The sequence below is a fragment of the Lytechinus pictus genome, chromosome 3, assembly GCF_037042905.1.
Source record: "Lytechinus pictus isolate F3 Inbred chromosome 3, Lp3.0, whole genome shotgun sequence".
Classification (NCBI taxonomy): Eukaryota; Metazoa; Echinodermata; class Echinoidea; order Temnopleuroida; family Toxopneustidae; genus Lytechinus; species Lytechinus pictus.
This window is the reverse complement of record NC_087247.1, coordinates 18598741-18659688: the sequence shown is the minus strand read 5'-3', so window position 1 is coordinate 18659688 and position 60948 is coordinate 18598741. Positions and strand designations below refer to the sequence as shown.

Genomic DNA, 60948 nt, shown 5'->3' with positions numbered 1-60948 from the left:
GTTTGTATCAGACAATTTTTTGTTTGGTTTTCGGGGGGGGGGGGGGGGTAGGGGGTACTTTTCCCAACCTATTGCCTAAATCTGCAACATTTTTTAAGCTTAACATTGTGATGAAGGGGATTTCCAGGGTCCCTTTTTTAGTTTCTAGGATTCTTTGAGCATTGCCTCGCTAAAAGTAAATTCCTGGATTTTATACCTGTTAGTAGTGTGGATGTGTGATACAATTTTGTTTTTGGTTTATAAGTATAGATGAAAAGTGAAATTTGACAGTTCTGATCAATGTTGCATGGATCTACTAAAACTGTGGTGTTTTTTCTAATTTACAAATAGTTCAGTTTCAGTTTAGAAGCTGGAGTTTATTTTTTGTTGACAGCTTATAAAAGAAATTAGCAAAGAAAATGATTCAACAAATTATGAAGAGAATTGAAATCCGACAGATATGAACAAGCATTGCTTGCACTGACCAGAATAGAAATCACTAAAACTACATGGCTGCATGAGATTTGGGGGAGGGGTACATGTAGCCTAGGGGAGGAGACCCTTATTAATTTTGCCTTTTTTGAGGGGAGGGGGAGGTTGGAGAAGGAAAAGGTTTAAAAAGTCAATATAAAACTGATGAATATATTATGGGTGTATAGTCAGAAAAATCCATGTGTACAGTCAATGCAATATTAAATTACTATAGGAAAACATGTAGCTGCTATGACCCCACCCCCCCCCCCCCCCCCCGGTAAGTAAAACATACATTTCTTATCTTTTGATAATTAAAAATGTGAAGTATTATGAAACTCTTATGATTTTAAAAAGCCTTACATATAAGTACCAAGAAAATTATGCCTTTGAAAATCATATAGCACTGGATAATGTTAATGTGTATTGTCAGTTACCGACAAGTAATGATAAAAATGTTCAAATCAAAGAAAGGAATTAAGAAAAAGAAAAAGTTTTTTCATTGAAATGTTCCTAAAAACTCGGGTATACTTCCACATCAAGCTCACTTTCATGTGAAGCCCTGCACAGAAGATACAATACAATGATTCCACACATATGACTTCCATGTGTTATCTCTATGGCAAATTAAGTGTAATGTCAGTTACCGTAATGTCAGTTACCAGCATGGTTGTGGAAAAATTATCATAGTCCCCAAAAGACAAAAACGAATTGTTTAATATTTTGACACATCTTAACCTAGTAACGGAGGTATATTTACATATTCAAATTATTTCTCTATCTACTCAGGGACATGAGATATTTCAATTTTAATGAACACCCTGAAATTGCATGTCCTTTTGCGTAATGTCAGTTACCGACACATTTTTGCTTGCTGATGCGTAAAAAAATGTGGTTACATAGGAAAACTTAGTATCAGAGTATACAGCAAGGTTCACTTTATTAACTCTATTAAAAGCAAGCTCCCATCATTTGTTGTTTTAGAGATACACACAATGGAAGGTGTGAAAACATTGTGCCGTGTAATGTCAGTTACCGTGAAAATGCCCATATACATGTAGTCATGTCATAAGAATTGCGCATTGAAAGAATTTAGACACAGTTATAAAATTACCGAGGAGCTGAATTAAGGTTGTGAAATTTGTCAGCGCCACCATCGGGCTTCCTTTTATTTCCGGAGAAGAGACATGCGAAGTCACTTTCCAGGCCAAGGTAAGCGAATTTGCTCGTTTTTGTATGATTTTGATTTATAAATTTCGACCAAAAATTACGATTGTATGGCTACTCACCGGAAAGAGCCCCGATGAGTAGCTAGGAGTTTCGGCAAATATTACTTCTGTAATGAAGTGATGTTTGCCGACTACATAAATCCAGGGTCAAACACTGTTCGGTGTGCGAGGTTAGTATAGCATACTACCCTCGGAGGGTCCCTCGCACTAGTGTGAGTGGGCAAAAACCATACATTTAGTGCCCTTTGCCAAAAGTGATCATTTACTTTTGTACATTTCCCAGTGAATGTGTTGAATTGAGTGCAATAATAATGCACAAAATCTGCATTGTCCCTGGTATCCCATTGTTTAACATTTTATTAAAAATAAAACACATACACTGTAGTAATATTGTACATGTAGCTGTAGAACCTGTTTTCTTATTTTTAGCAAAACTGCTAACAACTGCCAAATACTAATATTATTTCAATTTTTAAAAGAAATCATTCAAATCAACTTGCAACTTTTTTGCTCAAAGAATAAATGAATCTTGACAGTCCTTGGCTTGAAAATAAAAAAATGTTTCTCTTTGGAGAATGTGAGTCTCTGAGTTGTGGAATTCTTCCAAAGAAACTGATCCTCATTTCATGTTAAAGGACATGTCCACCCCAACAAATAGTTGATTTAAATAAAAAGAGAAAAATCTAACAAGCATACCGGTAACATTGAAAATATCATCAAATCGGATGTAAAATAAGAAAGTTAAGGAAAGGGTAAGAATATTTTTGGTGTTTGCGCTTTGCTTAAAAAAAAATTGCCAACCCTGACTCGTAGTGACAGTGGTTGCCCCCGACGCTTGACTAAAGCATCTATGCCTATATGGGGAAGAGGGTGAGCTACCTAGCCCTCCTCGGTTACTGCTTGATTTCCCCTTTTGATGTTTAATTTCCCCTTATAAGTTTGTTTGTCGTCATGTTTCTAATGTAGATTGAGCGTACCAACACAACAGCCAATCCATTACCATTTTCACTGAAAATGGTAACACGGACATGATTCATTGGCTGGCGCTTTCGTATGTTTAAGCTTCATTACAAACATGACGACAAATGATAGAAAAAAGATCTTGTCCATGTGTGTTTGTCATTAAAATTCAGTATTTTCCAACACAGATTTCGGAAAGGTGGTTTCGCCCATCAAAAGGGGAATTAAGCAGTATATCTAGATCTAATTGATTAGTGCACTAGGTGCACCCTTTCCTTCATTGACACTGTAGCTAAGCATTTGTCGAACCTCCACCATTACAAGCCTATGGTAGACATCAGTCTGTGTACATGTAGGACAAAAAATAATCAAATTTTTTTTTTAAACTCCTCTGAAACAGCGGATATATCAGTCTACACTGCATGCATGCTGCATATGCGCAAATGCACAGCTGTACTGTGTAGACATCTTGCATTTTTAGAGATATCTAGCCTAGGTGGTAGGCCTACTGCTTGCAATTGCAAGTCTATCTCAGGCTCAGCTGCTCAGACCAGGGCCCCATCTTACAAAGAGTTGTGATTAATCCGATCAATCACAGCTATGGACAGCCAGCAACATCAACATCTATTATGTTTGTTCAAAATATTTTCCAGCTATGAATGATGTATATTCATGGCCATGCAGTCATTGTTTTCTTGAAAATTCACTGCGCTTACAAAGCACATTGTGCAAATTTCCTGTAGAAAAAATTACGACACTGATGTGATGGATTTTCATAGAGTTATGATCATTGGATCAATTGCAACTATGACTTTGTAAGACAGGGCCCATATCGATCAGAGTCAGACTCGGTCAGAGCCTTGGCTCAGGCCTCAGTGATTCTCGTCATTCTGGGGCCGATTGCACGAAAGGGTCTTTCCAAGGACCGTCTTTCGTGTCGCCCATCTTTTATGATGTGCTGTATGCGGGACATTTCTGAAATGTATGATGAAGAAATAAAATTTGTTAGCTAGCATTCAAATCAATTTGTATACAATTTCATTAATATATCGCATCATCTTATAAACAAAGATTTTGTTTACTTTAATGGATGAATGAAATATGTTTGTAGGTAATTTATTTAAAATGCATTTCACATGGCGCATCATAATAAATCGGCGACACGAAAGACGGATCTTGCAAAGACCCTTTCGTGCAATCGGCCCCTGTAATATTCCCCAGGCCAGGCCCAGTCCTAACGTTTAGCAAGTGCCACTCACACATATTGCGAGGTTAGTATTAGTATACTAACCTCACACCATGAACCGCGTTTGGCAGTGGATTTCTAACTAACGTCCATGCGCAGTGAGTCGCCATGTGCAAATTTTTTACTGTTGCGCCACTCACCTGTCACTGCCTGACTACAATGGTTCTAGAAATCTTTTGCAATGTTGAAAAGTGTCTTGTGGCATCTGATATTAATCCTCAGTAATTCCCTGAAATGCTGCAACGTTTGGTTAAAAGATCCAGCAAAAGACAAAGGAGCTTAGCGCAGTCAAAGTCAGCTTGCAAATTTGGATCCGTACGGTGTGAATTTAAGCTGCCATTTTTCTCGGGCGACGATTTGAGACGCCCACACTAAGCAATCGATGTTTCCAAAACTGCCCGCTCAAGTTACCAATATTTGGTATCAAAATATAGATTATAAAAAAATGCTCACGATCATTTCATTTTGAAGGTGGGGGTGACAATTGTTATCAAAATAAGAGGGGTTGGCGACTCAACGTATATCTCAACCCACGGAGAGGTTTCAACAACGCAGCTGAGTCAATGCACTTTTGTGTACGATCGGTGCGTGTGTGTGCGCATGCGCGATATGTCTGTATAGTATTAATGTATTGGATTTTTCGAATCGGCGACTCAAACTATACCCATCATTGTGTCGCCGTTCCGGAAGTGTGTAATACATGATGTTCTTACTAAAAACTGTAGCAATTTCAGGAGAAAAGTTTATAATATATTTGAGAGGATTTGTGGATACTTTCATCTCATACAAAGATTTGGGTAAGAATTTTTTTTTTTTGTGCAAAATTGAAGGTTGAAGACTGCCGATGGCGACTCACTGCGCATGGACGTTAGTGGGTCGCGTGTGCTGGGATCTCACTTCTGGTGTCCACAACACACAACTTCTATGGCTTGATTTTTCTGTGCGCGGCGGCAGGGTAATGAACCCTGGCCTTGGGTGAGCAAGTGCAAGCAGCCAGGCAACTGGCAAGCCCAAATTTAAATCTGGAAAATTGAAAGTAGTCTACCGTACCATCACTTTTATCAGTATCACTGTACTACTACTACTACTAGTAGTAGTACTAGTACTACTAGGCCAACATCATAATTCATATGTACAGTGTCAGTGAATTTGCAAATTAGAAATTATGTGGTTAACATGATCTTGCAATCCAAAATAGGAAATGGACGTTCACGTTCTGCTCAACCAAGTCCACGGCACCCTTTCGAGTTTCGTCCAGACACAGTCGACAGGACACATTCACCATGTTCACACAAACAATACAATCGAACTCCCTCACACACCTGACAATGTGTGTAATGCGTGTATAAAAATGAATAACGGTCTAAAAAATACTCGGAACCCACGAAAAAGTTGCCTTTTATTACAAGAAACGGTCATGAAATAAAGTTTTGACATCAACATACGTGAATCGCAAATTCTAATATACAATGTGGTTAAGCCTCTTGGAACAAAAATGTTATATACTTACCAATTTTCATAAAATAATACCAGGAAGAGTCAGATAACACCCCCTTGAATATCTCATCCCGTGTTGTATGTATGCGAGCCACACCTCGCAATTGCGTCTATAGGGGGAGGACAAATGAAGCAATAGTCGTACCCCCAAATGACGGTTCTGAAATAGCGGCTGCTACGGTCATTTTCAATAGTAAATAAAAAGAGCCCAGAGATGCGGCCAGAGGATTCATCTGACAAAAAATATCTCATAGATCTAATTCGATTCGAGTGTTCATGATTATTCCTAATTCATCAATAATGAAAGAGATTCCGTTTTCATGTAAAATCAATTTAAGTGTGGAAATAAAATTTCTCTTAAACTTATGGCGTAACAGTGCAGGCAGGCGGCTGCGTCACTAGAAAACCCGGTATAATTTTCGGGGCGACCGCGCCATTGTCATATATAATTTCAAATCATATATCTTGACCCAAACTTTTCAAAAAGAAACCTGAATACACACCTTTTCCCAATATTTCTTACCCACGATCATCAAGTTTACGCACCGGCACCGCTAAATGCGAACTTCAAATTCAGTACACCGGCCTACATGCATGCTAGCTGATTATGATTGACATAGGCATAGCCGAACTTTCTAATATACAAGACTCGGGTTTCAATCTATTTTAAGACAATCAGTCATTGCCCTTATCATAACAATAACAGCTAGACACAGACTTTGTAGAGGGTCTTTAGGAACAAAATGACCGGCAAAATGATGGGCGTGGCGTAAACAGGGAGAATTGCGCAATCCGCCCATCATGATGATGCCGATGACGTACACGTAGCTCCCTTCCCCAAAAGCACGGAAGACGGGGTTACAGAAAAACGAGTGTTGGAACCCCTCGGCAGGTCGACTTGTTTGGGACAAGAAGATAAAATCATGTGGCAATGGGCGGAAATCCCAGGGGGACAGGGGGGACGCGTCCCCCCTACCAAAAAATAGTAAAGGGGGACATAATATCAAATGCCCCCCTACTATTTTGGGTCTTTTATGATGGAGAAAAATAAATCATTCCCAATCGAAATAATACTTATTTTGGCTAAATGACCTTACATTTTTTGGGGAAACCTTTTTTTTTTTTTTGCTTGTCAAATTATTTTTTGTAAAAATGACCTTATATTTTGGGTGATAACCTTTTTTTTTTGTTTTGCTTTTTGTTTGTTTGCTTGTCAAGGTTTCCAGCCCCCAGCCCCCCTACCTTTGGGGACATATTTCCGCCCATGCATGTTGCGTAGTAAGAAAAATCGCGCCCCTTATACATAGTAGGCCTAAACACACGACATATATTAAGACCTTAAGACGGAATATTCTCAGTTTTTTTTAAATGATGGCCTCTAACAGAATGCGAGCACGAAGAGCGAGCTGAAAATTGATATTCAGACACGGAAAAGGAACATTTAAAGGGGAAGTTCACCCTGACAAAAAGTTGTAAAAATAGCAGAAAAAATAATACAAAATATTGCCGAAGGTTTGAGAAAAATCAATCAAAGAATTAAAAAGTTATTAGAATGTTAATTATTTGATTTGTGACGTCATATGCGAGCTGCAGCAATTCCTATAAGCTAATAAAAAATCAATGAAATGTCACTCTCTCAGAAAATTAAAAATGCTTTTACTGTACCTTTTGTAAATCAATAGAAATCATTTCACACCCTATCATGAAAACAAAAATAAATCACCAGCTCCAGGAACCATTAAAAACAAATTAAATTCATGCATTTTATATTACATATGGGGCAGCTGGTTTATAATGTCACATATCCATAATTTAAAATTCTAATGACTTTCTTAATCTTTAACGGATTTCCTCAAACCTTCACCAATATTCTTTTCTGCTATTTTTACAAAAAACTTTTCTTCATGAGGGTGAACTTCCCTTTTAAAAAATTCCTTTATAGGAATGCATGGATTTCGACCACAATATATATATATATATATATATGTGTGTAGGTCCTTATATGCGTATATATGTACTAATTAATGTAGTTTTCCATTCATGTGCAAGTGCTCTAAAATCAAAGTTCAGTACATGAATAGGCTCCTATTCAAATTCGAAAAATTTATCGCTCGGTCGCTAAACGCTCCCGCGCAAAATAACATCTAAATGCAGAGTACATGAATGCTCTACAAAAGCGCCGCTCTTAGGCGGCGGAAGCGGGGGGGGGGGGGGGTGGTTGGTCCTATCATCCCTAAAAAAAAATTTGATAACCTTTTTTTTTTTGCTTGTACGAAAATTTTGGTTGATAACCTTTTTTTTCGGTGGACCCCCCTAAAATTGTTGTGGTCCCCCCTAAAATTTTGGTTGATAACCTTTTTTTTCTTTTGGCTTGTCAATTTTTTTAACCTGTGTCCATCCCAAAATTTCAGGTGGACCCCCCTAAATTGTTTGGCTTCCGCCACCAATGAAAGCGCTCCGTATTTTTGTCATTCTTTAGGAAATCTTTTTTTTTATAGAAAATGGCTCTGTCGCTATAGGGCCTATAATCCTCGATTGAGGCCTAACTTGTTTAAAACATATAGTTTAGAGTCAGGAAGGTCTATGTTTTGGATGGCGAGAGGATCGAGGTGAAAAGCGTATCAAAGTGCAAACCCGCAGCTATATAGAGATAACAAGTTATGACATTTGCGTTTTGAAAAAGGAATATTTTTATCTTTAAAGACTGTTTGTTGGAACTTTTCAAGAGAATAAGTATATCACTAATCAAAAGCTGACATGAACATATTTCCTAACTGACGTGGTTACCCTCACTGGGCAAATAAAATGCTTTATTTTTCTTCTTTTCCTTATCATCATTATCATCATCATCATCAACATCATCATCATCATCACCATTATCATCATCATCATCATCAACATCATCATCATCACCATCATCATCATTTATATAAACCCCTCAAAAAAGTTTGGAAATCTGAGTTTGGCCATTAATTTCTCCCAACTCCCAATTTTACACAATGCATATTTGACATCATTTAAAAGATCATTTAATTCTCTTTGAAATGATACCATGATTGTTATGATCATGCCATCACGAAAAGAGCAAGATTCAAAAGTGTTGGATGATGTCTGAATTGAAAAGCTGCAAACGAGCAAAAAAAAGTATGGAAATCTGAGTTTGGCCATTAATTTCTCCCAACTCCAAATTTTACACAATGCATATTTGACATCACTTAAAAGATCATTCAATTATCTTTAAAATGATACCATGCTTGTTATGATCATGCCATCACGAAAAGAAAAGGATTCAAAAGTGATGGATGAGGTCTGAATTTAAAAGCTGCAAAACGAGCAGAAATAGTCATGGAGGGTCAATACAGAACATGATTCTTTTGTCTGTGTCAATAGAGATGAAAATCCATTCAAATCAAGCCCCTGCTTCATTTTGTATGTTTTGCTGTGGTTTATGTAGTGATGGTTTGTTTGTTATGTGTTTGCTTGTGCAGAGGTGTGTTTGATTCCATGTTAATGTTGATGTTAAGGTGCATGAAAACAATTAAAAGAAACCACTGAGAAACTCACTCATCACCACGGAAAAAAGAACAGTGACTTTCAATATTGTGTCATATTGCAACTTTTGAATTTCGACCTTGCCCCACATTTCAAGGCACTGCACCTCCACGTAAACCATAATCATATCATGTAGGTATCATTTTAAAGAGAATTAAATGATCTATTCATTGATATTAATATCACATTGATATTTACTATAACCGAGGAGGGATTATTGATCAAAGTCAGATTTCCAAACTTTTTTTGAGGAGTTTATATATATCCCTGGGTAAATGTGTTGGAAAGTGCATTTCCATGGTAATAGCATAGGACGGGTATTAATCATAATGCTTCTTCTCTTCATTTTTTTTTCGTTTTCCTTTTCTTCATTTGCACCTCCGTGAAAGTAGCGCCCGCGGCATGTGCCCCCTTGCCCCCCCCCCCCCCCCCCGGCCACCTTAGATACGCTACTGGACAAGATGAACATGTCAAGTCGACTTGCTTGCGACAAGAATGAGATGACGAGTCAAATCTTTAAAAATTGAAATATTTGAAACTTCATAACATGAGAAATACATAAGAAAAATTGAGGGCGTGACCTCATCGTCTACATACTAGGACATATCATTGTTGTGACCCATCAGGAATTTCCCCCGATCCCTTCTCATTCTTTTCACCTTTTGACCCACATCGTTCCTTTTTCACTCTAACAATGCACTTTACCTCTGTCATTCAACCCCTACATCCTCCGTCTTCTCTCCTTTGTCCCTCCTCCCTCTCTATCAGTCTTCTAATGCACTTCTTTCTATTTCACTCATATCTACTTCCACACTATTACTTACTTTCTCCATCGCTTTCTCTCCCCATCTCTTTACTTTCTTAAATTTTGTTTATCACTACATGGATTACATTGAGATTTACTATCTCTAATTTAGTTTTTTAGTGAGCCGCTTATTATATGTAGTGAAAGCAGACCATGCTTGGATAATTATAGACCAAAAAGTTTTGGTCTATAATTATAGTTTGAAATCTACATCCCTTAAAGGTCGAGTCCACACCCAAAAAAGTTGATTTGAAGGAATAGAGAAAAATCATATCATTTTTTGTGCGTTTGGATTTCATCTTTAATGAGGATAATCTCCCCCCCCCCCCCTTCTTAATGATAAAACGCCCAATCACTTTAATCAACAGTAATTATTTGATGAATTGATCTCATCTGAAACGTTTCAAGTGGACAGAGGGGTTAAAGGCTGTGTTTTTTTTTTCTCCTCTCACTTGTGAGTGCCACTGTTTTGTGTGCATGTGTGAAAGTTGAAAGGCATGGGGGGAGCTAACCTGAGCAAATACTTGGAAACGGATAAAAACAACAACGATCAGACCCAAATACAGTTTTATACAACACAGAATGTTGCCAGTTTATTTCATCTCCATGACATAGTGGTACTGACATCATCACTACGCAGTGTGTCATTCCCTCTGACAAGTGGTTTGGATTAATTTCACAGAAGTTGTTATAAAGCTTTAGGGGGTGATATGATCAGGAGTGTGAGTGGTCACAAATAAAAAGATCTGAAAAAAGCTGAAGAGTGGTGAAACGTCTGAAATAGAAAGAGCTCTCATACTTTTTTTCACAGAGAAAAGCCAAAAATAAGCTGAAATTAAGCTGGAAAAACAAAATATCTGAAATCAGCTAAAAATCTGAACTCTCACACCCCTGTATGATATTAGATTTTTTTATACAAAGAAATTCACAAGGGTGCTATATGCATTCCTTCATGGGTAATTTTGAACCACCAAAGGCATAATGTGGTAAGATTTATTACTTAGGTCAAATGTTCATTTTTGAATTTATTTTTACCTTTGAAACTGGAGGCCAACTTCAATTCAGATATCATGTTTTGTAAAACACACAAAGAGGAATAAACTTCATAAATACATTCTATTAAAACATTATTCATATCTGAAAAACACCTGATGTCAGAATTGACCATACATCCATTTCAAAGAAAATGCATAATATCATCTTTCAATTCTGTTCTTTCGGTGAATCTCGTTAATTTTCTCCAGTTGAGAATAAGAATGATAGGATGCCTCATTAATTGTCCTTTTACATCAAACACAGACAGCAAACGCTGCCCTATAAAACTCTTGCACAAATAAATTCTCTCCTAACATTCATTATTTAAATAAATCTCCTTCAAGAACTCAGTTAAAGTCTGATCCAGTACATGCTAGCACGTATTCTGTTGTAGTCTGGGAGCTGCTCAACTGGGCCTGTATAGTGGGGAGGGTGGAGAGGGAGGCAAAATACATCAATATGAATACTGATTTTGAATAAGATATGCACCATGCATGTTCTTCACATGGACTGACATGAGTACACTACAGAACAAGACAAGACAAGGTTGTATTATCAATAATCTAAAAGTGCTATATGGCATTTCAGTAGTATGTAATCCAAAGTCTAATCTATTAAATGACAAAGACAAGATTTTACAGTTACTTCATGGCTCCACGTAAGGTTTGATTCTGACTATTTGTTTAATCAAGGGTATTAAAGCCTGTCATAAGTGCAATAATATGAATTATATTTTGGAGGATAATCTAACATCCAGTCTTACGGAATCGTGGTGACCATTAATTTTTTTTTGTCAGAAGATTCTCTGTGAAATTTGAATTATATGTTTGGTGATATTTCGCATCATCTCTATAAAATTTTCTCTTCACAAAAGGCCTTTTGAAAAACCATCTTACAAATTAAGTAATTGTACATGAGAAGGCTACAAAGCAAATATAATTAAATTCCCAGCTAATTCACAATAAAGAAATTGCTTACAACAAAAAATGAGTTTCATATAAAATAGCTAAATATAATAGACAAATGATTCACACAATGTCGGTATTTAGAACATACAAACTCATATAATAGAGTAATACACTGCATTAGTGACTTAGAGATGGTTTTAAGATCATCATACTTTATTCAAATTCTTGATAAATGAACTATTACTTATTGGGTAAAAATGCAACTTACCAACTCCGGCAACAGCAGGACATTTGTCATAGATGTATCGTGTACATACATCACGGATAGTCTTGGCACTGATGCTATCAATCCTTGCTTCAAGCTCAGGCAGAGGAATACGACGTCCGTAGCACAACATCTGACGGCCAATGTCTTCACAGATTGGGGTCGACCCTGGATTAAACAAGATTACATATATCATTCCAGTTTGAACTTTGAATCCTATGAATTTGGGACAGCAGAAGGACAAATTTCCCTGGGTCACTCACTACTGATGAAAGGTGAGGTATTCTGTAGAAAAGCCAGGAGATTCACCTAGTTCTTGTTTCAAAGACCAGATGAATTCTGTCATTACAGAAGATTGCAAACTTAAGTTGAAAAATGCTTCATGGAAATTTCACATGAGAATATAGACTTCTGACAATGGCTTTATTTTCTGGTAATTCAGTTACAATTGTTGAATAGAGGTGAATCTGCTAAAGGCAATTCTCTTAGGACCACAGAAATCTGTGTGTAATTCTACTTAGAAAAGTCAAATAACACACATTTCATCAGCGATCATCTGAACCGTTGTATCGCAATACGACAGTGCCAAACCCATTTCAGAGAAAAATCAACTTCAAAGTTCACTTTAATTTGCACTTTTTCTCCCAAGCCAAAAAAGATTTTTATTGCTATGAAAATACATGGTAGGAAATACCAAGACATGTGTTTTGTACTGATAATTTTCTTTTTACACATAACCAAGAATTAGAGAAGATATCACAAAAGAGCTACATGCTTGTACTTTCAGTTGCGGTTTAGATATTCCCTGTACAAAAACGCCAAAGGGAAAAAAACAACACTGACTACGATTTCAATGAGCATGATCAAGCAAAAGGTTGTATCCCTCTTTCACATGCAAAGTCAATGCAATGCAGATATGATGGCTTGGCTGACCGTGCATTTGCATATTAGGTGCGCACAGCTGTTGTTTGCTTTGCTACAGTACACGCTTTCAATGGGATTTGCCCATTTTAGCAAAAATTTGTATGGCATTGCCTTGAAAATCTCCTCATATCTCAAAAACTAAAATAAATTGCTGCCTTGAAATTTACTTATGTATAGAGTAGGACTTCTGCAAAATCTCAAAATCTTTCTTTCTTTTTAAACCAAAACTGACTGATACGACGGTTCGAATGAATGCCGACAAATTTGCACAAACTGGTCTGAATAATTGCTTCGACTATTAGATGTAAATTGCTATAAATGATAACTCACCATCCAATTGAAGTAGCATGTTGGTCCTGAGGAGATTCTTGGCACGTGCTACCTCACTCTCGGTCACACTGGTGCACAGGTACATCCACTGGTTCTGGACGTGGTATACCATGTCTTCAACGCTAAGAGGATCACTCACCATGTACACTCCCCTGTAACAGATCATGATAGTAACATTTCTAATACCTTACCATTCTCATGAAGGGGTTCTTCTTAAGTCTAACTCCTACCAACAAAATAGTGTACTAAAGATCTTACAAGATCCTTTATATCTCAACAATAATATTTTTTACCTAGAAAGGCGTAAATCATTTGTAATACTTAAGGGAAAATGTAAAAAAAAAAAAAAAACCTTGTAAAGGAGCCTTACCATTAAATTGTAATCAATCCCTTACAGCTCTTCAAATTTTGTGATTTGTAGTACCCTCTTAAATATCAATTTATAGTATAAACTATAAATTGTCTTACAAGAGCAATTTGTCACCCGATATGGAGAAGGCTGTTCAGAATCATTTCTTACCATAGCCCTGTATCTGTGTAGCAGGTATTGAAGGCCTGGAAGGAATGGCATAAGTTATCTTCGAATGCAACTCTAGCCAGTCGACTTGATGTGTTCTGCGGAAGAATATACAACAAAACTCATGTGAATTCAATTCGAGTTATTTGACTGAAAATATTTATAACAGCACTTGTTTTGTCTCTTGTAATTTTCATTTAAGACTTTCCAGGCAATTGGTTGTCATAATTTTTCCTTGAACACACTTACATATGAAGAACTCTGAAATGTTTTCATGAATGACTCATCTTAAAGGGGCCTTTTTAAATCATACCTTGATACAGTCAAAAACCTGTCTATTAAAGCAACCCAAGGGAAAAAAGAAATAGTGGCCAATGGAGAGACAAGACCTTTATAGACAGGTTCTATAACATATATTACTTTCGAACTGGAGGCAAGTTTGGTGGCCACTACAATAGGGGTCTCATTATTGACAGGTGGCCACTTAGATGGGTTGACTGTATAATACTTCTAAAAATGACTATCATAATCAGCCAGTGATCTTTCAGCCTTACAAACACACAATATTACAAAACTTATACATAGAAATGAGATGGGGATCTTCAAGAAGCATTAAATCATGCTAACATAGGGGCCCTCAAAATTCCAAAATATAAAATTCAGATATGATCAACATTACATGGGCAACTGTTTCTGACAGATAGGTAGATTAAATGTGCAGTCAGTCGTGTTCTATTGTATTATGGCATTTTTGTACAGACAAAAGCTTGCATACACCAATCATCAAGTTGTCTACTGATAGCAACCCTGTCATATATAATTCTAGCAGTGAAAATAGTGAATGGCTGGATACAAATAGTTGGAAGATAAAATTTATGTTTAGTATGATTAATCATTTAGTTGATGACCATCTGAATAGACCTGACAGTCATATTGTGATACGATGGTTGAAAGTATTCATATGACTGCCAGTGTGATAATACATGTAAATGAAGCATAATTAACTACAATGGATTGTTTACTTACTGCTCCTCCTCCAAATGAACGATCCCAGCTTCCAATCAACTAAAAAAATAAATAAAAAGAAAGCACATGTCAACCCTAAAAATTAGAAAGAACAAATTGAGATTTTACTAAAAATAATCGCAGAAAAGAGTTCAACTTGATATTTAATACTAACACATGACTCAATATTGACAACAGCATTAAAAAAGAATCAAAAACCAAATTCGTACGAATATATCTAGTTATTAGTTCAAATTAAACATCCTGCTGTTCTACTAAACAAAATCTCTTTAAATATTTCAAAATGTACAATCAAAGCAGATGACAATCTAGATATTCTCACAAAAAATATTAACAAAAGTTTGCCGTCTGGTCAGCACCTGTTTAATAAATCATTAAAACAAAGCTAAGATGTCTTACAGTGTTGGCAACCATGAGAGGGATGTTATCAGGATGGGCCCAGCCAACTCCTTCAACACACAAAGCAATGTGAGCCAGTGGCATCTTGTCATCACGCACTGTGATCTGTGGGAAAAAGTAATACAATGACTTACTCTTAATGAGCATTGGATTGTTTCTTCACATGTTCAAAATTAATTTTAGTATAAGGTTGATCCATTTCACAATTCTTTAGTTATTACTGGATCCAGTGATTTTCAGGTAAATAATGACATGTCCTTTGGCTTTGAACTTAATACATTTAGCATCCTCAGTAATAATCAGATTGCCAGCCCTCTTACATGCACAAATAAGCTTAAGTTTTTCCATTTAAAAAACTGTTGATGTTGTTTACAATAAAACAATCCCAAATGCCCTAGGTTGTTGTTGGGCAAAGGCTTGACAAAAATTGAATCTAACAAATAATACAAAATATGACACATGTTAAAAATGAACATGCTGCAGCAATTACATGACAAGTTCACAAAGCGTGAGCCAGGCTTATCGTTTGTTCAATCTTTTTTTAATAAAAACACTCAAAGGAAAACATGTAAAGATTAAATTCAATTTGCAGTTTGAATTTTTTGCCAATCCTTTTGTTTGAACAGACATAGTAAAGGAATAGCATAAATCCAAGAATACAGGTTTGCCAACATAATACAGGGCATAAAATCAGATGAAAAAGATAGACATAAGACAAATCAAAGCATACTATTCTAATAAAGGTAATACTATCATTACAGATTTGTTAGGTTTTACTGGACGCATTTCAGGACTTACTTGTCAAGTTGAATAAGTCTAATAACATACATGTAACCTTATTATTATCAAATGAATAGTGTAGTCAAAATGCATGCATGAGTAAGTGTTTTTATATTTCCATTTAAGCATTACTTCACAAAGGCATTTATCGAATAATAACCATCATTCTGTGGCTACAAAATTTAGTTTTGATATCATCTTTATTATATTACATTGATAAGATTTAGTTAAAATACCATACATTCATAGCAATAATGAACTTACACCACTGCCAGTGAATCTGCATGGGGTTAGAGCTGGAATCTCATTCTCATATTCAGTTCCCAGGTTGCCAAAGTGCTTTTGGGCAAGTTGGACCAATTCATCATGGTTGACACCACCAGCTCCAGATAGCACAATGCGAGGTCCCTTGTAGTGAGTAGATATATAATTCTGAAGATCATCCCGATTGATAGACCTTATAAAGAATCACATGAAAAATTCAAATGAATTAGGAAATCAACATCAGAATATCATTTAAGGAGAAAACCCCCAGCTCATTCCACACCTGGCGGTAAGTGGTCATAATTTCTAAGACACAAATCAGCTTCTTATCTTTGACATCATGGCAAATAACCCTGGCTCGGCTCAGGTGCGAAAATGACTTAAAAAACAAGTCCACCCAAACAAAAAGTTGATGTCAATGAAAAGAGAAAAATCCAACAAACATAAAAATGACAATTTCATCAAAATCGGATGTAAAATAAGAAAGTTATGACATATAAAAAATTTGCTTAATTTCACAAAACAGTTATATGCACATTCTCGTCGGTATGTAAATGAGACAGATGATGTCATCCACTCACTATTTTTTTGTGTATTTTATTGTATGAAATATTCCAATTTTCTCCTCATTATCAAGTGAAACAATTCCTCCCTGATGAACATGCGGAATTAGCATTGTTTAAGACTATATGTTTCAGTCCAAGTTAGTCCTTAATGCAGAGCTGCCAACATTGGGATGATAGAATCCAGAAGATTTCGCGGAGGTATGATTTTGTGAGGGAGCGCGCGGCGAAATGTCCCACGGACGGGAGTTTTGGGTAGCAAAACTCATTAAGAAACAACATTTGATAGTATCCGACAGCTGTCTAAACCATCAAAACTTTTGGCTCATAGATTAAATGCACATTAGAGAGATTTCATGAAATGATGAATTGTCTGTCATTGACTAAAAAAATAAGTTCAAGCCTGATTTCAGGCAATACAGTAGAACATAAAATGATTCACAAAAGAATGCATTCAACAAGAAAATACCTTTATTGTCCAGAGGGGGAAAGGGCCGCAGTAGTGGAAGATGAGCTTGCCTGGCCCTGTAAAGACTTATATGTGGCCTGTTTAAAGTCTGAGGAACGAGGGATTCCTGTGAAAATTGCCTTTTTGTAGCAAGCACGCACAGCCAGCCAGCGCCAGGCTAGCTCACTCACGAAAGAGAAAATGTTCGAATCCGATCAACCCAAGTAAAAGTAGGCAAAAAAAATCTCCACTTTGCTTCTGTTCTTCAGGATTGTCAATAAAATTATTCCTAAAAGTCAGGGTGTAATTATAATAGTAACCCATCGTTGATCCACAGTTCCAGCTCGAATAAAGCGCACACAAGCTTCCGAAAAATACATCGGACTTCCCTTCTCGCATAGCCTCCTGCCGCGGCGCAGTCTGCCGGAGACCAGGCAGTGCCGCGCCGGGGGGCATAGGCATGGAGTGCCGCTAAAGTGTTTCCATCACGCACATGCAGAACCAGAAAAAAAAATTGCTTGTTAGACTAATTCACCAGTCGTTCGGTAAAATTATCTTCATTTACATTGGAAATCAATGTACGATTATACAAAAACTGGTAAAAGTAACTGGGTAAAATGAAAATGTGATAAGGAGTTTCCACGTGGGTGTAAAGGGAGTTGAACATGCTAGACTCGTAAAACAGTCTTTTGTATGAATTTTACAATTTAACAGCTAAAAATCACAATTATCCGGGAGATTTTGGCATGGGGTCGGGAGAACGGGAGATTGGATCGAAATCCAGTATTCTCCCGCAGGATCCGGGAGACTTGGAAGCTCTGTTATAGTCAAGTCTGTAAAAAATGAAATATTGTATTATTCAAACAATAAAAACAAAAGAAATAGAGAGTGATGGACATCATCGACTGACTCATTTGCATGTCACTGAGTTATGCATATCACTGTTTTGTGAAAAAAAAAAACTTAAAATGTCATAACTTTTTTATTTTACATCCGATTTCGATGACATTTTCAGTGATATGCTAGTTTGATTTTTCTCTATTTATTCAAATCAACATTTTTTTGGGGTGGACTTGACCTTCAAACTCCCTGATCTCCAAGTCCAAGCTTGGCTTTGCTCCCAATATTTGACAAACCAAACCTGCACGTTTACACGGTAAAAATTCAAATCATGTACACATGAACAGGAAAATATAGAAACGCACAATTAACATACTTTTCTTTAACGGTTCTTTACCACTACATCAACTGTAACATAACATTTTATTGTTATCCAATCCATTGGTTACCTTCCATGCTGTAGCATGGGTCATGGAATACTTCTTTAAATCCCCATTCCAAAAAAAAATATCAACGGAAACTACCTGATATTTGACTAATAATTAGAAACCAAGTACCAAGTATTCTATTGATGCTGTTACAAGAAAATTGATGGTGACATACCTGATGTTTTCAGTGGGTCCTAGGATAGTTCTACCAAGAGGAGTTCCTTGGTAAGCTGTTGCATGCAGATGATCAAAGATCACTTCTTGGAGATTGGTTTCTACTTCCTAAATTATATATAAATATATTAACAGAACATTGATTTGAAAAAGTCATGATGCATTCTTCAGCACAACATGGCTGTCCAATTGAATTTGATATATTTAAACAGTTGTATAGTTACCATGAAAATCAACACTTGATATACAGAGACAGATGTATGGAAAACCCTAAAACATAATACCTCATGCAACCATCCATGGTGGACGAAGGTATAATGAAAAGGTTATCAACAAAGTACATTGTGCCTTTAAAGACAATGTACAGTCATGCATGCTTCTATTCAATAATATTTTTATTTCATGTTAACATACCTGCATTTCTCTGAGGATGACACCCCTCTCTCGCTCTATTTCAGCCTCTCCGAGTGTGCTGTTCTGAATGATATCAGCAAGGATTTCAACAGCTGTTGTAAAAAAAAAATGCTGAATGAGCTCCACATGATCATGAATATCACTCATTTAAACCAAGAACCTATAGTTGCAGCAAATAATGATTCATGAGAAAGTCAATATATCAAGCTTACAGTGTAACTGTCACTACAGCCACTACATGTCACTACAGTGTATTATCATCACTTGGAAAAAACCAAACACCTGACTGGAATTTTGTCAATATCTCGGCAATTACACTCTTTCTTCCAGAATCATTAAGAACATATTTTGGGAGGTCATTTTATTGTTTTAAACTCATTGTTTAAATTCACTGTTATATCAATACAACTGGCATTCTATATCTATGTTTAATCCATACCTACATAGAACTTCAAATTATTCTATGTTGAAAAACATCTTGTTAATGATTAAACAGCAACAACTACAAATGTGATGATATCAGGGTTGGCGATTTTTTTTTATTCAAATCTGATTTTTTTAATTTAATTTTTTTTTTTAAATTTCAAAACAAAGCGCAAATACCAAAAATATAATCCTTTACAGTCATATACTTTAAAATTGTACATTTCACTACTAAAATCATTCTCAACTTTCTATTTCATTATAAAATCAGGTCACAGTTAAGTTATAGAAAATATTAACGTCATGAAGATGCTGACATTTTCTGCTTCCTCTGATGTAGAGAGCTCCTACTGACTGGTTCAATCCAAGTCGATGAACTGTCTTGGTACAGCTAATGCTGCATAGTTGGTGTTCCCATTCAAAGCTCTTAACATGAAATGAGGTTCAGTTTCTTTCGAAGAATTCCATGACTCTGAGACTCACATTCTCCGAAGAGAAACATTTTTTCATTTTCAGTCAAGGACTGAAATTCATATTATTTATTGTTGGTTTATAAATACCTCCTTTGTTCTTTGAGCCATATAGTTGGAACTCTTTGACATTTTCAAAGAATTGACTTGCAAAGTTCTGACCGATTGGGACAAAAATTTGCAAGTTGATTTGAATGATTTCTTTGAAAATAAACCTGAATAGAAGTATTTGGCAGTTCTTAGCAGTTTTGCTAAAAATTAGAAAACAGGTTCTACAGCTACAAAACATATAAAATAATAAAATGTAAAACTATGAGTTACCAGGGACAATGCAGATTGTACTGTATGTATTATTGTACTCAATTCAACACAATCACTGAAAATGTAAGAAAAATAAATGCTCACTTTTCGCATAGGGCACAAATGTATGGTTGTAACTTGTTGCCATGATTTAGTGTCCTTTACCAAGAGCATGCATACATTTTTTATTCCCAGTACATGGATTACTGAACCTTTCTCAGTGTAACAGATGAATGAATCACAATCGTATACATGTACAGAAAGTCTGAACAGGCCTTGTATCAAACCCATGATGGAATTCGGCCATATAAATTCAGAGTTTCTTTTTTTAAATTCTTTTTATATTTGTTTACATATTTTTTTTCTGACGTGCCATTGCTATGGATAGATATGAACAAATGAAATTGTTAATGTTGGAGAGCAAAACAGTAGTAGTTCAAGTGAATGGTCAGAATAGAATAGAATATTTTCTTAAAAACTGATCTAAACTCAATTTTTGATTTTGACATAAAGAAACAAGAACTTTGTTTACTATCAACAAAGAAAATTTTTACAGGGAAAATGTTGAAAGTCCACTTATAAAAATGGAGTATAGAGGTTAAGTGTTAACCACTCATAGGCTACATGTACATCCTTGGTTTTGCATGATTAACCTGATTTTATTGACTCGATTTCAATTGCTCTGAAAATATATTAAGGATTTATTCATGTTTTGATGATCATGATATAGAGTTGATAAAATCTTTTTCTTTTGAGTGAAAAGAAATGAAACTGCCTCAACAACAACAAAACATGTCAATCATTTGTACATGTTTCAATGTAAGTGATTTAAAATCAAATCAATGATTTTTTTAAATCAAAGTGATTTAAATTGCTATTTAAATAATGACTTAAATCAACGTGATTTAAATCAGCGTGATTTAAATCAGCCAACCCTGGATGATATCAAGATATTCTGCAATATATTATATCATTATTTCTTCAAATTTATGGGATCCCCAATTAACATTTGCCAAGTATTTTAATAGGTCTTTGTAACATAAATAATTTGAAACAATCATATATATATATATGTATATTTAAATCACACTTGCTACTAAATACTAATCACAAACTTAATCCTTCCTGACTAATATCACTTAAAACCAAGATGATGACTAACACTAAAAGACGAAGTGCAATCATTACCTTTGGGGACATCCGACTCGAAGCATTTGGCATAATATACTGTCTGTTCCCTTGATGTGTATGCATTTAGATGAGCACCCATGTTTTCTATCTCCAACTCCAATTCCATTTGTGTCCTGTTTGATGTACCCTGAAAACACATTCACAAGATCAACAGCCAAACTATTAGAGTTTGAAATTAAAGGTATTTTTTTAGCTGAAACACTTCTAAGAAGTTCCCAACAGCAGGTCCCCATCACCGAGTGGAGGGATGATGTCACCTATGAGGTTCCACCAGTAATATTTCATGCGACATGAATTTCGGGTACCCGCCCGAAAATTACCACAGGTACCCGAAAACAAAAATACCAGAAAAACCCAGGCCTAGTATGTAGAAGGCTTATCAAACCCGCTTTACATGTTTGCCACTGAGCATGTCTAGACATGGGCCACACACTTGCACCCAATTTATACAATCTATACCTTGAATGCCATGTGCTCAAGATAGTGTGCAACTCCATTGTTCTTCTCATTCTCATATCTGCTTCCAGCGTCAATCCATAAACCCACCTAGGAAGAGAAAAAATAAAAGGTAGTCTGAATTAAACTTTTCTCCAGATATTGACAGACATTTACCAATTACCAAATCATCTACTCTGCACCCAACATATGACAAGATGGAGAGTTAAAATTTGAATTTCCCACCTGTTTTAGTGTTTTGAACAATATTGTTCTTTATAAAGAAGTTTCTGTTAAGCCCTTGTTCCCCTATGCTGATCTTGCTATGATTTGGAAAATCTACAGATCAGCAGGATCAGGGGAAAAGACTATACCAGAATAAATACTACCTAGTGGAATGGAGGCTTAATTACTTTATGTATTGCTATAAGCACGTTTAGAAAGACCTTTTTGTGCTAATCCTATGACTGCTTGTCATTTACACATGTTCCTTATGATTCAAAATGAGAATTTTCTGACCTGGAAGATTGGCATGAAAATGTAAACATGTTGAAAATCAAATGCAGATCTGGGTGGATTACACCTTTTAACTACAAACTCTCATTTTTAAAATCTTTTATTCTTTCAAAAATGACACTATAGAAATCATATGCATTATAGAACTTCATAAAAATACAATGAGACAGCCGGAACATAACTTGTAAAATATTGATTTCTTATTAATGCATTCCAATTATTCTTCTCATATCCCTCCAAATAAATTAACAAACAGCTTCATTCGCCTCAAGGCAAGGTACCAGTCAATTAAAAGAAATGCATTCTTATCAACCGCGTAGCCAGGATTTCATTTTGGAGGGGGCGGTAAGTGCACGCGAAGCGTGCCAACACTTACAGAGCGCGCGAAGCGCGCTCCCTAGGGGGTGGGTGCAGGGAGGGGGAGTTTCCCCCTCCCGCGCGAAGCGCGAAGCTTTCGGTGTTTCATAAATTAAAATGAAAAGGAGCCGTCTATCTTGTCTCTAGTACCTGTTTCCAACCCTGCCTGTATCAGCTCCAATTCAGTTCACTCTATTGTGATTTTGAATCTTGTTTTCAAAAGTAATTGTGAACGCACAAAAAGGGATAAAATAAAGGAAATTATAATAATAATTACCCCGCTCGAAGCGCGGAAGCTCATGCATTTTATAATTTTTTGGCAAAGAAAAGGGTCCCGAAATAATGGTATTCTCTAAGTCATATTGAATGCTTCCCTCGGAAAGATCAGATTTGATTACAATTTAGCCACAGTGCATATCTTTAACTCGCAAAACAGAGGAGAAGATATGCCGGGAGGAAGATATTCTTCCCCGCGCAGAGCAATGAAACTCTGAAATCTTAAAGGTCGGACGTTTCATTACATGCAGATATCTCTATACCCAGCGGTTCTAATTCAATTGATTTTCTAAGATTATTTAACTTCATTACAAGGAAAATACCGCTCAAAAAGTTGAAACTTCTGTGATTTATTAAAATTATATAAAAAGGATGATGTATAATGTCTTTGACTAATCTTGAAGCGCTTCATTATTAACGATAAAGAAACTTAAGTGTCATTCAAAATTTCAAACTGAGGGCGCAAAATAGGACAGGGCAGGGAAATGACATGAAATTTACTAGAATTTGATTAAAAAAATATTGTACTTTTTTATTTGATACGACACGAATTTTATACCTTCTTTTTTTTTTATTAGAAACCCGTTTGCCCCAAAATTATGGTTGTTAAATAATGAGTTGAAAAGCGGGAGAAGTTGCCCTAGTGGAGGTGACGGCAGAAATTGATATAAAGATTTGACCCGCCTGGAGTCAACCCGACCAGAAGTTTCGCGATCAATTTGAAAAAAAAGACTTCATACACTTCGGCCTAACCTTACTCTAATTCCATGCCCTCATGTATACATTTGAACTTGAAGTGGCAAGAAACACGTATAGCTGAGGTGGAAAAACAGGGTTAGAGAAAGGGTGGGGGAAACAGAGGAGAACTGCAATATTGTCATTTATCCGCGCGCAGCGCGGAAGCAAAATTCATATATATAAATTTAGAGCAAGAGTGAAGGAGTTTCTCTTTTTGAAAAAAAAAAATAAAGAATAAAAGGAAAAACCCACAAAGCTACCTTTCTTCCCTTCGCTTTTCCTTTTCTCCTCTCTTTTTTTCCCTTCTTTTTTTTCTTTTTGGGGACGTTTTGGGGGGGGCGACCGCCCCCACCGCCCCCCCCTGGCTACGCGCCTGATTCTTATCTGTAATAGCCTGTTTTCTCTCGGCAATGCGTTGTGACACAGAGCTATCAGGAGGTGCTAGAATGACATTCGCTAGACCATTTAGAGATCTCTCCAATACATAAAAGCATGTTACATCATACGAATGCCATGCCTCTTGATTAGTTGTTGTTTCCATGAATCAGGCATGCATACTATATTTTCATGGACATAGATCTCATCTGATCAAAGCCCGTCACAGATTAATTGTGAGTCACCTGTTTGCTATGGTAACTTCTCTTTTTTGCACCACCAAACAAGACTTTACACATACACGTACCTCTGAGTTGAGTTTTTGAAATAGGCTTAAGTTATATTACTACTCAGTACTCACTGTGGCTGTAGGGATTCCAGAGTCTTCACTGGCTACACGGAACCCATTGTTGAGTGTTGTCACTCTCGTTTCTGGTACATTGACGAGGGTCTGTGAAGCAGTCTGTGTTGATCTCAGCCGTCTTGCTGCATGACGTCCCTGAAAATCAAATTACAAATTGAAGTTAATGATGTATTAATATTTCAAATTTTGAATGGGCCGATTAATCAGCGGGACAATCAAATCAAGCATTGATATCAATGCCTGGCTAGCAATCAGCTAAATACAAACAAAACAATTTTCAATTGCTTTCCATGACCAAAGCCAACATGGCAACATACATGTAACCATTGGCAAATTATTCTTGCGTTTCCTAAAAAATTGTTTTGGTCTACTGTTAACAAAATCATGTTTACCGTGAAAGAAATGAATGGATCGGCATTCAAAAAAAAGAAAGAATATGTGACGCAGAGATGGGAAGCTCCCCATTTTTTAAATTTGTGTGGAACATAAACAAGCAATTGCAATTCCTGCACAAGCGCATCGGTACCTGTTTAGCCATTTTATGCATTGACCACCAATATATTCAACAAATTTTTCAGGTAAATTAGTTGGAATCATAATTCTACTTTACGGACTGGGAAAAGGAATATCTATAGCAGGGGTTCTCAAACGTCTCAATCCAGCCCGCAAGACTCTGCTGGGTTTTTTTAATCACTTAGTCACAATATGAAACATAGCTAAATATTATTACATTGTGCATCCATGTAGACCTAACCGTAGTAAAAGTAATGGCAGTCAAATAAATTTGACTTTTAAACAAAGTTTAGTGGAGTCTTTTCTGTCTGTTTGATCTACTTTCTTATTAGATGACCAGCGCTGTTCTCACCATGTTTGGATCTACATAGAGGTGCGAAAGTGCAATGAACATTTTAAAGAACTATCTCATACCGAAGCACCTTGTCTTTTGTCCAGTGAACATTTGCACCAGTGCCTTCATCTGGTAATTACACCTTTTGTGCCAAGGTTGAAGCAACTTGTTGCTGACAGTGTCACTTTTCCCATATTGAAAGTGACTAGGAGACTGACATCCTTGTTAGAGTCTACAACAGACATGCTCTGAATAGAACATCGGCGGTAAATATCATAATATACAATTCATGATATTTACCAGCCGATGCAAGTATTTTACAATTCATGAAATTTATCGGTCGATGCAAGTATTTTTTAAATCTAGATTGGCACTGCTCATGATTTTGCCGCCCTCTATAGACACGTCGAGTCGCTAGGATGCAATCACAAAGGAGACAAGATGGCGTCAATAACATGTAAGTAAAACGCTCTTCTACTTTTAATCATTTCATTTCATTTTATTCTAAAACAAAAGAAAAACTAACAATTTTTTGCCAAATGTTGCCAACCAACATTATCGCCCATTGTCATTGACAATGTGTTAACATCACATTCTAAATATAACTAGCAGTTTGGCGCATTATCATTGTTGCTCAATTCGTCGGTGTGTGTGAGCCAATAGTATCCTGCCCCAGGCTTCATGGCCTGGGGAGTAAGCCTAGTCTTTAGGACGCAATGATGATGACTTTTAAAATAATGAAATATACTTCTTCATCATTGACGTCTTGACACTCTTCCCTTAGTCGCAGAAGAGAAGGACCAAAACAAAGATGGATTTCAGAGGGAAATCCATCTTTTGAAACAAAAATCAGTTAGGTAAGAAACCTTAATTTTTTCACATTTTTATATTATAATTTTTAAAACCTTCCTTCGCATTTGGCGTAGGAAGGTGTAAAAATCAATGAAATTCATAAAATTCAAGTGATTTTTGTTTCAAAAGATGGATTTCCCTCGGAAATCCATCTTTGTTTTGGTCCTTCTCTTCTGCGACTAAGGGAAGAGTGTCAAGACGTCAATGATGAAGAAGTATATTTCATTATATAAGTCATCATCATTGCGTCCTCAAGACTAGAGTAAGCCTACGTATAGTAGAAAGAATTTTATGGCAAGTTCCCCCAAGTCTGCGCCCACGCGTATCTGCACGATTCTAGTAAAAGAAGATACACAATGAACACGGACATTACACATGCAATATATAGACAGATATTCATTAAAAAATCTGACTCAAAACGGTGGAAAAATAATTAATTTGGGGCATTTCATGTGACGGCCTCAAAATGCAGCCTTTCTCATCAAAATCCCTGAATTGTGTGCAAAGTGAATGGGCGCGCAGACATGGCCCATTTTTTTTTTCAATCTGATACTATTACTACTTACTAGGCCTAAAAATATTAGTACTAATTAAGTGATAATGACTGCCCAAGGTTTTTTCCAAGAAAATCCCAATAGGCCAGGCTAGGCCCTACCGTATAACCGCCAGAACTCGAACACCTTTTCAATAAAGGTCGCATAAAATGTATTTACGGTGTTTCTGGCTTACATTCTTGGGCTTGCGATGTAGCCGAAATTCTAAGCTTTCCATAGGTGCCGTCCGATTTGGATTTTCTGGGGAAAGTTTCGGGTGGCGCGGCGATCGCCGAAGGCTTCGAGCCTGCCAGAATTCGTACACCTCATGCCAGAATTCGAACACCAGATGGCGCAATACAATTTGCCTGTTGATGATCGCGCGATCATATCCCCCTCGCTCTGTGATAATTAAATGATTGGTTTGTTGTTAATTCATTGTTTATTGACTTAATTCACCTCTTTATCTATTTCCATGTAGTTATTTTTTAATTTCTTCAACTATTTATACATTAAATCATAAATTTCATTGTTTGAATGAGTTTCTGCTACATTTAATTTATATTTCAATTTTAGAATAATTTCAGTCATATCACTTACTTTTATTTTGAGTTTTGTGCATATAGATTTTCTAATTTGTTTATTTAGAAAAATGAGAATGGATACATCTATTTGCAATAGCTTTTTTATGTATTCCTCTCAATTACTATTCTTCTATGACTTATAAAATTATTAATATTGTTATTGATTTATTATATTTTTATATCTATTGTCATTTTCATTATTGTCATTCTTAAAATAATATTTACTATTATCAATGTTATCAATATCATCACCATCATTGGCATCTTCTTTCATATGGGCCTATATCATTTGTGTTATTATTACTTATTATCACATTGGTATAATTTCTCTCTGCCAGTATATGAACTTATTTCATGGAGTAATTCATGTAGGGAATATATTTTGGAGGATATAACCACAATGCATGTCTGTTGTCTCGCTACTTTTATTGAGGCAAGTAGGAGTATTTCAGTTTTTTTTTTTATATTCATATTGAGATTTAACATTATTGATTTCCATATATCACTTACCGGTACTTGATTTCTGTGTTTTATTGCAGGTTTCTTGGTTCATCTAAAGAAGTGCGAAATAGAAGTTTACCACTTACCTTAGCACACTCTGCATGGGCGCTCAATTCCGATTGCATAATAAAATATAACTTACTGATGATATATATATCGATCACTCTTGCCTTATTATCGATTCCTTTATCTCCAAAAACATAACAGAAACTATACAGTAAATACAATAATAACTAAATAAAAAATACATGTAATAGTAAATAAAAAAATGAATAAATAAATACACAAAATTGAAAAAGATCATAAGTAATTTTTATTTGTTTTATCAACTTAAATAAATAAATAAATAAAAATGAATAAATGAATTATAAATATAAAAAAATCATAAAATATATTCATAAAGCACTTTTAATGGTTTCATCAACTTCAATAAATTACTTATGAGCATTAATGCATTAATTATAATATAATAACACAAAGACATTTATCATGTCCCAAAATGAGATTTAAAAATTGTTTTTAGTGATCATAGACTGTCAATCATTTTTTTTTAAGAAAGAAAGATGAGACAACCAAATAAAAGTAATTGTTATATCATGCAGGGAATAATTTTGCTTACATATTCGAATAGCATTTTGGTCATAATTTAGCTCTCAACTAAGTAATGTACAGTCCTATATGTAAAAATATGCTTTACGAAAGAATTTATGCGTAGCAGTCTTTAAAAAGTGTGGAGCAAATTGCGATGCGATACCAGGAAAATTATTGCCTGTCATGCATCATTTCAGTAGACATTTTTTTTCCTTGATCACTGCAGCCCTTATTTTTATTCTTGATCCATTCTGTATCTTATACTTATTAATTAAGCAGAATAAATATTTCTACAATGATGAAATGCTGTAATCATAAATGAAACATATTTATTTTGAGACCAATCATTTATGGATTAGCAAAATCAAAATCATAATTGTATCGCTTATATACTATGCAATAAAAAGCACAATGAGTATGAATGATGTAGTCTTTTTCAATTCAAAATCTTTTGCGTTCATCTTTCAATCAGTCTCAGTTGTGAAACAGTGAAAGCATTATTAATCATATGATCACTGTGAAACTGTTCATTAAAAACAAATAAACTTTCCATATTAACAGTAAAAGCATCTTTTTCTACATTTCAAAGTATATGTATAACCGCAGAGAACATTGATGGCTAGGTATAGCCTATCCACAGAAGACATCTTTATGGACTTGGTAGGCCTACAGATCTTCTTGTAAATATGACAATAAATCCACCTCTATAGTATAGGAGAGAAAGAGAGAATATCATGTTATAAAAGTGCAGGAAAGTATACAACGGGGGGGGGGGGGGGGGGTTCAATGAGTCGTGGCTGTGAAAATAACAATTACCCCCTGATAGAATAAAGGGATAAAATTAGGAAAAAAAGGGAAATAAGAAAAGGAGCTTAAGAGAACATGTATTAGTTGAGTTATTAGTCCTGTAATTTTTAGAAATAGTTAATATTAAAATCTTCATTCCATCAAAATAGGGCATTGTCCATGGCATACAAATTAAAAGTGGTTGCAAGGGGGGGGGTGGCATTATGGGGCATTCCCCAGTTGTCCCCTGATAATTTAAAATAAATAAACCTGGAAAAACGTGTTTAGTAAATTGTAATGTGCTTTTGCCAAACTTGGCCCCAAATATATCTTTGAAACCAACCCCCCCCCCCCCCACTTGCCTCCTAGTCAAAATCTTGGTGCTGCCGTTGCATATTGGATATACTGTTCATACATAGCCTGCATGCCCACAGTGAGCAAAATACCCAGCCTAGAATGTAGAGAAAGAAAAAAATGGATTCGGTCCTGGCCATACCATCACAGAAAAAGGTAAGAATGTTCGAGATAATGATTATAATTTTAATATATAGTAATGACAAAAGTAATGTCACAATGATAATGATGACAACAATAGCAACATGTAGATGAAATTATATATCAATCATAGTCAAGGTCTCAAGGATCCGTGGGGTGGTTCTCGATATATGACCAAAATTAGATATTGGATCAAAATAATTTAATATTAGGGAGAATCGCCCAATAAAGAAATATTAAAAATGAAAAATAGGGGTATTCTGACCAAAAAGGTCTGTATATGAAGGATAAAAAATCACCCGATCTATACAAAAATAAATAAAAGGAAACGGTTGAAAAATTATAATAAAAAGGAAACCCTCCCACGGGCGTAAATCTGTCCCCAAAGGTAGGGGGACCTGACCCCCCCCCCCAAAAAAAAGGTTATCACCCAAAATGTAAGGTCTTTTTAACCCCCAAAAAATTAACAACCCCCCATAAAAAAAATCACCAAAAATATAATGTAAGGTCATTTAAAAAAATGACAAGCAAAGAAAAAAAAGGTTATCACCCAAAATGTAAGGTCTTTTTAACCCCCCCCCCCCAACAAAAAATTTAACAACCCCCCCCCAAAAAAAAAAAGGTTATCACCAAAAGTATAATGTAAGGTCATTTTAAAAAAATGGCAAGCAAAAAAAAAAGATCACTCAAAATGTAAGGTACTTTTAACAGAAAGATTTGACATGGGCGTAAATCTGTCCCCAAAGGTAGGGGGACCTGACCCCCCCCCCAAAAAAAAAGTTATCACCCAAAATGTTAGGTCTTTTTAACCCCCCAAAAATTAACAACCCCCCCCCCCCAAAATATAATGTAAGGTCATTAAAAAAATGACAAGCAAAGAAAAAAAAAGGTTATCACCCAAAATGTAAGGCCTTTTTAACCCCCCCCCAAAAAAAAATTAACAACCCCCCCCCCCAAAAAAAAAGGTCATCACCAAAAGTATAATGGGAACAACTGCAGAATACCCGGACACTGCGTTACCTTATCGTTGGAGAGCCAACGCACAACGATGTACTTAAGCTATCAAATCAGAAAATCAGCTATAATAAATAATTGAATGATTTACAACTTACAAGTATTTTTTGAATAGATTCTAAGTGTTCAGACTGCACTGTAACGCTAACGATGCGAGCGCGCGCGATTAGTATGTAGACCAACAGTGTCCGCGATGCCAACGATGTGTATATTTTCGTAGTACGTGTAGGCCAACACAGTCCGCGATGCTAGCGGTGCGTTGGTGTCCGTAGTACAGGCCAACACTGCCCGCGATGCCAACGATCTATATATATATCTGTGTGCATCTGTAGTATGTAGACCGACATTGCCCGCGATGCCAACGATGTGTATATTTTCGTAGTACGTGTAGGCCAACACAGTCCGCGATGGTAGCGGTGTGTTGGTGTCTGTAGTCGGTACAGGCCAACACTGCCCTCGATGCCAACGATCTATATCTGTGTTCTGTAGTATGTAGACCAACAGTGTCCGCGATGCCAACGATGTGTATATTTCCGTAGTATGTGTAGACCAACATTGCCCGCGATGCCAACGATGTGTTGGTGTCTGTAGTACAGGCCAACATTGCCCTCGATGCCAACGATGCGATCATATCTGTAGTTGCCTATGTAAACCAACATTGCCCGCCATGGCAACGATGTGTTGGTGTCTGTAGTACATGCCAACAGTGCCCGCGATGCCAACGATGCGATCATATCTGTAGTTTCCTATGTAGACCAACATTGCCCGCGATGCCAACGATGTGTTGGTGTCTGTACTGTAGAGTACAGGCTAACATTGCCCTCGATGCCAACGATGTGAATGTATCTTTAGTAGGTATAGGCCAACAGCGCCCGCGATGCCAACGATGTGTTGGTGCCTGTAGTAGATGCCAACAGTGCCAACGATGCCAACAATGTAAATGTATCTTTAGTACGTATAGGCCAACAGCGCCGGCCAGGATGCCAACGATGTGTTGGTGTCTGTAGTATAGGCCAACCTTGCCCGCGATGCCAACGATGTGAATGTATCTTTTGTATGTATAGGCCAACAGCGCCCGCGATGCCAACGATGTGTTGGTGCCTGTAGTAGATGCCAACAGTGCCAACGATGCCAACAATGTAAATGTATCTTTAGTACGTATAGGCCAACAGCGCCGGCCAGGATGCCAACGATGTGTTGGTGTCTGTAGTACAGGCCAACCTTGCCATCGATGCCAACGATGTGAATGTATCTTTAGTAAGTATAGGCCAACTTTGCCGGCGATGCCAACGATGTGAACGTATGTTTAGTATGTATATACCAACAGCGCCCGCGATGCCAACGATGTGTTGGTGCCTGTAGTAGATGCCAACAGTGCCAACAATGTGAATGTATCTTACATAGGCCAACATTGCCGGCGATGCCAACGATGTGAATATGCCTGTAGTAGAGGCCAACATTGCCGGCGATGCCAACGATGTGAATATGCCTGTAGTAGAGGCCAACATTGCCGGCGATGCCAACGATGTGAATGTATCTTTAGTAAGTATAGGCCAACTTTGCCGGCGATGCCAACGATGTGAATGTATGTTTAGTATGTATATACCAACAGCGCCCGCGATGCCAACGATGTGTTGGTGCCTGTAGTAGATGCCAACAGTGCCAACGATGTGAATGTATCTTACATAGGCCAACATTGCCGGCGATGCCAACGATGTGAATATGCCTGTTGTAGAGGCCAACATTGCCGGCGATGCCAACGATGTGAATATAACCCTAACCCTAACCCTAACCCTAACCCTAAACCCTAACCCTAACCCTAAACCCTAACCCTAACCCTAAACCCTAACCCTAACCCTAACCCTAACCCTAACCCTAACCCCTAACCCTAACCCTAACCCTAACCCTAACCCTAACCCTAAACCCTAACCCTAACCCTAACCCTAATTGAATTCAATTCCCATTGAATTCAATTCCCATTGAATTCCTTCAATGGGAATTAAAACTTTATTTCATATTTTATTGAAGAAAAAATGAAAATATTTCATGTATAAAAAATACAAAAGAAATAGAGAGTGAATGACATCGATCACCTCACTAACCAGGATATGCATATATTAAACTGTTTTGTGAAACCATACTTTGAAACGCTTGCCAACGATGTTTTGAATGTTGCATTGCACGGTCACATCGTTGGTCGTTGGCTAGCGGCGCACCCAACGATGTATAGCAATAGCTAGTAGTAGTAGGTAATTTAAAAGAGTGTATTAATCTTGTACTATTGCACCTTCACATCGTGGGTCGTTGGTTAGCCAACGATGTTTTAAATGTTACATGGCACCGTCACATCGTTGGTCGTTGGCTAGCGGCGCACCCAACGATGTATATAGCTCTAGGCCTAGTAGGTAATTTAAAAGAGTGTATTAATCTTATTTTATAATATAACAGTTTCACATCGTGGGTCGTTGGTTAGCCAACGATGTTTTGAATATTATATTGCACCGTCCGTACCGTCACAACGTGGGTCGTTGGCTAGCAGCGCACCCAACGATGTTTAATTATAGCTCTAGTAGTAGTCAAAGGGCAAAGGTCATTACGTATGGCCTGGATGCATTGCTCGTACGTACCGTCATACGTACGTACGTACGTAGTATAGTAGTAGTAGTAGTACCAGTAATGCATGTACGTATGTAATAGTATGGATATATCTAGGCTATATACCATTGAATTAGTATATAGCTATAGGTCTTGACATCGTTGTGTTGGCTGACCAACGATTGGGTAGTGAGCAGTGTCGGGGTATTCTGCAGTTAAGCCGTATAATGTAAGGTTATTTTAAAAAAAATGGCAAGCAAAAAAAAAAGTGTTATCACCCAAAATGTAATGTTATTTTAACAGAAAAATTTTACAAGCAAAAAAAAAGGGGGGGTTCACCCAAAATGTAAGGTCATTTTAAATCCTTAGTATTTGCCACCCCCCCCCAAAAAAAAGACTAAATAAATAATAAAATATGTGTATTATAATGGGCAAATTAACACACAAGAAAAAAGCATTTGGTAAAAAAATAAAAGAAAACAAATTGATATCAAAAGAAAAGAGATCATAATTAATGCTTGATAAAGACTAGTCTACCATTAATTAATTACGTGTTGAAGTGCAAATATCAATAAATCGGGGTGTTCGAGTTCTGGCATGAAAAAATTGTCATGTTGGTGTCATCTTTTTCCCCTTCTGAAACGAAAATTATCCGTAATTACGAGATGCCCTGACGAACACCGAGCCGACGTAAGAAGCACTTTCGGAATATTGTATATTTTTTGGTCAACTTCTTCCAATTTTATTTAAAAAGGTGAAATTTCCGTAAAAATACTGATTACGGGCACCCCGTAGAAAATCGTGAATAAGATCAACCGCTACTCAAATTGTGAAGTAAAAAGACTAGTTTTTGCCAAGTTTAATTATCGTTTTCGATGCTTATCGCGCATGTTTGCAAAGGCACGATCGTGGCCTACCCGGCAGTAGCCCCGTTGCGTATTGTCATTCCCCGATACGCGTTTGCGCTGGCAATGAAAGGCGCACTGACGCAGCCGCTGGCAGTTGAGCCAGGTGTTCGAGTTCTGGCCGGTATACGGTATATTTCTTTCAAATTTTTGAGATATTTGGTACACTTACCGGTACTCATAATAATATAAGGAACATCATTATCTTAAAGACTTTGTGAAATAAAAAGAAATTCATGTTAAATCTTAACTCAAATTGTTAGGTGCGCAGACTTGGGGACCACCTTCATACTCCCCAGAAGCCTCCACTCAGGCTAGCTACGCCGGGCCGCACATTGCACAGCACAGATGATAGCCGAATAGATCTGCGCGACGTGCGAATGCGAATAGAAAATTTATGTAATGTGCTGGGCCTGCCTGCGCCTGTGCAGTGTGCTGTGCCTGTGGCTGGTGACGGTGTTCAGTTTAGAATACCCATTTCGCCAGCTCAGCAAGATATAAACACAACAAAATTACACCTTTACATTTTTCGATATCCCCACACAACAACATTAAAGTAGGAATTTCATACCACTTGTGATTTAGTTGCAAATCTGGATAAAATGCCAGAAGTTCGGGGGAGCCAAGTCGCCATTTTGGAAGGTGAAAGCAGACAAGACGGTAGTATTTCGCTGTATCGAAATGATCGCTCGATCGTGCATGCAGGCACTTACCCATAATAATGAGTATTTCTACTATACTATAGGAGCAGCGAATGCACCGCTATGGGGCGGGAAGCAAACGATGAGCGGATCTAGAGGTGTGGGCGTGGCTAATTCGTATATGACGCAATCATGAATATTCACGATAAAATCTCGGCGGCGAAGGAAACTTGTGGATCCGTTCTGTGAACTTGTTAATCTTAATGCGAGGCGGAGCTACTACTAGTAATATTACACCCCTACCCTCCGCCAACACAACCTATATATCAGCTCTTATTATCACATATATAATAATAAAGTATACCACACTCCTACTCTACTTCTGCTCCTACAACCTCTAGTTCAGCTCTTATTATCACATATATCATTGTATACCACACTCCTACCCTACTTCTGCTCCTACAACCTCTAATTCAGCTCTTATTATCACATATACGTTGTATACCACATTCCTACCCTACTTCTGCTCCTACAACCTCTAGTTCAGCTCTTATTATCACTTATATCGTTGTATACCACACTCCTAGCTACCCTACTTCTGCTCCTACAACTTCTAATTCAGCTCTTATTATCACATATACGTTGTATATCGCACTCCTACCCTACTTCTGCTCCTACAACCTCTAGTTCAGCTCTTATTATCACATATATCGTTGTATATCGCACTCCTACCCTACTTCTGCTCCTACAACCTCTAGTTCAGCTCTTTTTATCACATATATCGTTGTATATCGCACTCCTACCCTACTTCTGCTCCTACAACCTCTAATTCAGCTCTTATTATCACATATATCGTTGTATACCACACTCCTACCCTACTTCTGCTCCTACAACCTCTAATTCAGCTCTTATTATCACATATACGTTGTATATCGCACTCCTACCCTACTTCTGCTCCTACAACCTCTAATTCAGCTCTTATTATCACATATATCGTTGTATACCACACTCCTACCCTACTTCTGCTCCTACAACCTCTAGTTCAGCTCTTATTATCACATATATTACTTTGTATATCGCACTCCTACCCTACTTCTGCTCCTACAACCTCTAATTCAGCTCTTATTATCACATATACGTTGTATATCGCACTCCTACCCTACTTCTGCTCCTACAACCTCTAATTCAGCTCTTATTATCACATATATCGTTGTATACCACACTCCTACCCTACTTCTGCTCCTACAACCTCTAGTTCAGCTCTTATTATCACATATATCATTGTATACCGCACTCCTACCCTACTTCTGCTCCTACAACCTCTAGTTCAGCTCTTATTATCACTTATATCGTTGTATACCACACTCCTACCCTACTTCTGCTCCTACAACCTCTAGTTCAGCTCTTATTATCACATATACGTTGTATATCGCACTCCTACCCTACTTCTGCTCCTACAACCTCTAATTCAGCTCTTATTATCACATATATCGTTGTATACCACACTCCTACCCTATACTTCTGCTCCTACAACCTCTAATTCAGCTCTTATTATCACATATACGTTGTATACCACACTCCTACCCTACTTCTGCTCCTACAACCTCTAGTTCAGCTCTTATTATCACATATATCGATGTATACCGCACTCCTACCCAACTTCTGCTCCTACAACCTCTAATTCAGCTCTTATTATCACATATATCGTTGTATACCACACTCCTACCCTACTTCTGCTCCTACAACCTCTAGTTCAGCTCTTATTATCACATATATCATTGTATACCACACTCCTACCCTACTTCTGCTCCTACAACCTCTAGTTCAGCTCTTATTATCACATATATCATTGTATACCGCACTCCTACCCTACTTCTGCTCCTACAACCTCTAGTTCAGCTCTTATTATCACATATATCATTGTATATCGCACTCCTACCCTACTTCTGCTCCTACAACCTCTAGTTCAGCTCTTATTATCACATATATCGTTGTATATCGCACTCCTACCCTACTTCTGCTCCTACAACCTCTAATTCAGCTCTTATTATCACATATACGTTGTATATCGCACTCCTACCCTACTTCTGCTCCTACAACCTCTAATTCAGCTCTTATTATCACATATATCGTTGTATACCACACTCCTACCCTACTTCTGCTCCTACAACCTCTAGTTCAGCTCTTATTATCACTTATATCGTTGTAAACCACACTCCTACCCTACTTCTGCTCCTACAACCTCTAGTTCAGCTCTTATTATCACATATACGTTGTATATCGCACTCCTACCCTACTTCTGCTCCTACAACCTCTAATTCAGCTCTTATTATCACATATATCGTTGTATACCACACTCCTACCCTACTTCTGCTCCTACAACCTCTAATTCAGCTCTTATTATCACATATATCGTTGTATACCACACTCCTACCCTACTTCTGCTCCTACAACCTCTAGTTCAGCTCTTATTATCACTTATATCGTTGTATACCGTACTCCTACCCAACTTCTGCTCCTACAACCTCTAATTCAGCTCTTATTATCACATATATCGTTGTATACCACACTCCTACCCTACTTCTGCTCCTACAACCTCTAATTCAGCTCTTATTATCACATATATCGTTGTATACCACACTCCTACCCTACTTCTGCTCCTACAACCTCTAATTCAGCTCTTATTATCACATATACGTTGTATACCACACTCCTACCCTACTTCTGCTCCTACAACCTCTAGTTCAGCTCTTATTATCACATATATCGATGTATACCGCACTCCTACCCAACTTCTGCTCCTACAACCTCTAATTCAGCTCTTATTATCACATATATCGTTGTATACCACACTCCTACCCTACTTCTGCTCCTACAACCTCTAGTTCAGCTCTTATTATCACATATATCATTGTATACCACACTCCTACCCTACTTCTGCTCCTACAACCTCTTGTTCAGCTCTTATTATTGGCCATATAATGTGACCCAAACTTGAACTATGATACATGCCATACAAAAATATCTTGCCCAAGACAGATAAAAAGTACAGTTGTGAATATGAACAGGGAAATTTTACTGATTGATTTTATAAGAATTTCAAGGCAGGTGACGAAACAGAAAGAGACATAATGGACAATTGCCTGAAACTTTAACTAAGTTTTGAAAAGTTATAAATCAATTGACTGATAGCTGTTCATTCTTCATTATGCAAATTTTCAACAACAGAAATGGTGCAATAATCAGGATAATGGTAAAGTAATTACCGATTAGAATGATCCCACATAGAAAGTGGGTTTACCCACTGATGTACTTCAAACCTATATAAAAAAGCAGCGCTGTTATGCTAGAAGCTAAAATAGAAATCAAATGATTTCAAGCAAAAACTCTATTAGCACAGCATTACAATTACAAACTTGTTAGATGTTTAACTAAAATGCGTAGCACCAGTACGAAAGCCAAATGTTAGTATAGATAACATCCGTTCCATTATTTAATTTTGACACCGACATCGTATTATTACTGTAGTCAGAATCTTCAGGTCATCAAGGAAAAAGGGAAAATGGTTCGGAACTCTCACACAAGAGAATTTGAACTTCAAAAGCTACAATCTCTCAAAACATAATGTAACTTTGAAAATATCTGTATGGTATAGCTGTACCACTTAAAGTATAGTGATATCATATGTGACATACCGCACATGTTACTGCTCGATCTTTGTACTACATTTTCGATGAGTACGCATTAACTACAATTTCCCTAAAAGTTGAGGGTTTTTACGAGATCCCAATTTATTTTACTTAACAAAGTCAATAGTTTCGATTCATATTGAAAGTTTCATTTCATCCCATATGTTGATGTACTTTTGAACAGCTGTATTTAATTTGTTGTTAATGCTCATTCATTTTTTTTTTCAATTTGTTTCCCCTCCACAGGGATTTTATTACACTCACAATTCACACAAGCACAAGAAACTAAGGTGTGCCATTGGTTGTGGTTTTAATCTCATACATATTACATAATACATTATGTGAATAGGCTTGATAATCTTGACGATTACAACATGAATAACTTGGTTGTGGGATGATTTTATACTAACATAATTTGAATACATAATATTACGATTCTTAAATCTGTAGATCTCCATCCTAAGTTCAATGTTATAACTTCATAAAATGGGTATACCACTTAAAGAGGACGGCTTCAGCATAACTACTTGGAAGGACCCGGGTATATTTTATCCGATAATTCAATCACAATTTACTAAAGCGTCCGCCCCGCGTCCGCACATCCCTACCCGGGGTGCATAATGACGCCACCAATTCCCCTCTGCATAGGGTGCCCACCTCTACAGACGAGGAAACATTCAAAGGGCACAACATTAATAAACACTGCCCGAACAAAATCCCTCTCCACATGATAGGGTGTGAACCTATATGGACGAGGAAACAATCAAGGGCACAACATGAAATAAATGGGCATAATTAAGACGCAATGGCCAATACATCCGATCTCAAATAATTGAAAACAATACACCTTCCTACTGAGCTTTACATGCTGAAGCCGGCCAAAGTTACGTAAGATAGGCACAGGGGCTCAAAAATTGTACAATTTACCTAACGAAAGATGTGCAATGTATGTTCAGATAGAACAGACATACCAACATCATAAACCAACTGCTGAAATCATTCTAGCAATATATATCTAAGTTTACATTAAGTGTATAAGTTTACATTATATAACTATATCCGTGGGATCGATGGTCCCCTTGAACTTGAACACGTACCCTAAATGACCGGGCAGGGGCAATATAAATGCACCCATGCTCGAGTGCAAAGTGCTGCGAACCTCAGGTAAGGGTGAAAACCTCCATGGTCGAAGGAGGAGAAAAGCCCCTTACTGCCAAGCAAAGCTTCGACAACTAAACAATACTAACAGTCTGAGGCACCAGCAAATTGCACAGACATGATAGCTTATTTGAATGTTCTCCATGGGTACTCAATTTGAGGGCGTAGCGCCCTTAAGACTATAAATAAATCTACAGACAATATAACTTTTCCGCCAATTCACTACCAGACCCGTGATTATGTAATTTAATTATGATAACGTATGACAGGTGGTCTAAGAGGGGAGGAGGAGGGAATTAAAATTGGGATGATTCACACATAACAAGTGTTCTCAACGAAACCACAACTCAAAATTATTACATTCTCTCAGTAACTCATGCTGAATGCAAGTAAAGGCTTCTTTCCCACGCCTCTGATGCGCGGTAACTTCCCGAGGAATTCTGTTTTGTAAACATCGCGGCAGTACAAACAGGCGGCCGCTTTATATGGAGCGCCGCTAATCCTACTCGCGGCAGCTTTGTGAGCGGTTTCGTTTGATCTAGGTGACCGCAAGTACTTATCACAGCCGCAATAAGAACTGCCGCTCCGCGCAACTACCGCGCGACAAAATGTGCAAATTGCGACTGTAAATCATTTGAGCGATTAAACACCGCTAAAATTTATTACACTCACAATTCACACAAGCACAAGAAACTAAGGTGTGCCATTGGTTGTGGTTTTAATCTCATACATATTACATAATACATTATGTGAATAGGCTTGATAATCTTGACGATTACAACATGAATAACTTGGTTGTGGGATGATTTTATACTAACATAATTTGAATACATAATATTACGATTCTTAAATCTGTAGATCTCCATCCTAAGTTCAATGTTATAACTTCATAAAATGGGTATACCACTTAAAGAGGACGGCTTCAGCATAACTACTTGGAAGGACCCGGGTATATTTTATCCGATAATTCAATCACAATTTACTAAAGCGTCCGCCCCGCGTCCGCACATCCCTACCCGGGGTGCATAATGACGCCACCAATTCCCCTCTGCATAGGGTGCCCACCTCTACAGACGAGGAAACATTCAAAGGGCACAACATTAATAAACACTGCCCGAACAAAATCCCTCTCCACATGATAGGGTGTGAACCTATATGGACGAGGAAACAATCAAGGGCACAACATGAAATAAATGGGCATAATTAAGACGCAATGGCCAATACATCCGATCTCAAATAATTGAAAACAATACACCTTCCTACTGAGCTTTACATGCTGAAGCCGGCCAAAGTTACGTAAGATAGGCACAGGGGCTCAAAAATTGTACAATTTACCGCCACACGGGCAATGCCCGCCGCCACTGTGCATATCGCTTCGTCGCTCACATATTGTCTGCGAATCCCGTGAAGCTCGTTATTTCCCATGCCAGATGAAATGGGCTTCAGTATGTTTCTACCATAATATATACAGAATGAAAGAAAGGAATAAACCTTTCGTGTATTCGTGTATTAGACGAATACCTGGTTGAGACGCAGTAAGACAAGCCTAAGGATCGACCAACTAACATCTTAGCTGGATACAAACAACATTCTATATGTGTGCGAGAGAAAACTGAATAAACAGATCCAACAAAATATCATGATGAAAGTGGGAAGAATTATTCATAGTTTCTTCACTAGCATTGAAAGAAAGAAAGAAAAAAAAATTAAAGTATATTTCATGTTAATCTATGTATGTATATATAATAAATGATAAAAATATATAACAATCAAAGAACGGCACATGTAGCATTAAGAAAAAAAAAAAAAAAAAACTAAACCAGAATAACCACCTAAACGTTGACTATATAAATAACGTCCATAATGACATTACGTACGTAGGCTAATTGGCTTAACCATGCAGGCGTATCGTATGCTTAATTTCGCCAATTTCAACTCTTTAAAGTAACTTTACATTGCAAAACATAAGGAATTAGAAGTACCGTTTTTTTTTTTTTTTTTTTTTTTTTTTAGTCGCATCTCATTCTACGGTTTGTAAACAAAACTATAGCTCAATGTTCAACCCTTGGCATCGATATTAGAAACAAAACTAATCAATAATAAACGTAAATATTACGAATGATAAAAATAATAAAAGCCAAGAGCCTACAGGATGTCCCGGAAACGATACGCTTAGCTTTCCAACCCAATTTGGGGGAAAGGCTAGCAATATTCAGCTTAACTGCCACTGTGTCGTTCCGACGTGCCCAATAATAATCCGGACCTTTCGTTGGAGACGCGAACGCTACTTTACGACGTAAGTTGATTTTGGAAGAGACTTTTGGGTCCGTCGTCATGGTCGTAGAACTCTAACCTTTCCTGAGGTGTGCGAAAGGTGGCAAATATCCGTCTAAGAGAGTGTAAGTAGCTGAAAGATCTACCCAAACCATGGATTTAGTTCTCTCAGTTATCGTCGTTGCATAGAAGCATAACAAAGTGTAGTTGTTGAACCTTCTGAGCTGCAGCATGATATCGAACCACCATTTCCAATCGATGAGGGCCTTTTGCCAATTAAGGGACAGCCCCTTATATCGATAGTATCGCCAAGGTATATGCCAGAGCTTGGGAAGGGCCGATGATCGTCATACATACGCCGTGGGTGTTTCTTAATATCATTCTTCTTACATTGCTGCACCTCGTTCGTCCTCAGGTCATTGGAATAGGCCGTTTTCGCCATCGACAAACCGCCCCATCACTGGCATGGCAGCTGGCAAACCTCCAACTCGATGGACCATTCCGTTGAACCGGGCAACCCCCTCAGCCTGCATAACCTGCTCTTCTCCGCTTGCCGGGTATGTTTCATTGAATCCCGGTGAATCAGACAGTAAAGGCTGCAAAAATAAAAAGAAGCTTTTGGCAGAATCTTGCATCCATTACAGGAACACGTAAATCATAATCACCCAGACATATCGCAATGCATAAAATTTGAGTAATGAATATCTGCCTCCGATTGAAAAAGACTTAATGTACAACTTACAAGTTACGTTTTCCCAATATTCTGAGATAGTAATCATGTAACTATTCATACTAGCCTATTCGGAATATGAAATCATCCAGAAGTAATAATTGAAAGATTTCCCGTATTAGCAAAACAAACGTGCCCGTAGGGACCTCTTGAGCTACGTACAGTCAACTCACCAAAATGAATGAAAACAATTTACAGCCATTACACTACTTTCCACTTTTCAATAGAGGGCGCTATTTATTAAGCTAATTTTCACCGATGCGTAAGAAAAACATTAGAATTATGGAAAATGATACCATAAGCAAACCCTGAAAATATGAGACCAAATTGAATGAAAAAGAGGAATTAAGTAAGTATGGCAAGTTTGCATTTTGCAACTTTTCAATAGAGGGCGCTATTCATTAAGGTGATGGTCACTGATGCGAAAAACCCGTTTGAATTGTGAGGGATGATACCCTAGGCAAACACTGAAAATATGAGACCAAAATAATTAAAAACAAGTTATGGCCATTTTACTATTTTCAACTTTTCAATAGAGGGCACTCTTTCTAAAGATAATGGTCACTGATGCGTAACAAACCAGTGAATTATGAAGGATGTAGTCATAATTAGTAAGCTCAGAAAATATGAGACCAAAATGGGTGAAAACGAGGAAGTTATGGCAAGTTGCCCTTTTTCAATAGAGGGTGCTATTTAGTAAGGTCTTGTTCACTGATGCGTAAAAGCCGTTCGATTTATGATGGATGATACCATAGGCAAACTCTGCAAATATGAGACCGGAATAATTGAAACAAGGAAGTTATGGCCACTTTAGTATTTTCGACTTTTAAATCGAGGGTGCTAGATCTTAACTTAATGATCACTGATGCGAGCTAAAATGTTGAGGGATGGCATGATTAGTAAACTCTGAAAATATAAAACGAAAATGCAAACAAACTTAAGGAAGTTATGGCCATTTTACAAATGTAATATTTAGCATCTTTATAAATATGAAGTTTTTGAACGTATGCTATATTCGATTTGAATTTGGGTGAAGAAGACGGCATTTTGAAGGGCAAGTCATATATTTTTTTTTTTTTTTTTTTTTTTTTTTAAAGAGCAACTCGACAGCAGTTATTAGAAGTCTGAAGTACCGTACGCAGGATAATCTATACATTTTCAGACGACGGACTGAGGCGCCGCTCTGGGCGGCGGTATATCGGCGGTCAACCTAAAATAATAAAATTACATGTAGATCCAACTCATGAATACCATACTCACAGGATGCTTGCATATCCTAGCCTTGGTCTCTCGTGGATCTACCAAGGAACCATGGTCCATTGCATTCGAGGGTCCGTTTAAGATCAACTCCGTCAGTCAAGCTCATTAACGACTAAAAACCCTCTAGTCCTGAACATGATCACTTGGACAAAAGAAGTTACATTTTCAGGTCTAATTGCCAACCGACTACAATTATATGAACTCCACGCACAAACTGCAGTTCTGCGGCCCCGACTTTTTCCACGAATACCGACTCGCCACCTTCATTCCTTTATAACCACATGGAGCATGCCAAATATTTCCTATAGTATCTGGCCAGTATATGTTTGTAGTTAGGTAGGAATCTTTTGTCTATAATCTGCGAGGCAAAACTCGATATCCTTGGTTAGTCGGTCACCAGTTCGTATAAATCCACCAAGTACATCATAAATACGAGAAATTTGGATTTCTCCTTGGTTTCCACTAAACAGCTCAAATCAGGCTCCCCAACGAGTATTGCTGAAACCAGTTCATTTACGAAATTTCAACTTGAGACCCAGAAGCAGGTTAAACCGATGTAACATATGCAAAAGGTTTGAAATTCAATTTGATTTGAATCGAAGCAGGGGCCGCCGCAATACTATTAATCCTATTGCTGTTGATATTAGTTCCAATATCGAGTCCGAGATGGAATTAAAATTGGGATGATTCACACATAACAAGTGTTCTCAACGAAACCACAACTCAAAATTATTACATTCTCTCAGTAACTCATGCTGAATGCAAGTAAAGGCTTCTTTCCCACGCCTCTGATGCGCGGTAACTTCCCGAGGAATTCTGTTTTGTAAACATCGCGGCAGTACAAACAGGCGGCCGCTTTATATGGAGCGCCGCTAATCCTACTCGCGGCAGCTTTGTGAGCGGTTTCGTTTGATCTAGGTGACCGCAAGTACTTATCACAGCCGCAATAAGAACTGCCGCTCCGCGCAACTACCGCGCGACAAAATGTGCAAATTGCGACTGTAAATCATTTGAGCGATTAAACACCGCTAAAATTTATTATTATTCAAAACATAACAAGATATCTTTTCAATGACAAATCAAATTAATAACAACGAAATACAATACAACAGTAATTGTAACAAATATATAAATTGAACTGTCAGGTTTACATAATAGTAAACAATTTAAGGAACAAGCAAGGAGTAAATGAACAATAATATTCATGTGTATCATTGTACATGGAAAGGGAACTGAAAAGATCACTTCATGTAAACATGGCACGTAATTGAAACCATTTCTTTGTAAACTTTACCATTTTACAATTTGACTCTGCGATATATTTTTCATTCTTGAAATAATTCTGAAGTGCAAATTTGATATTATCAAAAACAGGTAATGGATGTTTTACTCTGGAAGTATAGATCATCTGTCGTATCACTATCAATAAACAATTTAATGCATAATTACTTGAACCTCTTAAACCAAATAATTTTTCTTTATTAGAGAAAAAAATTCTATTTCCAGTCTTAAGAAATATCCATTGTTCAAACCTGTCCCATATATGTTTAATACATGTACATTCACAAAGTAGATGAGTAACTGTTTCACGGTGTACATTACAAAAAGTACATTCTTTTTGTTGAGCTAAATTAATTTTAAACAATATTTCATTTGTATATAAAATATGTTGCATTATTTTTAAGTGAAACCAACGTAAATTCACATCGGTAGTACAACTGAATCCAATAGAGCAATACGATTGCCATTGCTTGTCATTCATATCGAATATACACTTCCACTTAAGGAAACTTTTACATTCCACTTTTCTTTTCTTTTTAAGAATCGTATAGATGTGTGAACAACCTTTATTATATTTCATAACAAGTGCTATTGTATCAGGGATAATAGGTTCTTGGAACTTGCTAAAGTGTGTGCCATTGCTAAAACCGTCTCTTATAGCATCACATAATCCACGGTAAAAAATAAAATTTATTTGAACATTGTATTTTTCCTTAAGGTCATTCAAAGAGAGGAAATTGCCATGTACATCTAAAATATCATTAACAAAACGAACACCCCTATTATTTAGAGATCTACTGTGAATTGAGCTATTACCTATTTTGATAAAATCATTGTTCTATAAGGGTTGGCAAGGTATATCATTACAGTGCATAGATAACAGTGTGCTATACGCTAAGAACATTTCTTTCCAAAAAGGATTTTTAATTTCGTGTGCCAGTCTAAAAAAATAGCTATTTCCCATATAAAGATCCAAGTTTTGCGTTTTATGCAAAAAATACTGAAGAAGACAAATAATATTACCGTCAATGGAACCGTTTATCATTTTTTTCATCCAAGAAATTTTCAATGACTGGCAATGCAGATTTATGTCTATCATTTTTACTCCACCTTCAGAATAACTCTGAGACATTTGATTTCTACTTACTTTATCTGGTTTCTCTCCCCATATGAATCTATGAAATTGGGAATTTACATCTTTTAGAAATAACTCACTTGGATTCGGGAGAGAAAGAATTAAGTAGTTCAATTTAGACACAAACAATGACTTGACAACCGTAACTCTTCCAAGGACCGTCAGGCAACGTCTTAACCATGAAGTCATATGACTTTTGATCTCTTTAAACTTTTCATTGTAATTATGCACCGTCATTTTCTGAAGATCTGTACAAAAATCTATACCTAAATATCTGAAGTATTCATCAAATACCCAATTCAAATTCCTATTGGCAAGAATACAGTCTTTCTTGTTCTTATATCCTCCAATCCATATTGCATGTGTCTTGGTTATATTAACAGTCAAACCTGATATTGTTTTATACTTTTCCAAGATGTCAAAAGCACTACTCAATTCTCTTTCTGAACCGTTTAATGTCAGAAGAGTGTCATCTGCATACTGTAATATTTTATGACATTTACCAGAGGGCATCCTCAAACCATCTATTGACGTTGATTGTCGAAACAAAACGCCAAGTATTTCAGCACATAATAGAAAAATATATGGAGACAATGGATCTCCTTGGCGACAGCCCCGCTCTATTGAAAATCTGGGAGACAGGTGTCCATTGATTAAAACACAAGATTGAGCATTTTCATAAAACACATCAAACCATTTAACAATGGTCGGACCAAATTTAAAGAAGTGTAGTACATTGCGAATAAAGTCATGAGAAATTGAATCGAATGCCTTCTCAAAATCTATAAGTAACAATAAACCGGGAATATCGTTTAATTCAGTATATAATAATATATCATATAACAAGCGGATGTTTTCTCCGATAAAGCGTCCGGACATAAACCCTTTCTGATTCTCATGAATAAGAAGAGGGAGTACATTCTTCAATCTATTAGCTATACAAGTAGATCCTATTTTGTATACAACATTTAATAATGATATGGGTCTCAATTTTTTTAAATAGTGTCTATCTTTACTTCCTTTGGGGATTAAAGTAATAACTCCTAACTTCTGTATGTAAGGCATACCAGATAAAAATGAAGAGTTTAAATATCTAACTAAAAATATATGGATTTCCTTCCAAAAATGTTTAAAAAATTCAACAGTGAATCCATCTAGACCAGGAGATTTATTGTTTTTCATATTTGCTCATTCATGTCAAAGTTTCATGAATTAGGTCCATATGATGACATTTCAAAAACTTAACCTTGGTTAAGATTTCATTGTTGACGCCGTTGCCGCCGTCGGAAAAGCGGTGCCTATAGTCTTGCTCTGCTATGCAGGCGAGACAAATTTTTTTTTTTAAATAGCATTTCCGGTGAAAGTTGAGTTTTGCCCAAAATATGTTGCTATGCAAGAATTCTCATTTATTTATACTTGACCTTCCTTTTGAAGGGATAATGAAATACTGGCAGAACATTACAATTTGCTCCAAATGTCTCAAAGCCTTTCTGAAAAGGGTTCTAAATAAAATCTAGTACCAGGTTGCTAGAAAACAAAAATACTTCAGCAATTTACATGTCTATATCAAGTAACCAAATGTAATGGCATTGCTTCAATGGACGTACAAAAAGGCATATTTGCGACTATATCATAACGCTGTGACTGCTAATACCTTCACGTCACCACCAATTGTAGTTTTGACCCAGACTTCCCCTTCAATCATTGCAGATCTCTACTTTAGGGGTGTGAGTGGTCACAAATAAAAAGATCTGAAAAAAGCTGAAGAGTATTGAAAAGGTCTGAAATAGAAAGAGCTCCCATACTATTTGTACAGAGGAAAGCCAAATATAAGCTGAAATTCAGCTGAAAATCAAAACAAAAAAATCTGAAATCAGATAAAAATCTGAACTCTCACACCCCTGCTACTTGAACTTTGCTTGGCAAAAAGGACAAATGTAGTCTGTCCTGGGTGGTGGTGGATTTTCCAGTGCAACACATTTATAATGCATCCAGCCACCACAGACTTCACATTTTGCCCAGTCCTCCTTCTTCTGAGGTTTGTTCACACCGCAAGGGGGGACCGTGGGCGGACCGTTGATCGCGCTATCGTAGCGCGATCCACGGTCCGCCCATTGGCATTCGCCGGATTCACACCGCAGTGAGATAGCGCGGTCTATCGTAGCACCCCCTTTTTTGAGAGGTCCTGTTGCCATGACGCGTGACGTCATGAGGTCAGAGCGGTCAAAGATTTCGCGCGCTATTACGAACCTGTACTAGTTAGTTGAGAGCTCGATATCGCTGTGCCTATTATGCTAGCCGGCCTACGTTTATTTCATGGCGTTGTAGAACGATGACTTCCGGCGTGCTATCGTAGCTCGGGTTCACACCGGCAGAGATAGCGCGATCTAGCGCGCGCTAGACCGCGCTATCTCTCGTGGACCACCCCCAAGAGGTGCTCCAGTGGCACGCCGTTTTGGCTCGCCGTGGCTCGCTGTTGGGCGGACCGAAACGACGTTGTACCTTCCACACCGCAGAGATAGCGCGATCTAGCGCGCGCTAGATCGCGCTATCTCTGCCGGTCTGAACAGGCTCTAAGAGGCAATCAGGCGCATCACAAATTAGCAGTGGTTCAGGCGCAGTCTTTGATTTGTTCAGAAGCTGGTGCTGCACAAAGATGCGCATAGCATCTGCTTTGTTGCCAAGACCCTGCGGTTCAATGCCTTTAACAATGGCGAGGGCATTCTGAAGAAAAAAAAGGAAAAAGAAAATGAGAATGTTCCAGGCCCTAAACAAGGAAACTTAGAAACTGAATATCAAAGCCATGACTTTTGGAGAGCAATGATTTCATAAAATGATTCAAGAAGAATCAAACTGAAAACTACAATTGAGAGGGTGCTCACTGGCTACATTCTCTTACCAGTCATAGAAAGTGATTTTTGAAAAGAGTGAAAATAAATTTGATTTGAGAGCACTTTGAGTCAATTTGTGTGTTTGTAGGAAGCGGTTTTTTTGCAAATGATGTGAATATTTGCAGAGTTTTTACTATTTTTGCATCTGATTAAGTCCAAAGAAAAGAAATATTTTATTCTTTCAATAGCATATATTAATCATCTGTATCTTCATTTTACATTTACATCAAAACATCAAACATAATCAAATAATTCATACGGAAGACGATACAAAGTTTTACCTGTACAATTTTGGTTGATTTTAAGTCTTTCATGCAATTCAGATGCACATAGAAATTTCAAACTTTTTTTTACTCCCTTGTAATTACATAACAAAATTGATTTGTACACAGTCCAAAAATATATATTAAAAATATCTAATTCTTTGTGCTCAATACTTCTTATCAAAAGATTGGCAACAATAATAACATGTTTTTAAAGACCCTTTTAATCAACCTAATTATATGTCCAAAAACTTTGATTCAGTTTACATGTTATCAATGCATGTATTGTCTTCCTCTTCGTGACAAGTATTACAATTTGCATCTTTAATTATCCTCCATAAGTTTCATTTTACAGGTAATAAATTATACAGTAATTTGAAATTAAATGATTTCTTTTACTCTTAACAAATTCTAGTCTGTATTCATTTTCAAAATATTTTCCAAAAAGAAACAACACCGTTAATTTGATCCTCCATGATGTATAACATAATATTGTAAAAGTATCTTGATGTCAATATATAATTTACTGAATTACCTATTTTTACTTTGGGTATATTAAGCTTGGTAGATATTTGGGGGTTTTTATGAGATAAATTTGAAAGCCAAATTTTAGCTTGTCTTAATTATGAATAACAAAAAATAACAGATCAATTATTATTTATAAATTTCGACTAAGATGCTATTTTGAATACATATTTAAAACTTCCATTGACATTCAAAATATCATCTAAATAGATTATTCCACTATTGAACCATTCCTAGTAAAATAATGGTATTTTTTAAAAACCAATGTAAACTGATTAAACCATTAACTATACAGCGCGTCCCCCCAAAATGTCCCTCTGACGAATGGCTGAATTAATTATAAAATTAAGTATTATTCTGATTGAAATGTGCAGAACTAGAAAGTTCATTTCATGTTCTAACTTCTTTATAAATTTCATTGGTTTCGCTTCAGCAGTTTTGAATACACAATCTATTATGTAACAGTGGTGCTTTTCAGCCAAATTACAAGTTTGCATGCAGGAATGTTGTATGTTCTGTACTGTCTAGCATATCAACTGCCTTTGATCCTCCAGAATCTGACAAGGGAATTCCCTAATCTGACCAGGGAAATCTCCATGATCAAACCTAGCTCATCAAATCACAACCTTGATCATGTTCAGAAGGTCAAAAAATGTTACACCCAGAACTTACACCAATGCTTGACAGTCCATTGCAAGATTTATGCACACTGATTGAGACAATAGGCTATGCCTGTGTCAGGCCTGATTAAGTATTTCAACTACATGTACTGCATTGTTGTTGCATTAATAATTTGTTATAAACTTACTAAGGTAAACTTTATTTACCTATTTGATTAAAAAATTCAATTTCCACTAGTAATGGGTTGCTTAGGCAAAGTTACACTTATGATTTGTCCTTCATTGTTCAGCTTATTGTACTCACTCATTTTCTTTCAGGTTGGTACACCAAAATTTTCATGATGGATATTTCTTTCCCTTCTGAACATGCTCATGTTTGTGATTTGATGAGCCTGGTCAGATCAGGGATCAATCCCTGCTCAGATCCTGGATGTTAAATGGGGGTTAACATGCTAGAGGCAGTGCATAAATACAGCAGTGCTGCAAACTTGGAATGAGCTAAAATGCACCACTGAATTAGAGGTTGTAGGAGCAGAAGTAGGGTAGGAGTGCGATATACAACGTATATGTGATAATAAGAACTGAATTAGAGGTTGTAGGAGCAGAAGTAGGGTAGGAATGTGGTATACAACGTATATGTGATAATAAGAGCTGAATTAGAGGTTGTAGGAGCAGAAGTAGGGTAGGAGTGCGATATACAAAGTATATGTGATACAAAGAGCTGAACTAGAGGTTGTAGGAGCAGAAGTAGGGTAGGAGTGTGGTATACAATGATATATGTGATAATAAGAGCTGAATTAGAGGTTGTAGGAGCAGAAGTAGGGTAGGAGTGTGGTATACAACGATATATGTGATAATAAGAGCTGAATTAGAGGTTGTAGGAGCAGAAGTTGGGTAGGAGTGCGGTATACATCGATATATGTGATAATAAGAGCTGAACTAGAGGTTGTAGGAGCAGAAGTAGGGTAGGAGTGTGGTATACAACGATATAAGTGATAATAAGAGCTGAATTAGAGGTTGTAGGAGCAGAAGTTGGGTAGGAGTGCGGTATACATCGATATATGTGATAATAAGAGCTGAACTAGAGGTTGTAGGAGCAGAAGTAGGGTAGGAGTGCGATATACAACGATATATGTGATAATAAGAGCTGAACTAGAGGTTGTAGGAGCAGAAGTAGGGTAGGAGTGTGGTATACAACGATATATGTGATAATAAGAGCTGAATTATAGGTTGTAGGAGCAGAAGTTGGGTAGGAGTGCGGTATACATCGATATATGTGATAATAAGAGCTGAACTAGAGGTTGTAGGAGCAGAAGTAGGGTAGGAGTGCGATATACAACGATATATGTGATAATAAGAGCTGAATTAGATGTTGTAGGAGCAGAAGTAGGGTAGCTTGATATTCTAAGCATTTTTGGTACCAATGATTAAGATGGGTATCTAAAAAAAAACAATAGATGCCAGCGCGAAACGCGAGCTTAAAATTTTGATATTTCGATCTGAAAAAAAATGAGTTTAATGGACGTTTTTAATAAAGAACAAGATTATATCCAACAAAAGATTATTGCAAATCGAAGCGGGAGTTCTTTTGAGGTTCAGAACTGAAAACGGGACATTCTATTCACCTATCTAATCATGAAAAGTATGGGGTTTTGCTACGGAAATGATGCGAGCGCGAAGCGCGAGCTGAAAATTTTTATATTCCAATCTGAAAAGCGGACAATTTGAGCACGATTTTAAATAAAGAACGAGTTGTGTAGCTCATTCTCGTTTGCTGATTTCTGCGTAACATTACCATCTTATTGTATTTTTGCACATGCGGAATTATTGGGAGCCGGGTGCCGCTGATCATTCTTGACCGGCGCCGATCTAGATTTGGTTAGCAATAGGCCCTTCTTCATTATTCTACCGGCGCCTATTTATTGGAATCAGGGGACGCTGATCATTCTTGACCGGAAACGATTTAAATTTAGATGACGCCGGTTAAGACAAAGGCAGCACCGATTTGTCTTGACAGGCGCCGATTTAAACAAGTAGCGCTGATTATTTTTACCGACGTCACGTAAGATTCAGACAGCGGCAATTCATAATCGACTGGCGCCGATTTAGAACCAGGAGGCGCCGATTATTCTTGACTGGCGCCGATTTATAACCAGATGGCGCCGATTATTCTTGTCTGGCGCCGAATTAGATTTAGGTGGAGCTGATTATTCTTGATCGGCGCCGGTTAAGACTCAGGCAGCGCTGATCTGGGCCGATCTATAACCAGATGGCGCTGATTATTCTTGACCAGCCCCGATTTAGATATAGGTGCCGCTGATTATCCTTGATCAGCGCCGGTTAAGAACTCAGGCAGCACCAATTTTTCTTTACCGGCGCCGATTTATAACCAGATGGCGCCGATTATTCTTGTCCGGCGCCGATTTAGATTTAGGTGGCGCTAATTATCCTTGATCGGCGCCGGTTAAGACTCTGGCAGTGCCGATTTTTCTTGACTGGCGCCGATTTGTAACCAAATAGCACTGATTATTCTTGTCCGGCGCCGATTTAGATTAAGGTGACGCTGATTATTCTTGATTGGCGCCAATGAGATGCAGGCAGCGCACTGCTACCGTCGAAGTTGTTTGGAAAAAGGTAGTTAAAAGAAAAGATAAGGAAGATGATATGATTGTGCTTTGCTGGGGGATAGTCTTTCCTTTATTGTTGCTCATATCAGTGTATAATTTTTTTAAGCAGCGCCTTTTCTTTTCTTTCCTTTATTTTTATTTTTTCAAGCGGCGCCTTTTCTTTCTTTTACTTTTCTTTTATTTTTTATTTTGAGCGGCGCCTTCGGCGCCGCTCAGATATTAGGGGGGGGGGGGGGCGCGCGCCCCCTGCGCCACCCCCCTGGATCCGCCGATGGGTTGTGTTGGCGGAGGGTAGGGGTGTAATATTACTAGTAGTAGCTCCGCCTCGCATTAAGATTAACAAGTTCACAGAACGGATCCACAAGTTTCCTTCGCCGCCGAGATTTTATCGTGAATATTCATGATTGCGTCATATACGAATTAGCCACGCCCACACCTCTAGATCCGCTCATCGTTTGCTTCCCCTATGGGGACAAGGTGGGGGGGGGGGGGCGGTCCCGGGGCGGTATCCGTATGGAGGACCCTGTGTGGAAGGAGGGGGGGGTTCTCCTTTAAATTTGAAGATTGTTAAAGATATCATGCAGGTAAAAAGGGTGAAGTGACAACTAAATGCAATAATTCGTATAGCTTCCCATTTCCATTTCAAACCTTGAAAAAGCTTCATGTGGAAGACCAGTGGCGGACCGTGACCCGGAGGAGACAGGGTCACAGCATATTGTTAAAAAACAATACAGTGCCCCTCCAATGCTTTGTCTCCTCCGGGTCACGGTCCGCCACTGTGGAAGACAGAATCATTGTTCTTTATCCATCATCCAGGGTATTCTGATGTACTAGTATATAATATTATGTGTATTTTGCCAATGCAGCAAAATACGACTTGAAGCTAAATCAACCCATAAAAATATTACAACGCTTATTAGGGTTAGACTTCCCATCCCTTGATGGTCTCTACCTATAGCCGTCGCTTCTTCCTAAAGATTATGCCCGAAGATCAGGACCCCAGCACCCACCCACTCTACGATAATTTTACTTTCAACTGTTCAAGCATTCGTCTATGTACGCCATGCACACTGAAAACCCGTTTGAGACAATTTTGTCCCCAATCAGTGGCGTAAGTACGGGGGGAGCATGGAGGGCACGTGCCCCCCCCCCCCAAAATCGATTGGCCAAAAAAAAAAAAAAAAAAAAACCGGGGAAAAGGAGAAAAAGAGGGAGAAAGAGAGAGAAACATATTGGGAAAAAGAAATTATTGTTCATTATAATGTTATAATTATGTACTAATTATGTTATATTACTGTATAATACATAAAAAAAATTTCATAACTTTATGAAACATAATTTGCTCAGGGCCTATGTCTTTATTGTTCCTGGTGCTCGTATTGTCTGTTTAACTAGATATAATATATTAAATATTTTTTTTCGGAATACTATAGTTTTCAAGTATATTTGAGAAACTTGACGTTGTCAAATCAAGTCAATATACACCAAATATATTTCCTCGCACTTCGAGCTATTATTGTTTTATGTAGTGACATATGCTTCTTTTACATGACTACTTAAAGTGATCGTCCAATTTTAAGGTCTTAATTCAAAACATTTCCTGTCCGTGCTTACGTTCGCATTAAAGGATTGGTGAGATATGTCTGCTCTTCATGAATTCCTAAAATCAGTCCTGAAAATATCCCTTTTTCTGATCTGAATATCAAAAATTTTCAGCTCGCGCTTCGCGCTCGCATCATTTGGTTAGTTAAATATGTATGGTCTTATAGTGAATTCCTACAAACAAGCCTTAGAATGCCCCTCTTCAGGTCTGAATTTCCTAAATTTTCAGGTCGCGCGCTCGCAATATTTGATTGGTGAGATGCGACTGTTAATCATGATTACAATGACTACAAGCATAACAAGTGCTTCCTGTGTTTAGATATAATTCTAACAAAATCAGCAAGCGCTTGGCACTCGCATTAGATGAATATGGTGATATATGTATACTCTTAATTGATTCCTAAAATATAGTCCTTAAAATGTGCCTGTTTGGGGTCAATATATACAAAAAAATTTAGCTTGCGCTTCGCGCTCGTATTATTTGATCAGTGAGATACATATCCGTTTAATGGCACTGTCCTTAAAATGTCTATATTAGGTCAGTATACCTGGCAACTGAGCACGCTTCGCGCGCTCACTAAGTGACTCCAAAGTTTGGCTGGTGCCCCCCCCCCCCAATGCCGTGACCCACGGTACGCCACTGCCCCTAATGCTATTCATCACTTTAACACTCAAGTCCGAAGGACTGTGTCTCGCCGTAATTAGTACCCTACTCTTTTTTAATTGATTGTTTAATAATCACAACAGACAATTTTGACCATACATAATTAGGCCAATATTAATTGGAGGTTCTCTTTTGGAAACAGGCATACCACACTTGCAGTTCCCTTACTCTCAATTAGTACTGCACTTATTTGCAATCTTTTGCTGATAAGTATAACCAAATATGGCTATTTTAGAATATTAATAATTCTTGAACCAGACTTTAACTTTGACTTGTAATTCATATTTGTGTATTGTAAATTTTGCATTAACCATGACAATACCTGAGCTAAAATAATTTCCTCATGTTGAAATGTTTTCACCATCTTTTGATTTGTTCTGTGTAAATACGTTGTACATTGTATCTACATGTGTGTTAACCGGTGGAATTTTTTCCTTTATGGACAATAAAGTTATTCAATTCAATTCAATTTAAATGAATACTCAGATGCACGTACTGGCAGGCCTAGCTTTTAGTTGGTGGCGACTGTGATGCCGCCAGTATCATGGGAAAACTGAAAGTGATTTGTGTTGAAAAAAGATAATTGGGAATATTTCAAATCTTATTTTATCACAAAATACGGATATCAAACACATGACGAAATACAGAGTCACATGACGTATTCTGACTCAGTTTTAACTTCCCACGGTCTAACTCTGTGCTAAAATTACGGGGAGCCAAAATAAATAAAAAATCTGTTTATAATGTACATTATTTCTTACTTTTATTATTTTGTTTCCCTTATTTGCTTTCATGATAAAGAAAAATCATTCCCAGACAATTATGAACAGTTTGGGTTTCATATGTGTATGAATATCCATTGACTGTTTGAGTTTATCTCACAATTTCATGCTTATAATACCCAATCCTCTCAGAAATTCCACTATTTTGAAGTAAAAAACCAACTTAGCTTGAACTCTATATTCGTCCCCCGTCGTGGCCCCCGTATTTGGAATATCATTAAAGGAGAATGAAACTCTTGGAGCAAGTTAGCTTTTGTGAAAGCAGAAAAATCAAAGAATAAGATCAACAAAAGTTTGAGTAAAATAGGACTAGCAATAGAAGAGTTATGAGCATTTGAATGTCGAGATCACTAATGCTATGGAGATCCTCTCATTGGCAATGCAACCAAGATCTATGATGTCACTGATGAACAACTCTCCCCTTTTGGACACTGAAAATATACCCCAAAACATATCTTTTTGCTCATTCTTATCATATGACAAACGATTCATCAATGATATAATGTTGAGAAACCTCTGTACTTGTCCTCTCATAAAGAGAACACCTCACCTTGTGATAGACTCTATAAAAGTGAGAATATAAGTGAAATAAGTACTAAAGTAATGAGGGTGTTGTACGTGCGTGACATCACAGATCTTGGTCGCATTGCCAATGGGAGGATCTACATGGCATTAGTGATCTCAATATTCAAATGCTCATAACTTTCTTATTATTCATTCAATCTTCCTCAAACTTTCAACAATATGTTTCTTTGATTTTTCTCTTTGATATGAATTCAGCTGGTTTCAAGGGTTTCATTCTCCTTTAATTCTGATATTGCCTCTACCGGTAAATTATCAATATTTAAGGTGAAGTACAACCGGGGGGGGGGGGGGGCAGTCAAATGTATTGCTGTACACATGCGTGACCAAGTTATTTCCAAACACCCCCTAAACGAGTTTTTTCTCTGTGTGCAAAGTAACCCCCTAAACAAGTTTTTCGCGGGCTTTATTTCCACATTTTGGCCCCTAAACAAATTGTCTCCAGAATACCACCCCGGGGGAAAAACCTTGGAGAAAAAAACATATGTAAACTCGTTTGGCTAGTCTTAAAAAAAAGCTTTCGAAAAAATACCCTAAATACGTTTGACCCCGTGATTGACCGTTGACCAGTCTTTCAAATCCATCCCTTTTCTTGAAAATCGATGTTTTGATACCCTTAACGAGTGCATGCATGTGTACGTCAATATATTTGGCTACCCCCCCCCCCCGGAAGTACAAGCCCACCTTGCTAGCACTGTAAATTGAACTTTTCTACAACTTGTTAACTGAACTGTACGTGTGTTTATGTGTTGCATAGATTTTGTTTAAAGGAGAGCCCAGCCTTGGTCGTCATAAATGTTGTGTTGTAAAGGAGAACAATAAAGAAAACAGAATGGTGAAAATTCGAAAGAAATCGGACAAGCGATGAGAAAGTTATGGCTGCTTTAATATTGAGATCCCTACGACTAAGTAGATTTCAAATTGGCGATTGGGTAAGTAAATTATGACAAGGGGCAATGACAACTTTACCATAGGCCATGTACTTAATAATCAGGGATTTGTGGTTTTCTCCCAAGTACCCATTTCCCTGGGGCAGTAATCTTAATATAACCCAGGCAGTATACTGTTTTATTTCCTCATGAAAGAAAAAATATAATTTGAAGTATAACTTAAAATAGAGACATTTTAGCCATTTTATGTACTAGTACATGGAAGAGCCGTGCCTTACATCACTATGACATCCCATATGCGGCCAATTTGAAGTCTCCATGGGTACAGACATACCTTTTTCCTCAATAATTAATTTCCCTTTTTATCTTGAATATTGTAGTAATTATTGCAAATGTTAAATTGTTATTCCTACATTGTACGCGCTATGGTACTTTTTGTTTTTAGCGCCTCTAAATACCCATTATTATTATTATTAATTATAGTGATTACCAATTTTTACACCTTTTCAAAATTCATAACTTTCTCATTGTTTGTCCTTTTTCCTCTAAAAAACAAGTTTTTATTTGGGTTGGATTCCCCTTTGAATCCACTTTGACCACATTCTGGATTTGATTCGAATCCTGTATGTTTATTTTAAAACTCATAAAGGGAACAAATATGTTAGGTTTAGAAACTTAGAATTAAATTGGTGTTATTTGTCCTCAATCACAGTCGATTTTTATTTAAAGTGTAAAGTTTAAAGACCTTATGAAATCGCCAGCGTTGATGCATGACAGCCCTTATCCCAAGGATACATTGTTAAAGAAAACCTGATTTTACAGAAAAAATAAAATTTACAGAATCATTCTGTAAATTCTTAAAACAGGAATTTTTCTGCAATTTAACAGAACAGGTCTGTTTAAAAAGGGGAAAAGGGTGTTTATTAAAGGAAATTTGTAAGGTTCCATACACCAAGTACCAATTTCCTGTAAGATTACGCAATCTGGTAAGATTACAGGTGTTCTCGAGACTCAGCTGCAGGAACTTCTTTTATTTTAAGGATAAATTTTCTAACAGTGTAGACGAAGTACCCTATATATTTCCTATATGTCAATGAAAGGTGGATAGAGAAAGAAAGGGGTGGGGAAGAAGGGGGGGGGGTAGAGAGAAGGGATAGTATACAGAAAGGAGAGGATTGTGTTTAAAGGTCAAGTCCACCCCAGATAAATATTGATTTGAATAAATAAAGAAAAATCAAACTAGCATAACGCTGAAAATTTCAATCAAAATCGAATGTAAAATAAGAAAGTTATGACATTTTAAAGTTTTACTTGTTTTTCACAAATCAGTGATGTGCACAACTCAGTGACATGCAAATGAGACAGTCGATGATGTCCCTCCCTTACTATTTCTTTTTTTTCCCCTTTTTTTATTGTTTGAATTATACATTATTTCATTTTTTTTACAGATTTGACAATAAGGACCAACTTGACTGAACCATATAATACTATACAGTGCTTATTCCACATGTTCCGAGAGAAATTAATTGTCGTTTCACTTGGCAATGAGGAAAAAATTAGCATATTTCATATGTCATATAATAAAATACAAAAGAAATAGTGAGTGGATGATGTCATCGGTCTACTCATTTGTATATCGACCAGGATGTGCATATAACTATTTTGCGAATACAAGCAAAACTTTAAAATGTCATAACTTTCTTATTTTACATCCGATTTTAATAATATTTTCAGTGTTATGCTTGTTGAATTTTTCTCTTTTTATTCAAATCAACCTTTTTCTGGGGTGGACTTGTCCTTTAAGCATGGTAGCTGATGTAACGAGCAGCGATACGGTGCATGTACACGATTTACAAACGAGACATACTATACCCAAGTGGCACTTATGATCGTACATTAATGGATGACACACTTGCAGAGGTGACGCCACAGTGCGTGTTTATACCACGTTCACTCTGACCACGTTAGAATGGCGCCACCATGATCTCTCTGGGCGCCACTCACTTCACTTTGTTTTGCCGCAGGTTAATGGATGTCTGGATGACAATATTACTCTTAGATTTTCACTAATTATGCATAACTAATCTAGTCCTTCTTCACATTCCGATTTCGTGTTCATTCTCTCAAAACATCACAAAACAATATAGTTTTTGCACTCAATTAAAACCAACACCTTGCAATGCTAACATCACCAAAATATTCAATCACCAAGTCTAGTCACTTGACTCTTAAAGCAAGGGTCGAGGGTTCGAATCCCACCCGGCGCTAATGTCCTTTAGCGAGGCACTTATCCAGGTTTGTCACTCTCCACCCACGTGTTAGATGGATACCCGATAGGATGTGAAAGTCAATGTGATTAGATTGGCATGTGTGCATCGATAAACGGTTGCCTGGCTAGGATACTCCCGAGGGAGTGGATATGGAGCACTTTGTGTGTGGGACAGTGATGGATCCTTTGACCGGAGTAATAATAATTTAAAATACAATGTAAAGCGCTTACAAACCAACGTATGAAGCGCTATATAATTGTAACTATTATTATCAAACAGCCATCAGCCTACATCAAAAACACCACAACTCTAAACAAATGTCATTTCCCTTTTTATTTTTTAAAAGAAAATATTAAGGATGCGTTCTTCACTCTCGTACATGTCCATTACACTACACCAACTCGGTAATTTATGAAATAACATCGTTTATTTTGATCACAATGGTGGTTAATCGTGTTTAAAACAGAACATACACAGTGTAGATTATTCATATATTCAATCATCGTTATCTATCATAAACACGTGAATATAAGAACGACAAGATTACGTTATATGATATCACATGAATAGGGAACATCTATTTCATTCTAATAAGTGTTATATCTCTGAAAGAAGAAATCTTGTAAGATTATCGATCGAACAAGAAAATATCGCATAGATAACCTTGGGATCGATTGGTACAAGCCTATAAGTGATATACAAAGTGCATCATAAAAATCGTCGGTTTGACCCAACGATCAAGATTCCTTTACTATACTGACAATCATTTGAGTAGGCAGGAAGAAATGTATACTAGAATGAAGCCTTTACCTCAAACATAATCATAATTATACACCATAACACGATGGTATAATATTCTATA

General features: G+C 37.2%; 2 protein-coding genes across 2 annotated transcripts in view; both read right to left on the bottom strand.

The window, feature by feature from the left end:
* Nucleotides 1-10300: 10300 nt before the first annotated feature.
* Nucleotides 10301-25596, bottom strand: LOC129255824 (mitochondrial-processing peptidase subunit beta-like). The gene is made up of 12 exons (XM_054894154.2): nt 24497-25596; nt 21898-21984; nt 21436-21565; nt 19055-19146; nt 18642-18748; nt 16188-16380; nt 15144-15248; nt 14745-14783; nt 13722-13816; nt 13202-13353; nt 11951-12115; nt 10301-11190 (listed from the first exon to the last, which is right to left on the bottom strand). The coding sequence occupies exons 2-12, from the start codon at nt 21907-21909 to the stop codon at nt 11126-11128; spliced, it is 1155 nt and encodes a 384-aa protein (XP_054750129.2). The 5' UTR covers nt 21910-21984; nt 24497-25596; the 3' UTR covers nt 10301-11125.
* A 34907-nt stretch (nt 25597-60503) lies between these two features.
* Nucleotides 60504-60948, bottom strand: part of LOC129256488 (uncharacterized) — a 13681-nt gene continuing 13236 nt past the window's right edge. The window contains exon 1 of the mRNA XM_064096570.1: nt 60504-60948. This exon is cut by the window's right edge and continues 13236 nt beyond it. The gene's annotated coding sequence lies outside the window, so the exon portion shown is untranslated.

What these genes read in the sequence shown, in the direction of transcription:
- LOC129255824 (XM_054894154.2), bottom strand. An exon ending in GGACCCACTGAAAACATCAG is followed by an intron (nt 16,381 to 18,641) that starts GTATGTCACCAT and finishes ATTCTTTATAAG; the next exon opens with GTCTATCAATCGGGATGATC. An exon ending in CTCTCATGGTTGCCAACACT is followed by an intron (nt 14,784 to 15,143) that starts GTAAGACATCTT and finishes TTATTTTTTTAG; the next exon opens with TTGATTGGAAGCTGGGATCG.